We start from the raw sequence: 57,342 nt of genomic DNA on the forward strand, positions 1-57,342 counted from the left end.
CAGTTCATCAAGTGGATACTTATATGTATTCAGACATCAAGGTACTCTATCATGCTAAATGGAGCCCCATATGGATATTTCAAAAGCAAAAGAGGGATTAGACAAGGAGATCCCATGTCCCCGTATCTGTTTGTACTGGTAATGGAGTTATTCTAAAAAATGATGAAGAAAAAGGTACAAGAAGGAGAATATAAACTACATTATAAATGCTCTAATCCTATTATTACTCATCTTTCATTTGCAGACGATCTCATAGCATTTATGCATGGAGATGTTGCAGTGAAGAAAGAAACTTAAGGGATGTGTTAGGAAAATTCAAAAGGAAAATTGGGCTCTGGTGAACCTGAGAAGAAGAGCAATATATTCTTTGCAGGGATAGACAGAGGCACATGTGACCAAATGCAAGGAATCATACAGTATGCTAAAGGAACATTACCAGTCAAATATTTAGGGCTGCCATTGATAACCACAAGGCTCACTCACAAGGATTGTGGCCCGTTGTTGGAAAAAGGTAAGTAAACGAATCCGAGTTGGAAGGGCCTTTGTCTTCTACGCAGGAAGGCTGCAACTTATAAAGGCAGTGCTAAATAATCTTAGTATCTATTGGTTTTCATCTTTTGTGCTGCCACAAAAGACAATTGATGACATCAATAGCCTGTTAAGGAATTTCTTATGGAATGGGCCTGATGGAAACACCTCACATGCACTGCTTGGATGGGAAGATGTTTGTCATCCATATGAAGAAGGAGGACTGGGAATTAGGAATATCAGTACAGTGAATCATGCAGCAAACCTAAAGCACATATGGCACATTCTGAGCAACAAAGAAACACTCTGGGTGGATTGGGTAAAGAAGAACATGATCAAGGATATAAATTTTTGGCAATTGAAAATTCCGAATGATTGCTCGTGGGTGTGGAGAAATCTGATGAAGGATTGAGTGAAAGCTGCGGTAATTGCACATCACCAAATCGGGAATGGGAATGGAACCAAGTTTTGGCTAGATCCTTGGCATCCAGCAGGTATACTCAAGAAATATTTTCCGCAAGCCTTATTATATGACTCTACTTGCAATGAGAATGCCACTGTTGCGAATATGATCGAGAATCAGCAGTGGAATATACCTCACCATATAAGAGTGCATTTACCTGACATCATAATGCAAATGGAAGAACTGGTTAGTCTGGGAAGAGGGGAAGACAGAGTAATATGGTCAGACTCAATACACGGAGACTATCAGATGAAAGAAACTTACAACAGCTTAAGAAGTGAGAGACAGAGTGTACAGTGGCATGTAATTGTATGGTATTCAAACCGAATACCAAGACATTCCTTCATCGCTTGGTTAACGCTTCGGGGAGGGCTGAAAACTTTGAATGTGCTGATGGAAAGGAAGGTGGTGAGAACAGACATCTGTGTTTTGTGTTGGAGGGAAAGAGAAACAATAGAGCACTTATTTTATCAATGTAATTATTCTATTTATATATGGCAGCAGTTACTCACAAGTGCAGGATACAAAACACAGAGGAAACAGACATGGCAAGAAGAAATAGAGTGGGTGATCGAGAAAGCAACAGGTAAGGGGTGTGACAAAGACGCACTCAAGCTGATATTCAATGGCTTCATATATTCAGTGTGGCAGGAGAGAAACCGAAGGATTTTTAACAACAAACAAACACAAGCAGCTCAGCTCATTCACACGATTTTGAATGATACAAAGATAAAGCTCAGAGCATGTAAATTCAAAATGAAGGAAGGACCGAATAGAAGAAGGCTAGAGGAGTTATGGAATGTAGAGATTGAAGTAGAACAGAACCAGATCAGGTGGTGCAGATGGGCAAAAGGCGAGGAAAATGAATGTGTATTGAACACGGATGGAACACTCAAAGGTACGCAAGGAGGGTGGGCAGCGACTTTAAGAGATTACAATGGGCATGTTCTAGCAGCTCGCGGTAAAGGCAGATCACAATGATGTTGCACTCATCGAAGTTACAAGGACTGATGCGGACTGAAGTTGGCAAGAAGATACAATATAAAGCGGGTCGAGGCACAAACCGACTCAAGCAATGTGGTGTCTTTTATGAAGGCCCAAGCCACGATATCCATGGCAAGCTAAGACTACGATGGAAGATATACTGACAATATGTTGGACAACTAGATGGGTTTAGTATTGTACATGTATATAGAGAGACAAATAGGTTGGCAGATGCTTTGGCTGCTAATATTCCTAGTCTTTGTTTCATTGAGATTGTACCTAGTTCATTTTCTGAAGATGTGAAAAAAATTATCTATGAGGATGCTATAGGCAAGGAATATGCAAGAATGTAATCAGCTCATTTTATCTATGAAAAGGGGTAAGGGACCTCTATAAAAACCCTGCTTATCTACCAAAAAAAAAATATATATGTACATGTATAACTATGATGATTTGCATGAGCATTACGAGGCAGGAATTTTTAGGATAGAGGACCAAGGGGATTATAACGTCACCCTTGGTAGCCTGTCTATGAACGTGGGCACTGTTATGTTTTGGATTATGCTAAACATTAGAGGGGAATGACGTTATTCTTCTGTGAATGACGAAACTTGTGATATTTTTCTTGCTTTAGCTGGGGGACGTACACTCTATGATATTCCCTATACCCTAATGTCTAGTTTAGCCCGAGCCCATAGCAAGAGGCATGAGTACCTTCTTATGCCTGTTTAAATTTGCCATATAATTCTACGTTTCTTCCCTATTTTTTGTGCCCGTTTCACGGATTGGGTTGGGGTCGACATTGTGAGACCCACCAATTGTATGGTTCGCTCATTTCGAGTATTGACTTGGCCGGGATGGCAGGTACAACCTCATTTGGTTGCTCCTTACACCCCATCAGACATAGTAACACTAGACAGGTTAGCACAAGTTGACGACACACGGCGGCGGGCTTGACAAGTTATCATGGCATGACAGGATGCGAAGGAACCTCCTCTCTTTGGAGAGGGAAATGAGGAAAATGTTTAAGCGGGAGTTAATGTTAGTTTTTATTTCAGTTAGTGTTTGCTTATGTCCCAAGCAATTTGTTTCTCATTAACCTCATTATGGGTGGAACTCTTATAGAGTTGCGTCAATTTTTCTTTTCTATATTAGTATGTTTAACCTTATTTTGCAGATGTTCTAGAATTTCACGCATTTCAATGGTATTTCTCTACCCTATTTATTTAAATACTTTGAGGACAAAGCATACTTCTTGTTTGGGGGCATATAAACAAATGTAATTAAGGCATCTGTTAGGATATAGATATGTATAATATGCATTTGTTTTCTAGTTAAAAAAAATTCAAAATTTTTAAAAATTTAAATAAAAAGTGTGCTATACACTTAAGAATATTGGTATTGTTTTATTTCTCTATCCTCTCAATAATCTAGAAGTCTCATGTAGTTTTTGTATTAGAATAGTTTTTAGAAACTTAGGCTAATATGTAGGTAATAATCCTTGCATCTATCTATAAATATGTTACATGAGTATCTATGATTGTTAGCAGTAAGTTTCTGTAATCTAGGCTAGAGTACTTATTTTACAAATCCTGTGAGAATATAGCCTAAAGCCTTATATGAGTGAACATTTGAGAAATGACACAAGGGAGAAGTAAAATCCGGATAGATAAATCACACGTCCACTTGCTTGATTACTATACCATATCCTAAAGCGAGAATTTAGGCCCTCTTTGGATCGATATAGCTAGAAATTCAAACCTATGAATTATTTTCCGCTAGTCTCCCCTCTGAGCCTTTCTTGAGCCTTTCATAAACCGCAAATCCTTTACCCTGTTACAAAGCAAAACAAAATACAAAAAATCAACCTACCCAATTCTTTGAATAAGTCTGAGAATAGAGATGAAGAATAGAAAAAGGAAGAACCTTTGAAATCAAGAATTTGTTAGTCGCTTCAGATAAGAAAATGAAGTTTCCATCCAAATAAAAATAAATAAATAAATAAAAGAAAATAAAGAGTTGGAACTCCAAAAAATAGAATCAAAGAAGTCAAAAGCCAAAGAAAAAGAAAAATATGGCTAAGGATGGAAACAAAGTGTAGAAGCAAAAGTAAAGAACAAAGGTTTCTCTAGTTGCATAATATGAAGCCTCTATTATCTCAGATTTGTCCTCTTTGAATATCCATTTCCTTCCTTCTTAAACCATCTCCTAATCCCCGCAACACCTAATAAAGACCTCTAGCTCAATTAGGAATAGGTTAGTGTGATAGTAAGTGGCAGATATGTTTGATCGACTCCGGCTTCCTTGTGTGTCATTGAGATTGTAAGGTAAAGTGTGCCCACTGCACACTGGAGTAGTGAAACTTGAGCGGAAAAATCAGAGTGGTTTTTGTCTTGACATTTATGTGAGGACCTACTTAAGGACGCTATTCCGAGTTTTCAGAAACGGACCTGCTAGTTCATCTCATAGTATTACTCATTGTATATATGTTTATTCGTAGATGATTGATTATTATGCATATATTAGCTTAGGTTTCGACTTGATTATTCTGTATTCATTGTTAGTGAGATGTATAGATAATTGAGACATAGATAAAGAAATAATAGTTTTATTTCTGAGTCGTTGTAGTATAGATGAAGTTTGTGAGTACCTTCACTGGAAAACTCTCACGAGGCTATAATTCGTCCACTAGGGAATTTCTAGTGGTTTAAGGCCTTGTTGCATATGGTCAATGCAATCGCACTCAGCGAAACGAGATTAGTTAGAACTCCATTTTTGGTCACTTATGATAATTTCTCATATTTGCTTGAGGACAAGCAAAATGCTGTTTGGGGGTGGTTTGATAAGAGCCCAAAACTGTAGTTTTAACCCCTTAACGATAATACTTTTAGACCAATTATGCGAGTAATAAATAAGAGTTAATATTAATTACGTGCTTTTATGTATTTCAGGCATTGAAGTCAATTATGTGCAGAAATGTGCCACTTTGGCGATATAAAGGAGCAAAGGGTTGGTTGCTAAGAAGTTTTGGGATTAAAGGCCAAGACGGACAGAAACAGCACACAAAAGTCAGCAGAACTTCCGAAGATCGTATCTTTGGACTCAGGCCTCGGAATTGGGCATACCTTATGTCAAAACGACCGACTCAGAAAGAGCTTTCTAATGGTCCAAACTTTGACCTAATCAGAGGAGTAGAAGAGGACGAAAAGCCTGTTGAAATCAAAGCTAGCTGAAAAGAGGCCTGTGGACTGAAGAAATTGCGCTTTGGGCTCGATTTTCCGGCCCAAAACATGGACCCTCAGCCCATGAAAGAAAATGTGGATCTGGTCTCCTCCATTTCAACACACAAGACTTAGCTCTTAAGTATCAATTAGCTTAGGTTAGAAGGTAACCATTGGAGTAGCCATTAAACCTTAGTTCTAGATCTAGTTTTGAGAATTTTAATTAGTTTATTAATTAGTTTTCATACCTTGTTTTAATTTAGATTATTGAATGATTGTTATTATTCATTAGATTAAATAAAATAGTTAGTCTTGATAATTTCGGTTTTGATTTATTGATTTACTTAGATCTAAATTCAGTTATTAGTTGTTATTCATTTCTTAGTTATTTAATTTAGTTTTGAATTATTGATTAGATTCTTTATATTAATAAAGTTAGAATTTTTATGTTATGTCTTATTCAATTTCATATGGAAATGATAGTTTGATGAATCAAGGCTAAACCTCCATTAGAGGGGTTTGATGAAAACTTGATTGTGTAGTATAGAATCGTTATAAGAGTCTATTCCACTCTAGAAGGTCGTTGATTCGCCATGAGAATGAGTGGACGTCCTCACATGCTAGTTATGAATTGGTAGAGATGCCATGTATAATTAGGGATTAGAACGACCAATTCTTACCGTAAGAACGTAAGAATTGGATTACAACAATCTATGCTAGTTTCTTAAGTTGGATTCAAAGTGGATTCAATTCCCCCCTAATTCTTATTCTAGATTCAAACTTAGTATTCCGTAGCATTTCGTAGTATAATTCGTAATTCTCTTATTGACTTTGGTAGAATTGATAGTCATAGGGAACTTGAATGCTAAAGAACTAGGAGTGAAACGAATCTTCTATTCCAACTCTACTTCAATAGTATCGAGAGTAGAAATCTTTGATAATCACGAGTTACGATAAAGTTTTAGTTTTACTTTCATTTGATATTCATTATTCATCGGAGTAGAATTATATTCAATTTTATCCTCTTATTAATAATCATAGCAGATGAAGTGATTCAAAGACCAATATGATTCTGAAGTAGAATGCTATGTGGTACGGTATCTACTGCCTTTATCTTTTTATATGCAAGTATGTTGATTTTCAACATCTTTTAATTTTCATTCCAGGATTTCTGTACATGTTCTCCTCCACTTTAAGTAATCGGCTTACGAATGTGAAAATATGGATGCAACAACTTAGTAGAATAGACTCCTGAAGAGCAAATTATCTTGGACGAAGCCTTTATCAAGTAATTTCATGCCCTTTCTGTTTACCTTTCTTTATTATGTTGTTGATTGATTAATGAACTGCTACTTCTTCTTTTGTCTTCTTTAATTATTAACTCTGTTGTTGATTGATTAATGAACCGCTACTTCTTCTTTTGTCTTCTTTAATTATTAACTCTATTCATTTCAAATACTCGATGGTTTTACAATTATTAGGCAAATTATAATTTTTTCATCTAATTGTTCAGCTAAAATCGATATCTAGACGAACTGAATATTTTTTGTCCGTGGAGTCCCATGATTGATAACTATGAATCTATAACACGTTTCTACAAATTTCGAGATACACATTCAAAATTGTTATAGAATGGTTATCTATAACCAATTGGTAATTTATCTATAACATGCATTTCGTATAACTGTATAAGTGCTTATTAGAAGCTCTAATAATTACTAATCTGAAGACGATGGATTAAATCAATTAATGTGAAGTAAGAGGCTTAAAGCTTAGGAGCTGGAAAAACAAACCAAGTGTACTAAAAAAATAGAAAGAGCGCAATACAAAACACAATTTACAAATATCTGTAGCTAGGATTTTTGTAGAATTGGTTTCAAGAGTCTTACGATATACTATGTTATAATCCCTAATCCTGTTACAAGTGACCTTAGCATAATTTTCATTTGCTAGGCATATGTTTTGTTCAATATTAGAGGACCAAAGAAACTCAAAACCAACTTCATAATATCAGATGCACAACTTCATATGCTTAGTTTTGTTCACTGTCAGATGCACATATATAGTGTAACTCCAATTTTTTATTTGGCCCTCTACCGCTACTCTGTTAGCTCATGTGAAGTATTAGCTGGGACTTTTACTGATTTAGAGAAATTTTAGTACCTGCTTCACATAGTCCCCAAGGAAAGTAACTGTAAAAGTACAACAGATATGCTCCACATATTTTGTTATGTATTTATGTGACAGTATATTGGTTTAAGTGTTGCTTACATAGTAAAAACATGCCCGGGGACAGTCTTATCTGATTATAATTTTATAGATTCATATATGGTGTTGTGTGGTTGATTTGATATTCTCGAGCCCGTCCCCGTGGAAATTACGGAATTTCTTGAAGCTTTGCAAGAACTGAAGTCTGAAGCATGTGTGGAAAAAGATTGGGCACTACAAAATGAATGCAGGTGGTTTCCTGGCATTAATGAAGCCATGCGTAACAATTTTGTCTATCATAGCCATTGTTTTCTAGACGAATCTATGTCATTGAAAATGATTGTGCTTGAATGAGCTCACTGGATGTGGTCAAGTTTGGCGTGAAGGTAAGCATTCTTCTTATTTATTTTACCATTCATTTCACCACATATTATTGAACCATTGATTTTGAATTTAGGTGGGGTATGTACTTAACTTTTTGCTTAGTTCACAAATGAAAATAGAAGAAGTTCGATTTTTTCTCTTTAACTGTGTGCAACTTGAGAAAAAACTAACCTAGATTCCTAAGTAGATGACGCTATGCTAGAAAGAACCATAGGTGTCAGGTGCACTTGAGTTTTATTATTTGTCATACTTGCCAAATGAAGCAAACTTCACAGTTCATCTACTTTGTTCGTGAACATGATGATATGACATGTTGAATCTTCAACCATACATTCATTCTAATATTCTTGTTAGATAATCTGCGTATTTTTTCTTTAATATATTGGCGTTATTTCCTTAATACTGCTTCTCATGTGTTGTATATTCTGTTTTGCAAACTCCTTTACATCTATGTGGAATTTTTGGTGATTAGTGATTTTCCGTATGGTGTGGATTTTCTTTGAGATTTAAAACTACTAAAGTTGCTTTCTTCAACGTATGAAGTAGCTGCCCCTTTCCTCTTTCTGCAAATACATTTTGCTTACTTAGATCACATGCTTAATATTCTAACATAACAAACAATAATGTATTCTACAAAAATTCACTACATTTAATATGTTTAGTTGCTTATGGGTTTTATTGTTTATTTGCACTTTGACCCAAAGTTATCCCAAAATCTATTTTAGAAAAATCCAAAGTATATCTGTATTATAGGACCAACAACTTAGTAATGGAAAATACACTAAATGGGTGGAACTTAAGCTTTATTATGATAGTGCGCTAGCTAGAACAGAGGACTGACAATCCCGCATGACTTGATGTATAAGCAGGAGCAAGACCATATATATTAGGTGGATTTTAAGCACTTATGAAGTTTATGGAATGAGGATTCATAGGCAAAATCAATTCCTTAGGCACAGTTGATCTGCCTCACCAAAAGTGGTAAAGTTATCCATTTTGCTTTTATGTGGTAGTCCTTTTTTTTTTTTTTTTTTTTTTCACTTTTGATTATCGTTACAACTTACAAGTATTCTAATATATTGTATGACTTTTCAGTCTTTAATCACCGAAAGACCAACTCTATGGTAGATAGTAGCTTTTAGGATATAACCACCAAAACCAAATAGGGAAACTAGAACGATATTTTCCCCCCTTATTTTATAGTATTAGTCCAACTAGGCGACCGCCCAAAAAGTAAAAATCAGATGTACGTATTTGTACTTTTGTAACTTTAAATATAAAGAGTGTGTGCCTATAACAAGTATATGTCTCCGCTGAAACTGGAAAGCATCAATGGTGACACCTTTGACACTCTTGACTTTTGTTGTGCGCCCCTGATTGCTAACTAAACTGAGGGACTTCTCCAAGTCAGATGCAATAGATGCCAAATGCACATCAAGTTCTCTGGCAGGAGCAGGAGCAGGATCATGACTATCGTTTTTATGCACAAAGTAATCCCTAAACTCAATCTTATTGCAATTATTTACTGCTTCCGACATCATGTCCGATAGTTGGTTTACAAAACTATTTTTTTTTTGGTTTTGATGACTTTCCGGTTTTCTTCGATGCTTATTCATAGATAAAACATGTGCGGTTATGAATAGATTTCATATCAGAAGTGCCCTTTATATGAGAAGTATATTGAGGCTTTGAGTTGATCTTTACCAGTGGTAGGTTGGTTTTTCAACTTGCCATGTGTTTGAAATTTATATTCCAATCCAAATAGTAGGAAATTGATAAGGAGGTTTATGTTTTAGACATGTGCATTAAGGAGGAGGGTTTGAGGTCATCCACAACCACTATATGGTCTCCTATCGAATTGAAATGATTTGGTGTGGTTTGGCATTAAGATGCGACTTCATTTTTTCATTTAAAGAGTAGTCTCGAGTCGCGCTCTTCTGCCATGCGAAAGGAAGGTCGGACTCCTTACATTCATATAGATAGATTATAGATATAGGATATATGGGGAAATTACTTAAAAGTACATTGAAAGCTTTTAAAAATGTCAGCCGCCTTGGATGCGTTGATTATCAAGACGTGGTATGATGTTCAGTATATAAACCAAACAGACTTGGTATTGCTCTACCTTATTTTCTGCGTAGAAATGTGTTCGTCTAAGTTTTGATCCATCAATGGAGTTGGAATCATAAGAATATGGACGTGCCAAAGACCAAATATTATTACAAAATAGCTTTGACTCTCCTTGGATTTCTATTATCTAGATGTGACCACTACATGTATTTCAATGCAATTTGTGGTATATTCTTGGCATTGCATATACATCAAAACCATTTACCATTAGCAAGTCCTCCTGAGTTCGCCTCCATTCTTCTAATATACAGTCGTTTCTTTCTCTCAAATAACCTCAGCCCAACAAAAGAAAAATCACTAAAGAAACCTTTTGTACTATAAATCAGTCAATCTACATTTCTCTATTTCTTGCAGAGAAAATCAAAACGAGTATTAGAAGAGGTAGGGTTCAGTTGAAGAGGAATGAAAACAAGATTAACAGACAAGTTACGTTTCCGAAAAGAAGGTCTAGGTTACTGAAGAAGGCTCATGAGATCTCAATTCTTCTTTGATTGTTTTCTCAACTAAAGGAAAGCTTTTCGAGTATTGATCTACTGATTCTGGGTATAAGTCCATTCTTTTTTACTCAATTAATATCATTTTATGGAAATATATTGATGAATGCTACAAGGAGTGCTAATTGGAATGTTTTGGATCATGGATTGAACGTATGTCTATGAGGAGTTTTTTTTTTTTTTTTTTTTCCTATTTTAACTAAGACAAATGAAGTTGACATGAAATTTCACCTCCTTAAAAGTGTGGCAGTATGAAAGACACAACTAGACGCTTTCTATGAGTACCAAATTGCAAACAAGAGAAGGAACTATAACTAAATTGGCCTTCAATTGTCTCGGCCGTTATGGCTGTTAGAATTGAGATATAGGAAAATTGAGGATAAAATGAATATGAACTTATTGACTGGGACCATAAATGAATGTAAATAAGGCCTTAACAATTTTGAAAATATCTCTTTAGTTGTGATACTTTTATATATATTGGAGAGAAAAAAATAGGTGGGGTGCATTTGATATGGGTCACTTCCTTAGTAATGGGAGTTTTGTAGCGTGCTTATATATTGATCTTATTAGGTAGTATACAATAAGAATCATGATCATAATCCGGCATATATATCTTAAGTGACACTAGGATGGTCAAGACATGGTTGGAAGTTAATTACTTTAGAGAGAGTTATTGTCATGAGAGATGGATCTATGCAAATTTAAGTTTAGGTGCATCTGAACACTTTAGATTGGAATCGATCTTAGATTTGAGGACATCATTCTTTAGAGAAGTGGAGACAGAGGTGTTCATTTGATAAGGACATTTATTCAAGGTATATAAATACAAGAGATATATCCATTATGCAACAATGTCATATTGTCACATAACTAGGAAACATTCTTACAATCTCAACAGTACAATAATGGTTGGTTTTGGTGGTTGGGGAATTCCAGAACAAGGTTGGAGAAAGGGCCCTTGGACTGCTGAAGAAGATAAATTGCTCATTGGCTATGTTAGTGTGTATGGGGAGGAAGCTGGAGTATAGTGGCTAAGTAAGCAGGTAATCACTCTTAAACCAACATCTGAAAAAAAAACAAACGAAAATGGCCGCTTACCAAAGTTAGAATATGATTAATAAGCACTATATTTGAGTTTGTACTCACTGTACTAATCTTTTGAGTACTTGGTCTTCAGGCTTGAACAAGAATAGCAAGAGTTGTAGGCTGAGATGGGTTAACTACCTGAGGCCTGGCCTTAAAAGGGGTCAACGAACTCCTGAAGAAGAAAACATTATCATAGAGATGCATGCCATGTGGGGAAACAAGTAAGACTATAGCTATTGTATTATTTGAAGAACTTGATCATGTATATGTAGTATTTCTTAATTTGAATGACACGAACATAATGCTAAGATACTTTTTGTATTACAGATGGTCTATGATTGGAAGATGCTTGCCTGGGAGGACTGGTAATGAGATAAAGAACTACTGGAGGACACATTTTAAAAATAAAGCCAGACCTTCCCGAAGTGAAGAAAAACCAGGAGTTCGGACACTGAGGCGACAAAGACAACAACAGAAGAACAACAACTTCTGCACCAGCAGCCACAATTAGTTAATATGAATAATGTCCAATGTCAAGTAGAGCAAAGTGAGTACCAAGTATCTCTGGCGCAAGGTGGGCAGGAAATCATGTACCCTAACATGGAGGAACAATGCTTCTCTATGGTATCACAAAATAGTGTCTCAACCTCACGTAAAATATGTCTCAGTTTTTCTATGAACAAAAGAACAATATTCCTTTGTTATTTTTTGCTCGGTAAAGTGACTTTGCATGAAGAGATAAAACTCCATAATGGACTTTTTGTTGTTAGGGCATGGTCTCCATGGTGATGTGGTCATAGTAGCTAACGGCTAACAGTTGACCTTGATTCATCTCCTTATGGACCAAATGAGGAGCATGAGAAATGAAAGCGGTTTTGACATCAACAGTTGCTGTTTGCCTATTAGATTAGTGGACTTGGGTTTTTCAAGAGATGCCCAAAATAAAAATTGATCAATTTCTATATACTTATTCCACCTTAAAGGAATCAGTACAAATGAAAAAGACCAAATTGTCGATATAACTGGAAAAAAAATCACGTAGTCTGGCCGTATGCAAAATATGGTTAAATTGTAGGAAAATCACTATCAAATAATGAGCTTTACAATGAAAAAAGTCTTGACGGACCCAAATAATTTTAAAGCCCAATACACATGAATAAGAGACTTAAGCATGTGAAAATTAATGGGCTTTTTCATCTATCAGTGTAGCAGGTCCGTCTTAAGTAAACCATATTTTATTTCCTTTTATATTGAAGTTTTTCCGAGAAGGTATATGGATCAAATGGTCCCAATAAAATGTTATAGTTCTATATTCGTTTCTGTTTCGGCAGTAAACTGCTTCAACACAACGAGAGCAATGGTAAAGAACGCACTAAGAAACAGAGGAATTTGATGTTGGGGGGAGATGAAACTGAACCAAATAATGGCTGCCTACGTACCCAAGATCTATTCTCTAGGGATCAAGTTTCAACGTAGTTCCTTATGAAAAATAATGTGGTATTTATATAGGTAGAGTAGAGAGTCCTTGTAGCTCAAGTAATCTTGTTGCTTGAGTAATTGTGATAGAATATAACTGTCAACTGATAATTATCTCTTTGATAAGAAATGAGTCTGGACATAAATCAATGTACATTAGTGGTAAGCCATGTGGCTAAGGTTCAGCCTTAGACACATGAGTTAATGGGCTTGTACATTGATCCATGATATTGCGAATTGAGCTTTAGCCCTATTGATTAAATGAATAAAATAGAGACCCCTACTAATGGACGTTTTCCACGTAGGTGGGGGTCGAAACACCGAACTAAGCGAGCGTAAAAACGTTCAAACTTAGACTAGCGAAGTTAAACGTAGTAACCGTCACGATTTTTAATAAAGCGATAGTAATGAGTAAGCGGTAAAAGTGTTCAAACTTAGACCGACAAAGCTAAATGTGGTAACCGTCGGATTTTGTCGTGAGCGATAGTAATGGCTAAGCGGCGTAAAAGCGTTCAAACTTAGACTGACAAAGCTAAATGTGGTAACTTCGTCAGATTTTTTCGTAATGATAGTAATAAACTAAGCGAGCGTAAAAACGTTCAAACTTAAACTAACGAAGTTAAACGTGGTAACTTCGTCAGATTTTTTTCGTAATGATAGTAACGAACTAAGCGAGCGTAAAAACGTTCAAACTTAGACTGACGAAAGATGATTGTAAAAGTGATGTGTCTTGACCCTTCGCTTCTAACGGCGGCGGAGAGATAAGCTAATGAATCTGCATGACGTAAGTCATTTCGGGGTCTTTGAGTGATAGAGATGCTATCAAATTGTCGAGCAAGACTACATATCAAACTAAGATAAGCTACCATACGCTCATCTCTTGCTTCAAAAGACCCACCAAACTGATTGGCAACAAGGCGAGAATCCGTGTATAACTGGAGCTTTCGCTGCCCATCAAAATTTGTTCTCAAGGCACAAATGGCAGCCCTCATACTCGGCCGTTATTTGAAGCGGCGAAGCCAAGTCGCTGCAATTTCCCAATCTTTTCTCCGCCCGAGTTTAACAAAAACACATCCAATTCGGACCAGATTTACTATGCGAGCCATCTGAGTAAACAATCCATATGTCAATGGGATTAGAAATTGCGTTTTCATGTCGGTCTTCGTAAGCCCCAATTAGCGCGCGAATCGTCTTCCATAGATTTTTCCATCAATGTAGCTGCCAACTATATGCCACTAGGTTGACCCGTTGAAGGACTTGTTAATATAGAAGGACTAACCAAGTATTTCTTCAGTTGTTGCAATGCCATCTCACAATCAATGTTCCAAGTTGCCGCCCTCTTTAAAGTCTGGAAGAAGGGATGACAACGATCGGAATATTTAGAAATAAATCTATGAAGAACGGCAAGCCGACCAGTAAGTCGTTGAATTTTCTTCTTATTTTTGGGTGATGACATATCAATAACGGCGCGTATTTGATCAGGATTAGCCTCAATACCTCTACGAGTCATGAGGTATCCCAGAAATTTTCCAGAAGAGAGGCCCAAAAGAATATTTGGCGGGATTGAGTATCATGTTATACTTGTTAAGCCTATTAAAAACAAGTTAAAGATCGGAAAGATGATCACCCGTATTGTTCGATTTAACGACTATATCATCGATATAAGCCTCCATTATTTTTCCCAACAGATCGGAAAAAATTGTATTGAAGAGTAAAATCCATTTCACCCAGAAGATTTAAACAGACAGACGCCCCCGGTCGAGCCTATGTGGAAGATGACACCTGCCATTACCTCTTACAAGAGTTAGAGATTTTAGGCGGTACACACTTTTGGGTCCGACTGGAGATTGTCTTTTTTTCATGTAACCAACCTATCTAGGTCGGTAGTTTGTGCGGGATTGTGGTCTTCCCTCTAGTTATACGTGACACCTTCCATCCCGCCACCGGTCGGACACATGCGGGATGGCGATTTTTCTCAAATCTGCGAGGTCGGCCTTCCCTGTCAGGTCGGTCCAATCTAGGATGAAGGTTTTCATTATACTTTCTTCTGTGACGCCTTTTTTCCCTGTATGGATGGACCTGTCTAGGATGGCGATTTTCCGCAAATCTGCGAGGTCGGCCTTCCCTATCAAGTCGGTCCAGTCTGGGATGAAGTTTTTCCTTATACTTTCTTCCGTGACGCCTTTTTTCCCTGTCTGGACGGACCTGTCTAGGATGGCGATTTTCCGCAAATCTGCGAGGTCGGCCTTCCCTGTCAGGTCGGTCCAATTTGGGATGAAGTTTTTCCTTATACTTTCTTCCGTGACGCTTTCTTTCGGAGGCATTTGTATCGCCGTTTGCGGTAGCGGCGGCGGCGGTGCTGCTGCCTTCTGGAACCTAGTAACAAAAGTACGTAACTTTTTGTCACGTTATTGCTTGATGTTTAGAAGTGAGTCGACATTCTTTGGCATCTTGCAATTGTGGCGGAAACGATTAACAAACTGATTTTCTAGTTCATTGAATTGGTGAATTGATCTTGAAGGCAACTCATTAAACCAGCGTAATGCTTCTCCTTTTAGAGTTGATGGAAAGAGCTTACATATAAGCGGATCATCTCCACCCTATAACACCAACTTATTTTTGAACGATAGAACATGCAACCCAGGATCTCCTTCCGACTCATCATAAAGTTCAAAATCTGGTTGTTTGAAGTCGGGATGGTGGTAAGCTTCTTGAATGTCGGCGAAAACTTATCAAGCACCATCATCATGGATCCAAGTTTTTCATTTTACATCCCTTAACTCTCTATCGTTAAGTTCTTTTGCAATCAACTCTTTCATTTGTTGTTACGTTAGAGTTAAAGTATTGGATCGAACAATTTGGACGCCCGGTCGTGCCCATGTGGAGAAGGATACCTTCCATTATCTCTTATTGGAGTTAGAGATCTTTGGCTGATGCATACGATCAATCCGACCCGGTGATTGCCTTTGTCTATCTCGTAACCACCGTTTTAGGTGGTAGTCACCCTGGCGGGTGGTGGTATAATTATACCACTTCTCCATGTTTTGTTGCTCTTGTCTGGGATGCCCGCCTTCCCAGTCATGTCGGACATATCTCGGATGGCGGTCTTCCCTGAAATTGCTTCTCAGAGGTAAATCTTCCATTTGAGATCGGGCATGTCTAGGGTAGTAGTTATCCCTACCAATCCGATTCTCCCCATAAGTACGGGTAATAGGGTCATTACTCTTAGAGTGTGCACTAGCATGACTCGTCGTAACTCACGTTCAACCGTATTAGGAGTGGCGGTAGCGGAGGCGGTGGTGGTGGCGGTGGCGCTGCTACGGTTGGATGTTGAGAATTGATCTTACCACTAGGAGCAACTTGATTGTTCAACGGTTCTTGCATTGGCCGATTTGAATTTCGAGGGTTGCAATTCCTATTAGCAGGAGGAATATGTTGACTATTTGGTCTGCTTCTTGCGCTTACCATCTTGATTGTTTCACGTGATAATGAATTCTAAGGTCCCCACAGACGGCGCCAATTATGTTTCGGCAGTAAACTGCTTCAACACAACGAGAGCAATGGTAAAGAACGCACTAAGAAACAGAGGAATTTGATGTTGGGGGAGATGAAACTGAACCAAATAATGGCTGCCTACGTACCCAAGATCTATTCTCTAGGGATCAAGTTTCAACGTAGTTCCTTATGAAAAATAATGTGGTATTTATATAGGTAGAGTAGAGAGTCCTTGTAGCTCAAGTAATCTTGTTGCTTGAGTAATTGTGATAGAATATAACTGTCAACTGATAATTATCTCTTTGATAAGAAATGAGTCTGGACATAAATCAATGTACATTAGTGGCAAGCCATGTGGCTAAGGTTCAGCCTTAGACACATGAGTTAATGAGCTTGTACATTGATCCATGATATTGTGAATTGGGCTTTAGCCCTATTGATTAAATGAATAAAATAGAGACCCCTACTAATGGACGTTTGCCACGTAGGTGGGGGTCGAAACAGTTTCTTAACAGTTAAAATATGTGTTTACAATGTAATAACAGTGCACTACCATGTATATATTTGAGTAGGTGATTCCATGTGAGGGTGTATCTATTTGTTCTCTTTTTCATCCGTGCAAGGAACAGTGCAACTTCTTGGTTCAGTTTTTTTTTTTTTTTTGGAGAGTTTTGGTTTTTGGCTTTGTAGCTTATGTATGATTTATTTGATAGTAGTGATGTTTTATTGATTTGGGTATTGTTTGATTTTAGGATTGTAAAGCATAAGATTTTTTTTCTTCTTTTTTTTTTCTTCTGAAGTTAGTAGATAATTGCATTGTTTTGTATTGTGTTGTTACTTTGTTAGCTTTGAAACTTGGTTGTTGTTTTTAAAGGCTTAAAGTGATACCATATATTATGCAATGTACTTAATCATAAGATCATCCACTATTAATGTAGGCAGGCTATAAGTAGTGAATCATTAGCTATCAATATACATATATTATTTATTCAAGTGGACTTTAGGTTTTTGAGTCATTAGCTATCTATGTAGCTAGTCCGGCCATAGGCCGGGCCAAATGGCCAGTAAGTAGTAGAGATAGAGATTATTACTATATTATATTCCCTTTAATCACTCTTCATCCATAATCACCAGTTCACCACTCGTCTTTACTAGTCCAAGTCCAAGTCTAAGGCTAGTAATAATAACAACAGTTGTGAAGATTATTGGAATCCTCAAAGAGTGAACGACTACAGAAGTTTGTTGTGCGTGCCATGGGAAGTACCCCCCAAAAGGGGCGATAAGAAACATTGGAACAAGGACACTGTCTTAATTGGAATTAACAATTTAATGATATCTACAGCTATTATCACCTGTCTAAATTTCCGATCATTGGCTTGTCCATCTAAAATATCCTGGTTGGGACCATGCACATGGGGGGATGCAAAGCTTTGATTATTGTATTCAATTGTTGGCCAAGGTGGTGGTTGGAAGTGAAGCAGATGCCAAAAACAAAAATGGTCTTTTTGTAGTAAGTCACACTATATTAGTGCGCTTTTGAGTTAAGTCACATGAAGTTCAAATATTTGATTTTAGTCATACTTCCGTCAATAAGTCTGTCTCAATATGTTAGTCAACGTATTTGACTAGGTCAAACCGTAAGTTGACTATATATATATATGGGGTAGGTTCCATTTACAACACTTTTATACAACGTTTTATACAATACCCCTTGAAAATTTGAATTAAGCCTTGATTCTTTGTAGATATGATTTTCACACTATGGAGATCATATCCACAAAAATTTAACTCATTTGAAAACTCCTAACCAAGAGAAAACTTGCTCTCAACTTGTGAATTTTTATCAACGGTCCAGAACTACCGATTTTGTAACCCTTTTTTGGCAAACGTAGAAATGTTCAAAAACCATAGTGAGAACATTTTATCCACAAAAATTAGCCTTTAAAACATCTTGAAGGGTCCGGTAGGGGGTATTGTATAAAACGTTGTATAAAAAGTGTTGTAAATGGAACCTACCCCTATATATATATATATATATATATATATATATATATATATATATATATATATATATATATATATATACTAGAAAGTAGGCCCGTGCATACGCACCGGCTCTTTTGAAAACATGTTCAACAATCATAACTATATACATATAGAAATTTTCTAACAAATCGTGATTCCCGTTTTAGTCGTTAACCTATTGTAATTTTATAACAAATCATTTTAATTAAGTTTTAAAAACCCGTTTTAATTTTCTAACAAATTGTTTTAATTAAGTTTTATAAACCCATTTTTTAACCCTGTTTTAATAGTTGACTTAATTTAGAAATATGATTTCCGTTTTAATAGGAGAATGATTTTCGTTTTAATTAGATATGCTATATTTTTCCTTTTCAATAAGGAAGAAATTCTCGTTTTAATTAGAAGTGTTAGAATTTCTTTTTTCTAATAGAGGAGGAATTTATGTTTTAATAGGAAATTGATTCCCGTTTTAATTAGAAGTGTCTAATAAATAAGAAAGAAATTCCTGTTTCAATAAGAGGAAATAGGAGGTGATGATGTGGAATTTTAATAGAGCTCAAAAAATATTTTTTGTGGGAGTTTTAATATTAAGATATATATATATATATATATATATATATATATATATATACTAGCTTGATGCATGTGCTGGCGCACATATTTTTATGCCCAAACTAAATGATTAAAGACAACAAGGGTACTATTATAAATATAGGAAAATAACATAGGCAAAACCGACTTAAAAAGTGTGACCAAGAGTCACAAATCACAGAATAAACAAATATTATAGTACTGTTGTGGGACTGTAGCTCAGGGCCAAAATTTTTAAATTAGTAAAAGATATATAAAATTTCAGCTCATTTGATGATGTTTAACAATTTCAAAAGATGATTGCAAAATTGAAAAATCGGGGCTGTTCAAAAAAAAAAATGAAGTTGTCAACAATTTTTAATTAGGTTAGAAATTTTCAAATGAGCCAAATTTTTGTATATATATATATATATGGGGAGGGATCAATATACCATGGTTTATACCATGGCCCACAACTTCACCCACAAGATGAACTATAACCTAATTTTTTGTGGATATGTCCAACAAACCTTGAAGATCACCTCCACAAAATTTCAACTCATTTGATGATGTTTAACAATGTCAAAAGATGATTGCAAAATTGAAAAATCGGGGCCGTTCAAAAAAATAAAAATAAAGTTGTCAACAATTTTTAATTAGGTTAGAAATTTTCAAATGAGCCAAATTTTTGTGAAAAATCTATCCATAGTTAGGAGATCATATCCACAAAATATTAGCTTTTAACTCATCTTGTAAAGGGGCGTGGTATAAACCATGGTAAACGGATCCCTCCCCTATATATATAACCCTATTTTTATAAATGAACCAATCCATTATCACTCACCACCATACTCGAGGACAATCTCAGTGGTAGAAAACAAATATTATCAATCTGGTCTAACAACTCGAATCTCGATGAATATTGAAAGTCGATTAAATTAGGGTACTCAACAAACAAAACAGTCGAAGATTAGTGGTTCCTGAAACAAACAAAACATTCTTCAAAATTACTCACATCCATTTGGGAATTAATGGCATTCGAAAGAAGTTAAGAGGCAAGGACAAAGAGAGCTCGCAATTTGTTAACTTCTCCTCAAAAGGTATGTGCTTATCCTAATTTAACATTATTACCCTAATTTAACAATGTTTACTGTAATTTCATCCATTTTTAATGACAAAAATTTGGGGGGTTTGTTGTCTAATTAACAAAGGGTACCCATTAACAAATTGGGTAAAATTCTTTAGTCAATTGATGTTTATTGCTTACTAATTAGCGTGGTGTTCGTGGTTCAATTGCTATGCAGGCATGAGTCAGCCTGGTTACAAGGTCATTAGGGCACATTATGGTGGTAAATGGGTTATTAATCGTATTAATGGATTAAGATTATTTCAGTACGTTGGAGGTAATGTGGTTGATTCAAAAAAATTCTAGAAAAATTACATGACAAAGGGGAAACTGTTAGGTTGGATACAAGAGGTTATTCCCTCTCCTCCTGATGAAAAAGTTGTGATTTATTCCTTGGTGAGTGGATCAAAGTTACTCTTAGAGACTGATGCTAGGGTGATGAACTTTTGGACTAAGTCAAATCCAGTGGACATGTGCATATTTATGTGGATTTTCTACAAGACCTCACTGGGGTCATGCCTTCCCCAGTCATGAAGCTGTGAATGCCAATGGCCATGAAGCTGTTGAAGGTATGATTGTGTTTGTATTTGACTCTGTTATAAATTTATGGGTATGTCTGTTTCATTGATATATGTTTCTTATGCATAGATACTAGGGTCAGAGTAGATATTGATCATGTGGAGCCTGAAGAAGGCTATCACAGTAATCTTTCAGATAGTGAATATGGTGAGGAAGAGTTAAATGAAGAACAAGGCATAGAAACTGAAGAAGAGGATGATGCTGATGTTGAGGTTGATGATGAGTTAGAAGATGCAGATGAGGTTGATGAACAAGAGGAAGAGATTCAGAAGTATGTTGTAGGTTCAAATATTGAGGAGTTTGTTAGGAATAATTCTACATGTCATCCAGAAGAGAAGGTTGAGGAAACTAATGTGGGTAAGGGGTTAAAACTTGTGCTTGGTCATGAATGGGCTATAAAAGAGGAAGCCAAACAATATATGAGGACTTATTGTATTCAAAATAGGTTTGTGATATCATGGGATTACAATGACAATAGGAGGTTAAGATTAACTTGCATTGTGACACAGACCATTCACAAAGCAAGAAAGAGAATAGAGGGAGGAAAAGGAAAGGGAAGAAACAAGGGCAAAAGAAACAAAAGAAAGGGAAGAAAGGGAAGAAATGCAAATGGTTTTGCAATCTGACTAGGTTAAATGATCAACACACTTTCAAGCTCAAGACTGCAAACTTTGAGCACACATGTAACCCAGAAAGCAATCATAGAAACCTTATGGCTAATGCTAATTGGATTTCTGGCTAGATTGATGAACAAATGAGGTTGCATAACAAGTCATACAGACCTAGGGATATCATTCAGATCATATGAAAGGATTTCACAGTTAAGATCAAGTACTGGCAGGCTTGGCATGCCAGAGCTATAACTTTGGATAAGATTCATGGCAATTATGAATACTCTTACAATAGATTGCCTGAGATGTGTAAGCAGTTGCTAATAGCTAACATTGGTAGTAGTTTCAAGTGTGCAAGGGATGATGCTACAAAGAAGTTCACTGGGTTATGTGTGGCTTTTAAGGCTAGTTTGAGAAGGTTTGTAAGAGGCTGTAGGCCAATCATTGGATTGGATGGGTGTTTCTTAAAGGGTAAATATGGTGGGATTTGTTTGTCAATTGTAAGTTTATATGGTAATAATGGCATGTTCCCTTTGGGTATCTACATTTGCAAGGTGGAGAACAAAGAGAACTGGACAAATTTCTTGGAGATTATGAAGAATGACCTTGAGGATCACTCATTCAATCTAACTATCATGTCTGATAGACAGAAGGGTTTGGACATAGCAGTGAGCACTATATTTCCTAGGGTTGATCAGAGGTTCTACTTTAGACATATATTTCAGAACATGCAAAAGTATCACAGAGGGCTTCTAATGGAAAGTTTGGCATGGGGAGGAGCATCTAGTGCATACATAGAACATGAGTTCAAGACCTTCATGGAAGACCTTGAAACTGCAACACTGAATGAAGAAATTAGAAAGAAAGGGATACCAAATAATGGTGAAGATGACCAGCCAAAGAGACCAAAGGTGAAGACAGCCAAAAAGTACCTTATGAAAGAGGAAACTAAATTGTGGGCAAGACTTGCATGCTTTTGATATAAGGTCAAAAGTTGAACATGTTACCAATAACTTCTCAGAGTCATTCAATTCTTGGATTCTAGAAATCAGGAACAAACTAATACACTAGATGGCTTTGCAATTCACTATTATGACGAGTAGTTTATTGTATCAGAAAAGGGTCTAAGGAGATAGTATGGGTGCAGACCTTGAACTTGTGCCTAGGGTTAAGGAGATCATTGCAAAGCATTTGGATGCTGTCAGGGGATATAATGTCTCAGGGTCAATTGAGTTTACATTTGTTGTGTCAACTGAAAGTAAATGGTGGAATATGGACTTAGATGCTCATAGCTGTGATTGCAAGGAGCGGGATCTTTCTGGGATACCATGTATTCATGATGTATGTGCTATATCTCATATGACTATCAAAAGGGGCATAAATTGGACTCAGTAAGTATTTTAAGTCTTGACTCTCATATTTATACCCTTTATTTCTTTCATTTTTGTAAGATATTTGTCATTTCAAGTCTATTTGTAGGTATTGCAGCCCTTTTTTAATTGTTAGAATGTATAGAAGAACATATGTAGACTACATCTTACCACCACTTCATGAGACTGCATGGGACAAGGTCAGTAGTTGTATTTGTGATTTTTTTTTGTGCCTTTTTTATACTTACATGGTTTGTGACATTTGTATACTCACATAGTGTGGCGCATGTAGGAACCATCTGATATGCTACCACCCATGCTTTCAAGGAGACCAAGTAGGCCTAAGGTGAATAGGAAGAGAGGTGAAGATGAGGGGCCCTCACAGTCCACAAAAAGCCAAAGAAAATGTAGTAAATGTGGGATGATTGGTCATAGTAAAGTCAGTTGTCAAGGGGGGCCAGTTGCACAGAAAGGTGGAGCAAAGAAAAACAAGGGTGGACCAGCTGCAGAGAAAGGTGGAGGATCCAAAGAAAAAGGTGTCAAGGACAAAGTGGATGCATCTCAAGAGACTTTAATAGTTCCATCTCAAGACACAATGTGTCCAGAGTTATTTGTCAGACTTCCAAAAGCTCCCTGTAAAACACAAAGAAAGAGACAACTTGAAGACCCATCAGCACAAGCTTTGCAACAGACAAAAAAGCATAAGAATGGTGTCAGTGCGTCTCAGCCAACAACAAAGGGTCCTACTGGTGCAAGTTCTTCTTAGCCAACAACAAAGGGATCGTGCTACAAGTGTTTCTCAGCCAACATCAAAGGGTTCAACAAGAAAGGGTCGTGCTGTAAGTGCTTGTTTTCACTGGGGTGTTTTTTTTTTTTTTTTTGGAACAGATGTATGTATGAGTACCCTATATGTATTTTGGGTTGTACTGAATGTTTTGGGTGGTTGTTATCAGGTTTTGGAAACATAGATTTGTTATTAGGTTTTGGACCCTCACGTTCTTTTTAGGAACATATGTAATCATGTTTAAGTTGAATTCAGAAACGTCATTGTGCATTATCAAACTGAAAAACCCAAAATACATTCTTCATTTCATTTCAAATAGCAGTACACCCATTACAACTTAGGGTGCAAACCCTAAAGACTTAACAAGGGCACATACATCTTCCACACTCCATTCTATAGTCAATTTAGAGGTACCCTCCACTGTTACCTTCACCTTCCCTCCTTCGGTGACCACCTTGTCAGTATTCACAAGTGTTTCATGCCTTGCTTCATTAAGTTCTTCATCTGGGAGATCAATCCATTTGAACGCAATGCATTTAGGCTGACTTTTGCACTTTAGAAACCTTTTACCAGTGTTTTTGCCTTGCTTACAAAAAAATGGAGTCATTGTGGTTGACTTGCACAATACACATAAGTAGTTCAACCAACGACAGTCTCTCTTCATGTGGTATGTATCAGCACAAAGAAAACAACCCTGTACCCAAAATGCAAAACAAAAAAAGTAAATATCAGTACCTTTATCATTCTTCAAGAAACCCAAATTTCGTTAAGATGGTCAAATTCTTTACCTGTTTAGATGATTTGCCTTCTTCCCCTCCTCCCATTTCGTTGAGATATTGAGAGAGAGCCAGAGAGGTGAAGATTGCGGATTTCTTTGGAGGTTGACCCAACGACTTATACTTCTCTCAACACGTTTTTGTTTTCTACCACTGAGATTGTCCTCGAGTATGGTGGTGAGTGATGGATTGGTTCATTTCTAAAAAAATAAATAAATAGGGTTATATATATATACGGTGAACGTATGGTTTGACCTAGTCAAATATGTTGACTAACAGATTTAGACAGACTTGTTGACGGAGTGTGACTAAAATCAAATATTTGAACTTCGTGTGACTAAACTCAAAAGTGCACTAATATAGTGTGACTTACTACAAAAAGACCCAAATGAAAATTTACGCTGTTTGGTGTAAGACACATTTGGATTTGGTGATGAAATCATTGTCACCAAGTACGGTACGGGTTTAAAACGGTGTATTTGAAAAAAAAAACTTAGTTCGTGTTTTAAACGGAACGTCTCGGGGAAAAAAAACAGAAAAAAAAAACGTAAAAAAATGTGGGGCATAAAAAATGGGTTTAAAACGGTAAAACGGGTTTAAAACGTATAATACGTAAAAGAAACGGTAAAAACCGATGATAAATAATATAATAGATAAGGAGTTTCATTTTTTATAAAAGTGGAAAAAAGAATAGACACATAAAATAAAAATAAAAATAATACAAATGAAAGAAAATTCGAATATATGAAAGTATCAAATTATCATTACTCATCCAAATATTATAAGTTTTAGATTCAGTACCAAAACATGACTCTAAATAAGATACTACTAATTACCAACCATAATGGCATAATCAAGTTCTACAAATAAGTTAATAACTTTAAAATTTCCAATTAATTATTAATAGTCCAAAGCAAAATAGAACTGTCTCAATAAGTCAATCTAACTCCCACTCTTCAAAAAGGTAAACTCCAAAACCCCTTTTTATTCTCATGTTTTCTTTTAGAAAAAAAAAAATTTTAACGGGAGATTTTCAAAATCTCGGGTTTTAAACGTTTTTTAAGTTTAAAACGGGGGTTTTTTTTTTTAAAAACCCGGGTTTTAAACTGGAACCAGACGCCTTGCCAATATCTCGGGTTTTAAACGCGTTTTTTAAAAAAAAAACGCCAAATTTGGTGACAATGGCTGAAATTGATGAGGAGACCTCACATAATCTTAAAGCATTGCAGGATGTTTTAACAGTGCTCCCAGATTATTCATTTGATGTTAAGAACAAGTATAATCAAGCGGCCCTTATGATTGCACCTATGTTACATGGACGCGACATGGCGACTCGGTTATATCTCAAAAAAATAGGACGTCCATGCAATTTTGATGCAAAAATTAAATAATATATTTAATTATATATATTTATTTTTTTAATAATTAAATATTATATATTAATTCATATATATCATAAATTCATGATTCAAAATAAACATACACAAAAGAATATGGGCCATATATAGAAGAGGCAGCCGCAATTGAAAAAGAAGATGTCTGATCTAAGGAGTCAGTCATCAAAGACCATTAATACTGAGTAGTTGAGAATGCTCCCAATAAAACACGTCAGCCCCTTTTTTTCTCTTAGTAGGACACATCAGCTTTTCTAATAATTCAGGATGGAAAAAATGAAATACACGCCTTTTGTACGCATAAAAAAGGATAAAAACAAAAAACTCGAGAAAGTCTATTATCTTTATTTCTCTTTTCTCCCTCTGCCCTCTTCCAAAGTAGTAGCTCAAGAACCCATTGATTTCAAATTATAAGAACTCATGGTCCAATCCCAGTAGTTGATGATATTGAGAGGTCACATCACACCCCTTAATTTCATTTCTGTATTTTCATTACTAAGGAGGTTTACATCTAATTATTGTTAAACTGACTACAAAAAAATGGTTGGGAAACAGTTACCGTGTTTCTATCTGTGGATTGCTGGAAAATGCCAAAGAATTATCTATGGTGGATATCAGGTGGGTGATGTATTTTTGAATTTTAGGTACATTAGAGCACCATTTAGTAGTAGTTTTTTCTTTACATATATACTTAAATACACACAAACCCACATGCACACACACATATATTTAACATAGACACACAACTATAAATATGAGAAGGTCCTGACGTCATTTTCAATCACAGGCCCTTTAAATAAAATAAAAGTGGAGCGGCCTTTCATCTTACCCAACTATGGGAAAGCAAGTAGCTACTGAAGTTCCCTCGATTGATAGATTGCTTCAATCTAATTGATTTGAGGTACGATATATTCGTTTATTTAATTTTTTAAATAGTAGCTTTATCAATCTTTGAGGTAACTCATAATTGCTTGATCACTACTCTGTTCGACAAGGTTGATGCTAGCGCCTTCTCTTCATTCCAAAGTTATAAATTTGTTTATATCTAATGTATAACTAAACTGGCCTTCAATTGTCTCAGCCACCTTTTTGAGTTTCTTAATATAATAATGGTATTTAATAGAGTTTCATTTACTCTTGCAAAGGTTCCTCTTAGAGGACCATGTTTTTTTAAGTTAGTTGAACTTTGATTATCTTAAATACTTAATTATCAATGTATCTTTGGATATTATTTAAATATCCAGATACAAAAATGGTCTTAGATGAAAGAGTTTAAGCTTGAATATATAGCTTTAGGTCTACTATGGTTTTTAACTATTGTTACTCTACAACTTATTGTTTGAGTACAACATTTGCATTATATAGGCATAAACATACAAGGACTATAAGGATTTGAAGTCGTGACTAGAATTAAGTTTAGTGGTTCATATCTTGCAACACTAATTTTGGAGGACCTTCTATGTATGATACACCCTGTCAAGAACTTTATGTCAGTGGGTACCATCATCTGTCTGAGGAAATTTTACCTACACAGGTGGTACTGTAAATTGCCACCTCAATATATTTGTAATAAATACAAAACTTCAAGGAGAGGACTCAAATTTCTCAACTATTAACAGTTGAGTTGTTGGAGCTCTTCTAGAACTAAAGATTTTAAGCATCTCAGTACAATATGAAATTTGTTGTTTATTATTGAAGCACTGAAGGTCAAAAGAGTATTGGAGTGCTTGGGTTTGGCTAAAACATTTTCTTTTATTTGCTTGAGGTAAATATAAGTGCACCATTGTTATGATAAATAATATGTTTTCTACATCTATTTTGATTGAGCTATGCGTGTTAGAATGTTAGATTTAACTATCAATTATTTGGCATTATAAGCTTCATTGATTGAGTCATCTGTATCACAAGGGGTTTATTAGATAAGAAAATATGTTCAACATGTCGATGGTTATATCCAGTAGCCTTTGTGAATTTTTTCAACCACCTACTATACGAACAAATTTATGGAAAGAGCGATTTATTAGGAAACTAGAAAATCCCAAAATTCAAGCCGATTAATTAGGATCCAACTATAACCCAAAAAGAATTCCGATTGGCATATAATAACTTACCCAAAACAAAAAGCCTCCTTAAAAAATCCGTAATTGATCTTCTCTTCAACACGTTCTTCCTGATCGAAAAGATTTTGTCACTATCTATTGCTGATCGAAAAGATGAGATTTCTTTTATGAACTTTAAGGTTATTAGTAGCATGCCTTTGACCTTGATGATATGCACAATGGGCATTCGTATTATACCACCTAGGCAAAGGATCAGGAACAGGCCTGTGCTCCAACAAAGTTAGCAACCCCTTTCAAGGAGTTGAGGTAGAATTACACTCATTGGTTGATTTAGGGGAGTGAAATTCCTCTCGGGTCTAACCTGATTTTTATTTGGGACTTGAGCTGGTGGGTTACCAGGTTGACCATCGACTTTGCGGAATAGCAGGGCAGGCATAGTTTGAAAGAAAAGAAGAGGGAGAGATGGAAGGGCGACTTATAAGCTTCAGGTGAAGTTGCACAAGGTCAATCCCGTGATTGGCCTGTGATAGTTCATAGCTCTTATTATGCCCTCACTCATTCAGACTTACCGCCCTGAAGGCGCATACACAGGTTAAGGTTCTAAGCGATATTCTTCTCCAGGTAATTTCAAAGTTTTTTTTGTTTTTTTAGGTAAAATAATTACCGATTATTAAGACCTAATAAGAAGAGTTTTGAAGAGAATGCTTATTTTGCTCTTGATTACCATAGGGTGGGTATATATAAAAACACATCAATCCCTACTGTTTGTACAAGACATTTTTGTCAAATACCACAAATCCAAGCCAGTAATTTGATGTTATATGTTCAAGTCCTCTATATACGGGAGTAGCAATTGCTTTCTTTAATGAGAACAACTCATCCAAGCTTCTAAACCCTTCTACACGGTTTTAGAAGGAAACCTAATGGAGGGTGTTTCACCTCTTTTACCAGGAATGGGAAGGGATGTGACGTCCACAGATTGGCTCATTCTACTTTTTGCTTTCATTTCGATATTTTGCCGTGTCCGACAATTCGTATCCGTGTCCAATACGGCGTGTCAATGTAACCTAGCAAATTAAACTTTGAGTCGACATCATCAACCTCCACTTTCTCAACAACCACCTTCTCTGCAACCAACTGATGACACTTGCATTCGAATGCGGTTGGGTGTCAGTAGCAAAATTGGGAATCGACTGTGCATATGTGTCATGAATTAGTGAATTACTTGACATAGATTTGTATGCAAGTAAAATATTCCACTGCAAAAACTGAAAAAGTTGTTTATCTCTTCTTCCTCAATCTCCAATAAATCCACTCTTCATCACCATACCACTTCCTATTCACCGCCATTATCACCACACTTGGTACACATTAGCCTCAAGCCATGACCACCACCATGGCGTCTAGCAAGAGTTTCACACAAGCGAAACCTACGAAGTCTTCAATCTATTTTACCCGGCCTCATCGCCTCTTTTCTGTTATTCTCTTCAACTCTGACGCTATATATATGAGGTATTCTTTTTGTTTTTATCCAATTTTCCATCCTTTTTTTTTATTTATTTATGTTCTATCGGCCTATCGCATTTATTATTATTTTTTTTTGGATGATGATTTTCTGATTGTTACAATATGGAATAACAATGCCTTCGAAAAGTGATTAGAAACGCTTCCTAAGGTCTTATGATCTGAATGAGTTATTGATCTCAAGTAAGCTATTGGACACCAAACTAATTACAAAGCGGATTGAAAGCAAGTTATCCATCTCAGTAGTAACTTTACTTCTAAGTTTCTCGCTCTCACTTAGTTTGGAGGCTGCAGCAAGTTATCTCTCTTTGCTGAACGCTTCCTTTCATCCCCAAGTAATAACAACCAAAAAAAAAAAAAAAAAAAAAACAGGTCAGTTTTAATTTAACTAAATGCATAAACATTTTGTCGCATAAAATAACCCTTTCTTCCCATCCAAAACTGAGAGGTAAATTGCTGAACTTTTTCATGAATGGCAATTTGTTCGAAGAAAATATTATTGGGCGTTTTGTGCCGTAAATGCCCAATAGTTCCGACATTGTTTATTTTATGGTTGTGATTCTTTGAATACTATAGTGGCACTTACGCATTTGCATGTGTGTTTCCTTTTGATACCTTGCAGGGCATTTGTTCTCAGAATATGAGCGGATTAAGTATCCCAGATGCTTGAACATCTTGACAATTAATGCAGCTACAAAGAAAAAAGAGATGAACTAACAGATAAGGAAAAACAAGCACTTCGATCGGCATCAGTAGTGCCAATGACATTCTCCTGCTTCTTAATGTGAGCACTTAATCCCATATTCTTTTTTTGTTTTTCAAATATATTTTTTAATTATGTTTTGGTAAAGTAACTTGACTGATAACCAAAAGTCCTTGATAGATGTGAGCATCTCATCTATGATCTAAATTGACTCCTTTAATTAGTCATGTGGTAAATTAAGTGTATCGTTCGCAACCTTCATTCCTGCCTGTTCTTTGAGCAACGTTTTAATATTACAGATTTAAGCCTTTGCCTTAAGAACCTAAGAAAATCAGTTGGGTTCTTGTAGCTTCCTCACTTTATTATCTTTATTGAGACACCTATTTGTTTATAGTTATGCTAATAGAGTGACATTGATTCCCTTGTGTGCTTACTATTGGCATTATGGATTGAAACGTGTGAATAATGCCTGGAAATTTGTTTATTGTTGATTGTCTATATTCTTTTGCTATCTATTCTTTTGTTATTTGACTGATTATTATATTCATGTTACTTTTAGAGTTTTTCGACTCTTATAGCATCTGTAGACTTTACTAGAGATCTCTCTTTTAAAATCAGTATAGGAAATTGTGAATTGTTGTGTTAGACATGATCATTTTCGATATTCAGTATTGAAATTAAACTTCTAATTGTTATTAGGACTGTTGAATGTTGAATAGATTCAATTTATCAGATTGATTTGAGTGTTTTACACTTGATTGAGCGATGGATTTGAACTATCAAAAATATTTGTAACTAAATTATATGACAATGTTTCACATTCCACGTCAGCTGGGGTATTAAGTCAGTAGGGTTATTACGAAAAGTTAGGGCGAAAAAAATGGAAACAATAATAAATCAGTAGAAAAAAATGGAAACAAAACCTACGAAGAATTCACATATAAAACCCACCACACTCTTTCCAAAACCCAAACAACACTTAATCTTCCTCTCCCCTCCCCTCCCATCCTATGAAATACTGAGTAGTTGAGAATGCTCCCAATAAAACACGTCAGCCCCTTTTTTTCTCTTAGTAGGACACATCAGCTTTTCTAATAATTCAGGATGGAAAAAATGAAATACACGCCTTTTGTACGCATAAAAAAGGATAAAAACAAAAAACTCGAGAAAGTCTATTATCTTTATTTCTCTTTTCTCCCTCTGCCCTCCTCCAAAGTAGTAGCTCAAGAACCCATTGATTTCAAATTATAAGAACTCATGGTCCAATCCCAGTAGTTGATGATATTGAGAGGTCACATCACACCCCTTAATTTCATTTCTGTATTTTCATTACTAAGGAGGTTTACTTCTGATTATTGTTAAACTGACTACAAAAAAATGGTTGGAAAACAGTTACCGTGTTTCTATCTGTGGTTTGCTGGAAAATGCCAAAGAATTATCTATGGTGGATATCAGGTGGGTGATGTATTTTTGAATTTTAGGTACATTAGAGCACCATTTAGTAGTAGTTTTTTCTTTACATATATACTTAAATACACACAAACCCACATGCACACACACATATATTTAACATAGACACACAACTATAAATATGAGAAGGTCCTGACGTCATTTTCAATCACAGGCCCTTTAAATAAAATAAAAGTGGAGCGGCCTTTCATCTTACCCAACTATGGGAAAGCAAGTAGCTACTGAAGTTCCTTCGATTGATAGATTGCTTCAATCTAATTGATTTGAGGTACGATATATTCGTTTATTTAATTTTTTAAATAGTAGCTTTATCAATCTTTGAGGTAACTCATAATTGCTTGATCACTACTCTGTTCGACAAGGTTGATGCTAGCGCCTTCTCTTCATTCCAAAGTTATAAATTTGTTTATATCTAATGTATAACTAAACTGGCCTTCAATTGTCTCAGCCACCTTTTTGAGTTTCTTAATATAATAATGGTATTTAATAGAGTTTCATTTACTCTTGCAAAGGTTCCTCTTAGAGGACCATGTTTTTTTAAGTTAGTTGAACTTTGATTATCTTAAATACTTAATTATCAATGTATCTTTGGATATTATTTAAATATCCAGATACAAAAATGGTCTTAGATGAAAGAGTTTAAGCTTGAATATATAGCTTTAGGTCTACTATGGTTTTTAACTATTGTTACTCTACAACTTATTGTTTGAGTACAACATTTGCATTATATAGGCATAAACATACAAGGACTATAAGGATTTGAAGTCGTGACTAGAATTAAGTTTAGTGGTTCATATCTTGCAACACTAATTTTGGAGCCAGTTCGTCCTTACAAACTCGGTCAATCCCATATTTACACATCATCTCCCTCACTTTCTTAAATCTGTAAAGTAAAACCAAATATAACATTTACACTGCCTTACTTGTCGAGAAATATATTTGAACAAAAGAAAGACATATAACTAATTAGCTCTTAGCATATCAAACTAAGGAAGTGACGTAGTTAAACCGAAAATAAATCATTGGTTAAATAATAGTGCAGTCACAACGAGAAGGAGATACTTAAGAGCATTGGTTCTGAGACAATTTTGAGCTTGCAAGTATACAACGCTTTGAGAAAATGGATCTTTGTTGTGTAAATTGAAATTCCTAGTGACGTTTTAACAGAGTAATCTCGATGAATTCGATTGTTCTCAATTAATTTTAACCAAGCACAAACAAACAATTATCTATGGCAATCAAACTGAAAAATAAAACGAGACAAGACACAGATACTTTTGTTAACGTGGTAAACTCAATCACTGAGAAACATCCACGTCACTACCTTAGATAGGTAGTGAGATAAAAATCCACAATATACATCAACTGGTTACAAAATAGGAATACTCACAACGGGGATTAAGTCCCATGATAACCTGAATACCGTAATCCTCAATATTGTAACATTTCGCCTCCTATCACAAGAATAAGATTCACTCCTTTCGCAGGAACCACCAACAATAAACAAAGGAATAGGAAGAACTCAATTTAGTGATCTCATGTAATCACAACAATAGGATCACTAGATTGACAAGATGAAGAAGTCCTTTTTGAAAATCCCGTTTGATATCTCTCGCATCTGTTCGAATCTCTCATAATCAAAGTCGGTTTTGATTCGATATCCAATTTGTTGTTGCTACCAATCTTTCCGCCTTCCATAGCTATCACCGTACTTTTTTTTTTGGTAGGTATAGCTATCACCGTACTGCTCGACGACTAATGGTCACAGAACACTGTTTAAGTACAAAATAGGCCAAACATAATCTGTGAGCTTTCAATAAATATACTTGTAAATCTATTTTGTGAATTCAATTTTTTGGAATCAATAATTAATGTTCAAGTGTGTTGGAATTTACAATTGTATGTAATTCGTCTTCTATTTTGCCCACCCTGAAATAAATTCCAGGCTCTCCAATGCTCTGTTAAATAGAATTGGAACTGTATCGTTATGGATGGTTCCCCAGTTTGGTTTAGCATTTTTTCTATTCCGAAACAAACAAAACGCTTTTTGATTTCAACATGAGATTTGATAATTTGAGTGTTAAATCAACCTATTCCTATTCCGTTAATAGCATCACTATGATAATTAAAAGATCCTACACGCAAAATCAGTCCAAGACCGATGCATGTTAATCAAATAATTTGATCCCATGGAAGCAGAACAACCTTTGCGCCTGTATCAAAAAGTCAATGCTTAAATTTGGACATCGACTGCATTTTTCAAATTAAACAGAAGAATTGTGGTAGGAACAAGTCTATTGTGCATTATTAAAAAGAATAATAATAATAATAATAGTCCAAGTCCTGCCTGTGTGCAAAGATCAAGGTCCAAGTCTTGCTGGGGTTGACCCCAATCGTCAACAATTTTTTTGCTTGTGTGAAAGGAATGATACTCAACATTGATTTACAGAGTCTTCTTCTCCTGATATAAACAACTTCAACTCATTCCAATTGCCATGATAAAAGCAGGGATCGCTTTAGGCAACAAAGAAACTATGGCAAACCATGGATGCATCAATAGGACTTTAGATACTGCCAACTATTCTTCCCCTGTGCCTCTCGTTGGTTTATACATAGCTGCTGCTTCTTTCTTATGCATGCTACTGATGCTCTCTGATATTATTGCTGGATTTCGTTCAAAGACCCGATGGCTTCCATGTAAGTTATTTGCAGTCAATTCTTTTTCTTTGAGTCTGCTTACAATAGCAGCTAAAATCCCCGTTGATCTAACAACTGGGATGCCTAGTCCTGAGGACCAGTTGTCTAAACTTACTGGGACTGGCTTGATATGCATCTGTATGGGCTTTCTCATGCCTTCATTCGGAGCTTCTACTGACTCTGGAATCTTTTCAAATTTGCTGTCCTTGAGCATCTTTGTAATTACCATCGTCATCAACATCTGTACACAGATATACACTGGTGTGATTGTTCTGTTCATCACAGAGCATATCATAATGTTGTGTTTCATGTTGCTATTGCTCTTCATGTTCTGGTCCATATTTCTGTATACCAAAAATTACAATCGATTTACCATGAACCAAAACAAACATCTTTTTGTATGTGGGAACAGTAGCATGTTTGAACGACTGAAGCTGTGTTACTTGTACGGTTACTCCCGTAATCCACAGTATGAAATAAGCACGCACTCAACATATGCGGCCGTTAGCACAATATGCCCAATGTGTTCAGTCGTCTTAATACAAGCAACAATGAGATCTCTCATTATGAAGCAACTGGATTTTTGTGTAGGGATTTCTGTTTATGACTGGTCAATGACAATCATAGTTGTCACCCAGATTCTCGTTGTCACAGTAGGAACTTTCGCAATTGTCTTTAGATGGATAGCCTTGTTTAGCAGCATGGAATTCGAAAAGATAGTTGTATCTTTCCTAGACGATGATGACACGATACTAAAGAATCAAATCTCGAAAAAGGGGTTGATGCTGCATAGTTTACAGAATTTCTTTACACCGCTAACCACGAAAATATTCTTGTTAGCTCAGTTGTTGGTGGTGACCCCATCTGTGCTGCTCCGCTACTTTCTTGGTCTATACAAACAAGATAGTTTGGAATATTTTGAGGATCTAAGTCATGAAGGTGAAATAACAGCTAGAGGATATATGGTGCGAGAAGGTGTCGAGGACATGATCAAATTGAGGGAGGTTTGCAACAAGGAGTCACTAAATCATCTGATACAAATCCTTACACAAACGCCTCATCGACATTTGCGTACCATGGAAATAAGAGATGAAGCTTATCCTCATCAAAAAGGAATTGAAGTATGTTCACTTTCCTTGACATTCCTTGTAAAAGTTGCCCAAGTTTCCATACCCAATAACCTTCTTGGATCTCTAGTACAAGCATTCAGTGAAGCCAAGGAAATCATTCATTTCATTGAGGAAACAATACTAATAAAAAGTTTAGAGAGTCACAACAAATCGTCATATGCAAAAGCTCTGTGGACCGGTGGTGACTTTAGCAGTTTGCTTCCTGATGACAACAGTATCAGAATACGCACTCCTGATCAGCTTCAATCTGATCTTGATCGTGCAATTGTGATCATTACAGAACTGAGGGACATATCGCCTTCTAGCAGTATATGGTCTCAACTTGGTGTCATTATAGACTTCATCAATCGCAAAAGCTACACATCAATCGAAGAACTATATACTTCTATGGAGCAGTTATTTGCAGACATGATGCACGCATTACTCGCTCAACTCCCCATTGCTATATTTAAGAATATGATTGAGAGTCCAATAGAGGAGTTTGAAGCGAGAATACGACTTTCCATGAAATTCCTCTTTCAGACGGGATGTTTAGAGGACCACATACAATGGTTGTTTCCCGCAGGACCTAATTTCTCGTGGCTTATAACCGAAGAAGATGCTAATTTGAGAGTGCTTACAGGTCCACTCGCAAGATTTCGAGAGGTATTCCCTAGAGGACTTGATTCACAAGTGGGAGTTTAGGGGGGAGGGATAAGAAAAAGAAGCACCTTATACACACCTAAAATTGAGATGCAAGAGGAGACAATGTTGCGGTCGCTCTCAGTGGTGATCAACGACAAGCTAATGAAGATCCTCAACATGGCGAGCGTACAACTTTGGTGCTGATGCTTGTGCACACAAAAGTGCATCTCTACCCAAAGGACACTCAGAAGACCAGACTTCCTAGCTAGGACTGAACATCAACATGGTATGCCTTATTAGCATATACAACTATTCTTTTATTCCATTTTGTAACACTTTTCAGTTTTGGCTATGCAATACAATTACCTTTTGCTAAAACACAAATGATTATACTGATGTAACAATTCGAGTTTAACAGAGTTGTACTCATTCTATCATTGGCATTATTAAGCAATAAAAATAACAAAAATCAACAAGTATGATTATTAGAAGGGGAAACCTGGTAAGCTGAGTGAACTTTAGATTCTAAAAGAGATACATATTTATCCAGCATTGACACTTGAGCTTCAAATTTCGTCAACTGTTCAATTATTGAATCAATCTGCTGAACATATTCATCGAAATTACCGTTTTTAGCCTTCAACTGTTCAACGAACACTCTTAATCCAGCTGCCACATCTCCAAATCCATTATATTCCTCTGCTACTTTTATATTCATTTTCTCCAATAGCTCAAGCAGGTTGCCCGTACCCTGAACAAAAATAAATTGGACGTAAACTTCAACTTAAATCGTAACGCAAAAATTTTGATTGAAATAATTACAAGGAATTGGACCTGGAGTTCGCCTTTGATCATTGCAGATACGTTGGTGAATAGCTCGTTCAGTGACTCCGCGAGCTCGTCCCGCTGGTTCTCAGCCATTGATTTTTTTTTTTTTTTGCTCCCAATTGTCTGGCGCGAAGGCAAATAGGAATTGCAGGAAATTTTTTATAGAACAAAATGCCAATGATATATTTTGAAATTTCAACCCCTGAAATCTCGATAGATACTGCTGATATATAAATTGTTGACCCTCGATATATATGATCTTTCAAAGTATCTTGACTCCTTGCATATTGGTTTTTGACGTAGTTTCTTCCACGTTCTAAGAAGGTCGAATTGAAATTGTCGTGCTGCAACCAATGGTAGTGCTGATGGGGATAGGGATAGTTACCCGTGTGAGTTGAGTTTGAAATTGTGCAGAATGGTTGGAGTGCTATTATTGACGGATTCAAGTCAATTTGTAAGATAATGGCTGAATATTTTTCTTTGAGCTGCTTCCGGTCAAATTTATTTGGCCAAATGCAGCCTAAAACTGAAATGCATCAAAAGCGGCGTCAGCATTCATTCATAGAATAATCAACTGAAACAAAACATGAAACTGCTGTGATTCAGTCTGTCAAACTACAAGTATACCAAACTGCAATATTCAGCATTTCAGTTAATTTCAAAGGTTATAAAGCATTACATATACAGACAAAAACAATATTTCACAAACAGAGAAACCCACATCCAAAATACAATGACAAAAGGCACAAACTGGAAAGAGGACGAAAATAGTAATAAGCAATTTGTTTACCATTTTCTACTCACTATAGTTTGATCCAAATCCACACAATAATAGTTATACAACAATCATATATCAGTATAACAATGCCTTACTGAAATTGGGGATAAAGATTATACAGGTTCTGCTACACTTTCGCGGACGAAATCAACTAATGTTGAATTTAGCAATCCTCTTATTCATCTCAGCAAACTGTCTTAGAAAACCCTGATTTTCGCTGGACTACAACAAATTTCTACAGCTTTTTATCTCTATGCACTTCAGTTCTGAATCATTCCACAGAGAGAATTACAATCCCAAGAAGACCTATGCATGCGGAGAATCATTTTTCTTGAAAAGCGCGGTAGCATCACTGTATAATGCCACCGCATTTGAGAACACAGCAAGTACAATCATGAAAATAGATAAGATCTTGTCCTTCTTGGTTGCGATGCCATGTGGATCCCTGAAAAAACCAGTATACAAGCTTTCAACAACAAAACAAGGAACATTATAACAGCAAAATACTCCCTGCCAAACATGGAAACTAATAAAACAATTTCACTCGTTAAAAATTAAGTACTGCCAACAACAGAAGCCAAGTTCAAAATTACAACAAAGAAAAGGGGGGAAAAAATAAGGGCCAGCCAGATAAACTACAAAACTTAGCTTGCAACATGCAGTTTATGTTCATATGAGAAAACTAGTCAGACTGCCCTAAATCAGAAAATGTTCCAGTAAGAAATGCCTCCAGAGGCTTGTTTCTATGATAGTATGCTTTGCTAGCTACCCATCGGAAACCACAAGTGTGACTGACGTGCAACACAAAAACAGTGTTTGCGGTTCATTTTTAGTTAAAATGATAAAGAATGAACCGAGGTGGCCACTCCACTGTACTTGGACAAGTTAACAGGTCTCCCACGATTCTACTACATATCCTTAGATAGACCACTACCAAATAAATCTCTGCCAACGCAAGCACCTAATACATTATATCTATCCATCTAATTGTTTCATCTTGAAAGAAAAGCTCACCTGAGAGTGACTGCAGCAGGGAAGATAAACCCAATGCATACAGCAGCAGTTGCTCCAGTGAATTGGAAAGCATCCCAGATACTGGGAATGAAATTGGCACCAAGGAAGACAATCACAAGGAGACCAATGCTGATCAATGCAAACCTGCGGTTGCTCGAAGCCAAAGGCCTTCCCATCGGAAAGAGGAGACCGTCAAGATTCATTCGTAGTGCAAAGAAGATTATGGGGAAGACTAGCATAAGGTGGGCTGCATAGCTAACACGAACAGCATCATTGAGCAGTGAACTGTATGGAATGCCAAGGTTGGCGTCAAAATTTGCGAGCACATCATCAAGGGTCGAATCACCAAATAGAAGGAACCCAAAAAAGCTTGTTGTTATGTACACAGTGGAGCATAGTCCAAGTGAACTGCGGACAATTGACTGAATCTTTGAAGAATCTTCAAGCTCATTGTATATTGTATGTACTGCAAAAAGTCATATGAAGACTTGAGGGTAAAAAAAAACAGGAAAAAAAGTTGCGTCCCACTTTAATCTATTCCATGCTAAATACGAAAAAATAGATGTCGAAGCTGCGTTATCATTTCATCATTAAATGGTTAAAACCTCTGCCACTTTGTGCAAGTGGGAAGTGGTGATGGTTGGTGACTTGGTGATGCTTCCCATCAGCTCAGGCAAGCAGGACCTTTTATAAAAGTTATAACAATCATAACAATTTAGGATCATAGACTTTTGGAAAGCAAAAAGAGCAGGAGGTGACAGTTAATAGTGGATTTATACTAAATTATGAATTTGGAGGCAGTAACAAATGTCGAAAATGCTATAAGAAAAACAATGAAGATGGCAGTCAAGAACACGTTTTGGACTCCTCAGGAAACGTTTTTACATACATTCAGCAGTTGCAATTGAAATACCACAAAATGTGACAGTTTACTTATATAGAATAAATACATATGACCTTCCAGAAAGCATACCATTGTAGTGGCAGATGTAGGCCGTCACTAGGACAGGAACCACTGTAAAAAGCTTGAAGACTGCCGTCATATCAGTAACAACAGGAAGCAATCTGGGCATTGCTATGCTTCCATCTACTATTTTGACAATCGTAATTCCAGCAGTGATAACAACAAAGACAACTGCCAAACCAACTGATAGGGCAGATGTGAATCTCAATGAGTCTGCAAAAAGATATAAAAGTAATGAGCTCTTCAATCACAACGATAGAAATGTGCACAGAACGCTCAACATCTGAACCAAAGGTCTGGTAGAAGAATACAGTAGCTGAACTTGTATAAGATAGAACTCGTACTAAGTTTCCGGCAAAGACATATATATAAGAACAGACAATACTACAATACTTCATTTTCATTTTTAGTGGTAAAGGGTGGATTTGATAAATATCCAATTAGGCAGCTATAGACAGTGCGTAGGAAGAGCCTCCTACAGCACAAAAGAATTATGCCAAAGATAAACATAAATAAATAAAAAATACCATATATCTCGACCAATGTCAACTTTTTTTTACAAACAGTTGGTAAAAATCAAAGAAAGTAAATTCATATGTCGATACGCAATCTAGGGATCAGCTTCTGATGAAATGGTAAAAACATGGAATTTCTGATTAAGTCAATAGCAAATAACAGAACATGTCAGCATAGACACCCAGGCTAATAACCAGAAGAACATTTCCAAATTGCACCAAAACTGAACATAGCATAGTGCATTAGTGCGTTTATATGCCAGAGATCATAACTGATATCTAATTACCATTGCAACTAAAACAAACTAGGAATGGAATACTATTAGACTATTACAAATAATGAGTTCCATTAACTTCAAAGAGTAACTCCTTCAACTATGTAGATTGTAGATGCTTAAAATTACAACTTCAGCAGAACTTACCTACACGCTTAAAGCAAGCCAGTGGAGCAAACACAACAAGAGTTGTGACAAGAAGTACAAAGAAACGCCCGTTCCACCAATGCACACCAAACCATCCTTCTAAAATACCAGCATGGTGAAGTCCACTTGAAGATGTTCCAGAAAGCACATCACCTAACCACACAAGTATAGTAAGCATTATAACATTTAAGCTGTAATTCAGAACAACAAAAGAGTGGTTGTGTCAATCATATACCTATAATAATCATGTATACTACAAGAACTCCAACGTTGTTAACAACCACACAGATCTGCAACAACATTCTCCCAAACTTCCCAAATGAATCTCCCATAAGTCCACCATAAGAAGCAGACTTCCCAGCTTTACTAAACCTAAGCAACATCTCAATCGATTTCTCCGTCAAAAACGCCATAAATATAATCATAAAAATCCCAGGAACAAGTCCTAAAACCTTCATAGTAGCAGGTAAAGCCATAATTCCAGCACCAACAACAGTCGTCGACAAATTAAACACTGCCCCAGTATAAGAAGCTCCATTAAACTCATCAAACCCAATATCTTCACCTTGCTTATTAGGTAATAAAGGTGCCTTCTCATCCACAATCTGCTTCTTCTTCCTTGATCTCTTCTCCTTCACCGGCACAACGCTATCAATTGTCATCTCTTTAACGCTTTAAGGGTGTTCAAAATCAAGAAACGAATAGAAATTCAAGCTTTTCTATGACTTTAACAGTTTTAAAACAAAAACCCCACTTCTTATAAGCTATAAATCACTCTAAGAAACAATCTTGCAACAAATTCTACAATCAAATAACTAAAAAATGAACAAAATATAGCTAAAAATGCATTAAAAAATGAAGAAGAAGAAGAAGAAGAAGAAAAGTTTTATACTTTTTGTTACCAAATTATAATTCTTTTCTTCTTCTTCTTCAATTGATAAAAAAATATAGAGACTAAAAGGGTTACACGCAAAGAACAAGTAAGCTTGAAAGCTAATCTAGAAATTGACCTTTTCAAGCACTGTATCAATATTTTCAATAATTCTATAAAAGTTTGATACTGTGAATCTACAATTGAATTATATGAATCAAGGGATTTTAGGGAATCAATTTCAGCCAATAATGTTTTTTTTATTTTTTTTATTTTGTCTTACTATTATTGGATTGAGAATCGCGATATTTTTTTTGGTGGTTCCAAAATTTGGACGGGGCACGTTTTTATAGTGCACGAGATGATGTTTTTTTTTTTTTTTTTTTTAGTGGAAATTTTATTAATAATGATAACGAGTTTTATTGAATAATTAGGACAGCGTCGAACAAGTCGGTATGAAGTCCTTTTCGAATATGGCAAATCTATGCTCCCAAAAACAAACTCATTAGAACCAATTTGTCATTACATTCGGTCCATAACTTTCTGCAATCTCTTAAGGAGCTCAACGATTTGTTGTCAAGAAACCAAAAAGTGTCAAACCGAAAGGAATGAAAAAATCTTTGGTTAGCTCTACAAGCATCCTCGTGTTTCTCAATTTTTCCTGCCCATTTGCTCTATTAGGCGCTTCACCCCCTCAAAGACTCCATTCCCAAACCCTACCAATGGAGGCTCTAGTTACATCAACACATGCATGCCTCCCACCGGACCAATTTGTCGATCAATATATCCGCGGTCGAAGTGTCGATCTCCCTCATTCGGATCGGTGAGAAAATTCACGGGAGCCTCCTCTTCTTCTTCACATACCCGAACTCAAAATGCATCACATAAAATATTTACGACATGATCATGTCGATTATTTGAAACACAGGAAATATCTACACTGTCGCCGCATGGTCCCCAAAAGCATCTAGTCGCTCTTTTTTGCAAAAGCAGGGCCGAGGCCACCATCGAGTACAAAGGAATCATAAGGCGATCTGGGAGAATAGAAGCGATACTCTACCGTGACGACATCGGTCCAAGTCCCTCCATCGGAATAGCAAGTAGGAAATCTTTTGCGTGTCGATTTGTAAGCATCCGATGACCGCTTTTCGACGAAAGCGGATAACATAAACTCCCTCTCAAGACCAAAGAACAATCTTACCATAGAACGCTTCCGCCAAAACTTTTGTGGTTTTGAGGGGACGGTAGCACTCACGACCATAGAAGGCGAGGTCAAAATCGGGTAGACGGATACTCAATGCACCGCTAGCAACATCAAGAATCTCATCCAAAGGTGCTTGGGCGAACTCCTCGAATGTGGTTCTCAAGCTCGAAGTCGGCGGCCGGGAGGAGGCCACAAAAGCAAATGTAGAGACATCGGTGGCAATAATAAATACCTAAACCGCCTAGGCGTAATGGGAGTGTCGATAAACGCCATCAGTAAATCACGGGCGGGACCATCGAAACCACAATACCACGGAGAACAACGCGGAGATGCCGATCAAAAAGTCGATTTGCCTCTCGAAAAAGGATGGTGGACAAGTACGAATCGCAAAGACCAACTTAGAGAGCCCAACACAAGCTCGTGGAAGAGCTTAACTCACACCGTGGGTCTTCTAATATAGCCAAACGGTCCATGAGTCATAGCCTTGTCAATACGCCATGAAAGCAAGACTCATGACAAAAGATGCATCGATCTTAAGCGCACCTCCAAGCAACGACCCCTGGCGAGGATGAGACAAATCTGAAGGAAAGAGACCGAGGGGTAGAGCGGCGTGGATCTAGAGTTGGCCAAAATATCTCGGTTTGGCCACATTAAGAACCAAACCCATAAGAAGGTCCTTCTTCCGAATCATACCCAAAGCCGCCGCCACCGCCACGATTACGTATCCCCACCGAGTCCCATCATCTAGGTACCATGCCTCAGAAGCAATAACCGACAACCGGGATTTGGATCCGTAGAATAAGAGGATCGACACCGGTGCAAATAGAAGGGGACCGGAGGGTCGCCTTCTTTGGACTTGATGCGGACCATATGTAGCCATCCCCACACGATAACCTCGCAGGCCGACAATACAAGTACTTTCGACCCAGGGGCAATATTTGGGCATCGGATCACGAACCTCTTTCAACATGATAGTCCGATCAACCATGTTAAAAGCATTCGAAAATCTACCAAAGATCATAGAAAGAGAGCTATTGTCATTTGTTAGCATACACCCATACGGTTGGCCGGTGCAAAATTGCCTCTGCTCCACCGAAACACCCACCCCATACCGGAAATCCTCGTAAAGCACGCTAAACCACATCTCCGGAAACTCCTCTCATTGCAATCTTAGAGACCGACGACGCCAAACCATGCCCACGGGTATAGGGCCGAATCTTGTTATCCGGCTTAAGAAGTGGGGTAAAGCGGAGCACTCGCTATGAATTCGCTTAACGTCGTGGACATCGTCCCCTCAGTAACCAAAGATTCACCACGAGGGGTCAATGCATCTAGCAACCGTCGGGACGATATAGTCGGGCCTGCTGCGACCACTCATAGCATCCAACAAATGCTGAGCTCGGAGACCATCACGACCACAAGAAGTGCCTTTCGGAAACGACCTAATGCATGACAAAAGGTTATCTCTCTCTACAAATAAAGGAGGCTCAGCAAAAGGAACAGTTGGCCTCACAGGTGGTTGTCGCATTGGGTGTTTCTCTTTTAATGCTTGGATAGTCTCCGCCGAGTTAGGGGCGACCCCTGATGATGACAACACTTTTACCGCTGATGTAAAATGTCCATCGACAATATTCGTAAGCATCGGCGCACATTCTCCGAGTAGAAATAGATCATTTGGGGTGGCTGGATTGAAGAAGGAGGCTCTCTACGCAGACTCTAAGAGGCGAAAACGATCCACCGGTGCTCGTTCCATATTGTCACCGCGATGTAGTAGTATTTTTTCTGCTTTTTGAAGTTTTTCCTAGTATCGGATCGACGTTCTCGACGATTACGTGGTTGAAAAACCCGTAGAGAGTGCAAAGACGGGAGAAGGAGAAGACGAACCCATGACAAAACCGCACTAGGATCGGTAATATATCGCAGAGCGGACTCAATGCACCAGAAAATGCCAAATGACATGCACGTGGTATACTTTTTTTTGAAGTGGAAATTTTATTAATAATGATAACGAGTTTTACAAATAATTAGGACAAGCGTGCAACAAGCTGCGCCGCAAGTCCTTTCTGAATGGAAAAACCTATCCTCCTAAAAGCAAACTCGTTAGAACCAACTGTCATTACGTTGCAGTCCATAACTTTCTGCAATATCTTGAGGAGCTCAATAGACTGTTGTGCCAAGAAACCAAAGGTGTCAAAACTGAAAGGAATGAAACAATGCTGGTTAGCTCTACAAGCCTCCTTGTGTTTCTCAATTTTCCCTACCGCTGCTCTATTAGCTGCTTCTCCCACCTCAAAGACTCCATTCTCAAGCCCTACTAATGGAGGCTCCGGTTACATCAACACATGCATGCCTCCCCTCGGACCGTGTAGGTAGATCAATACATCCCAGGGAAGTGTCGATCTCCCCTCATTCGGATCAGTGAGAAAATTCACAGGAGCCTCCTTCTTCACCTGTACCCCAGCCCTCCAAAATGCATCACATAAGGTTTTTTTTTTTTTTTTGGAGAATTTCAATTGGTTGTTGAAATGTGATATCACAAGTCAGCTTATTATATGGTTTTCTTACTACACAAAACCTTTTTTTTTGGTAGTCTCCACAACTTTGATGCACATTTGGTCATTTGTTAACGATCTCAAATTCTCAATCAACGTATTCTTATTTGCCACCTGTTATTTTGTTCGGACTTTCAGACCCTCGATCTGTGTTTAATGCAAGAGATGAAAGGAATTGAATATGATTGAAGTTGTGGTGATGCTAGGTATAAAGAGTATGGTGGTTGAATCAGACTCTAAAAGGGCAGTTAATGCTATCTTAGGTGTTTAAGAGAGTCTTTGGTATTGTCTAAATGTTATTGCTACTATTAAGTATTTATTAACTATGTATGAGCAAGTAGAAGCAAGACATGAGTATAGAGAATGTAACCATAATGTAGACTATATTGCAAAGTCTAGTGTTGCAGATGGACAAGGAGTTATATTTGGTATTCCCATACTAAGTCTAGGACTTTGTGTGATAGTGGAGAATAATAGAATTGGGTATATGTATGAGAGATTTCATTCTAATGCAGATTAAGGTCAGTTATAACCCTTAAGTGCTTCAAATAAATAAATAAATAAATAAATAAAAATATGAGTTTCCACATCTTAATTAGATGTATCATTCGATCTCTTCTAAACCTCGTCATTAGCTGAAGCGAATTTTCTGTTAAAAGATAGACAAAAGGAATGGGAGAATTGCTTACGATTTTCATCAAATAAATAAGTCCCGATAAATAAATGAGGTGGATTCAAATTTTAAATTAAGCAGATCAAACCAATTCCGATCCTCTACAATATTTGAGTTAGGCATCAATGCTAAATGGTAAGTACTAAACAATTTACAATTATTATATATGGAATGTAGTACCATAATAAATCTAAAATAACTTCATACCAAGGCCCAAAATATCGATATCGATGAATATATCGGTGTACCCAAAAACCGATATATATCGGATATATCGGATATTTCGGATATATCCATTTTTTTGGTAATCAGTCCAAACTATTTAAAATATAAAAAATATCGGATATATCGGAAATATAATATCGGAAATATCGGATATATATCGGAAATATATTGGAAATATCGGATTTATATTTTAAAATGGTCAAAAAGTCAACCGATATATATCGATTATATCGGAAATATCGATTATATCGGCGATATAAAGTTTCATATTGGAAATTCCGATATATATCGGAAAAAAAAGGGTTCTATATTCGGTGGATATATGTCGGAAATATCGATATCGGTGTACCAAAATACCGATATATATCGGCGATATATCGGATATATCGGCGATATTTTGGTCCATGCTTCATACAACAATAGCATTATTACAGGGGCGCTGTCATGACACTTCATACAACAATAGTAATACACGAGTGTCACGACATGTGGATGGATGTTACCATTCAGACAACGAAATCTGTCAATAATAAAATGCTTTTCTCGTTTGTTAAACCTTTTAATATACGGTTAAGGATTAATTGACCAACACTAAACCTATAAAGTATTCCTTAGCAAGTTTATCCTGCAGTCCTGCACCACATGAGTTAGAACTTAATTAGAAGTTTCTCCTTTCAGTCAAAATTTGATTGGTTTGCTAAATATAATATGATACACCATAAGATACTTTTTTTATTATTCATTTTTTATTATTATTATTTAATATATAAATAGGAAGAGAATATTCAAAGTTTTTGACGGGGAGAATCTAAATCCTACTTCTTTTGTTAACTCTAACACTACACTTGAGAATATAAACACTAACCATAACACACGTACTTCTACATAAACTAGTAATAATAATAATATATCTAATTTGCATCATCATACTAGTAACCCCTCTTACATACCTAATTCTGTAAATGTTAGGTTTGATGCTGCTTTTGATAAGAGATATCTATCAGGAGTTGTTGTTGCTATGACTTGGAATAAAAAAGGAGTTTTACTTGCTACTGCAGTGAGGAGATTCACAGCAAAGTCGGCAGAAGAGAGTGAATTTCTTACAACCAAGGTAGTAGTGCAGCTGGCAAAACACTTAGGAGGAGAAAAAATTCTTTTTGTAGGTGACAACATCAATGTTATCATCAATTTGAGCTCCCAGCTGAAGTCTAATATTGTTTGGTCTTTACAAAACATTATTAAAGCAATTATCAGAACTACCAGTAAATTTAATTTTTCGTGTTTTAGATGGTTAAGAAGATGTTTTAATGGTGAGGCTCATGATCTAGCCAGTTAAATGGGCATATAGCTCGTCTGACGTGAGTATTCTACCAAAATGTTGTCCAGTTAAAGGACACACTTACCCTTATTGTGCCACTCTTATCTCACACCCCTCCTGGTAGGGGTGGGAATTTGGCCCTAACGACCCTAACCTGGCCCTGACCGACCCGACCCTAAGCCCTATAAAGCCCTCACAGAGTTTAGGGCATGGCCGACCTGACCCTAAGGCCTTCTAGGGCAGGGCTAGGGCTAAGGTTCTGAAACATAGGCCCGACCCTAATTCAGCCCTAACCAAGCCTTAGTTATAGTTTCACATTTTCACTATAAATACACGTATCATAATTGTCCAACTCTTTGTTAAATATTTTAAATTAAAATAACATTGTCCTTTATAATTTATCACTTACACCCAATGATACTTCCAATAACTTGTTTTATATAACAAAAATTTGTCAACCTATCTAGCAGCCATGAAGAACAATGAGCACTAGCCTAATAAAAAAATAAGACTTTATTCCTTTGATCATCAAATCAAAGTCTAGAACTTATTATTCTCAATTTATTTTCCCACTTACTTCTTATAAATTATATTTTTATTCACATCCAAGCCAAGTCTAGAACTAAAGGTTTCCGTCCACACCATTAAAGCGAAATACAGAGCAGACATTTGTAACACAGAAAACAAAAAAAACAACCTTTGTCTGAAAAATGGCATTTGTAAAAAGAAGAAAATATATAGGCCCGGCCCTAAAACCCGACCCTAAAGCCTTTAAAGAGGGCTTAGGATAGGGTCAGGGCTTGAGATTTAGACTTGTGACCCGGCCTGACCCGACCCTATGCTGAATTTAGGGTCGGGCTGACCCGACCTTAATATCTGAAGGGCTTTTAAATGTTTAGGGCCGGGTAAGCCCGACCCGGCCCATTGCCTACCCCTACCTCCTGGTCCCTTAGATCTCTTATCAAGATCATCAAATCTAATTCACTCAAAAATCGCGAAATTTCAAAATTTCAAAGTATTTCAAAAACAAAAAAACGAAAAAAAAGGGAAAAACGCGAAATTTGAGAAGAAAACTTATCTTGGTCTTCTTCTTCTTCTCCAAAACCCAAACCCTTCAAACAAATTCATAAATTATTCAAACAAATCGGTTTGCAAAATTTAAAAGCCATCTATTAGAAGTCTTTGGTGTTTTCTGATCGTCTCCTTTGGATAAACTAATAATCAGATGGCGATAGATCCAAGTAATGAAGGAGGGGCAACTGAAGAGAAGAGAGATGTTTCTTCTGTTAAAGTACCAGCTAAAGGCCCGAAGAAGAAAGATGACGACTTGGTAAAACCTTCAAATTTAAAACCCTATTTTTTTATTTTATTTTATTTTTACTGCCTTTAATAATTTATGGTGTATTTTATTTTATTATTATTTTTTTTTGGAATATGTAGTATGATGAGGATTTGGCATTGAAGCAACAATTGGAACTTTATGTTGAGAGAGTTCAGGATTCTAATCCTCGTATCTAGAAAATTGCTCTTGAAAGCATGAGGTACATCAAATTCCCACTATGAAAACTGTAGCTAAAATACCTACACCTCGATATGATACTGTAGATACTTATGAGATTATTTATGTACATTTAATCAACCGAATTCTTATTTACGTGGCCGTGGAGCTTGTTCGGAGATTGGGGAGTTTGTTGAGTATGATCTTGATAATGAGGATGAAGATTGGTATGAAGAGGAGTATATTGAAAACGAAGCGAAAAAGAATAAGAATTTACTCACGCCGGAGGAGTTTGAAGGGGTTTTGTTTTTAGAGGTTATGAATCATAAGACGAGGGAGAGAGCGGGTGTTATAACACCTACTCTTAGTTAATATATATATATATATATATATATATATATATATATATATATATATATATATATATATATATATATATATATATTTTTCTTATTAACTTCTGGGACATACAATACATTCAATACATACATGTTTAAGATCATTGTTCAAAACACCTCCCAAAAAGTAAGGGTAGTTCTCCCATATTCTAGCATCGATCTTATTATTGTTGACTAATAATATCCCAAAATCTACTAGAATTCATAAAGTATAAGAAAATAGATCGATCCCTATTTTCTAAGTTCTTTTATTATTTAGATTAATAAAATATTCTTTATAAAAAAAAAGTTTAAGAAAATAGAAAAAACAATGTGTGCCGATAATGTTAATATAATTGACTTTATCTGGAATTTCACAAATTAAATAAATAATTAATGAAACGATGCTAGAATATGGGAGAACTACCCTTACTTTTTGGGAGGTGTTTTGAACAATGATCTTAAACATGTATGTATTGAATGTATTGTATGTCTGTAAAGTTAATAAGAGAAATATATATATATATATATATATATATATATATATATATATATATATATATATATATATATATATATATATATATATATTTCTCTTATTAACTTTACAGACATACAATACATTCAATACATACATGTTTAAGATCATTGTTCAAAACACCTCCCAAAAAGTAAGGGTAGTTCTCCCATATTCTAGCATCGATCTTATTATTGTTGACTAATAATATCCCAAAATCTACTAGAATTCATAAAGTATAAGAAAATAGATCGATCCCTATTTTCTAAGTTCTTTTATTATTTAGATTAATAAAATATTCTTTATAAAAAAAAAGTTTAAGAAAATAGAAAAAACAATGTGTGCCGATAATGTTAATATAATTGACTTTATCTGGAATTTCACAAATTAAATAAATAATTAATGAAACTTCACAAATTAAGAGTCAGATCGAGTGAGAAGGCTCAAAACACATGACTACAATTGTCATCAAACAAAGCCAAAATACTAAAAATAGTCCATGAGAAATCATTATAAAAAAAAAAAAAAAAAAAAAAAAAAAAAAACTCATAATGTTCAACTAAGATGTAACATCACAAAATCAGGAAAACCTCAACATCTTATAAATGTTGAGTAATGTCGTCCCAAAGTTATATATAAATGTTGAGTAATGTCCCAAAATCGACTAGAATTCATAGTCTGTGTGTAAGAAAATAGAAAAATAATGTGGTGCTGATAATGTTAACATAATCAGTTTTATCTTAAACTTCACAAATTAAAGGAATAATTAATAAAACTTCACAAATTAAGAGTCCGAGTGAGAAGACTTTGAACACATGACCACGACTGTCATCAAATATAGCTAAAAGAGTAGCCAAAATAATGAAAATAATAAACTTTTGGGATTTGCCTCCCATTTTCAATTTTCAATCTAAGTGATTTCATTTTCTGTTTTTGTCTAGGATTTAAATTGAATATTGAGAATCATACATTTGATGCAACCTGCTTTATGTCCGTCAAATCAATTACAAAATTGACGTTACCAATAGTGTGTATAAGATACATGTATAAGAAAACACGCAAACCCTAAACAACAGCACACAAACCCTAGGCAAAAACATAAAATTATAAATGTATAAGACCGAGAAGCATGCATGTCTAGGGTTTGCGTGTTTTTAAATCGTTAGCGAGCTCAGACAATATGATTTTAGAAGCACTAAAGGACTTGCAGAATATATGCCAAAGGAAAGAATCCAACAACGTACAGATGCATAACATTGGAATGATAAGTTTATTATTAGCTATTTAGCTCAATGCCTAGAGTACAAAGACAAAAATGTAAGGTGTGCATCTCTGGAAATACTGCAGTTCTTAAGTGAAGGGAAGCGATGATGGAAAGGTTTTCCTATCTTTTTCCCTGACTTGCAACATTTATTTTAAGCTTCCACACTCTCACTTTGCTTCCTAAGTATGACGTTTAAACACATTACAGATGTTTTATTCATTGTTTGCAAATTATGTAGTATGTATAATTGTGGAAGAATTTTAGCATGTAGTTCTCACTTTCCTCTACTCTACAATATCTCAATAATATGGCAAGAAAATTCTAATTTTAATTAAATGGGTGTGCAGGAGATGATTGCAAAAACAAAAGTCATTACAACAACAATCAAGATGTTGTCTTGTAACTACCTCCCACAGAGGCATGCATCCTTGACATTCGTGCTAGTGCTTTCAGTATTTGAATTACTCTGTGAGAAAATTTGTTCCATTATGAGTGGCGATTTTGATGCCTCATTACTATGAAACTAGCATTGAGCACGTGTTACACACGTGGGCCAGAGAGACAAAACCAATATTAAAACTGAAAAAGACAAAAAAAAAAAACAAAAAACAAAAAAAGCAAAGCAGAGAGAGACAAAAGTGCGGACACCATGACAGCTTATTCGGCTGGCTCGGCAAAGCCTCTTTATTACGTAGTAAAGATTTAACAAGTTGTACAACGCATTCTCCTTGGAAATAGCAACTAACTTTTTAAAGAACTTGGAAAGGTCTCCGAAGCAAGGCCGAAAATATCAGAAATATCGACAATATATATCGAAATTTGGGTACACAATATGAAAATATTATGATATATCGGTTGGATATATTGATATAATTTTGAGCTGATGTATATTGGATTTTTCGAGATATTGATACATATCGACCGACATATCCGATATTGACTTTGTTGACTTTGACCCATTTTTAATTAATATTTCTGATATGTATCGGTATATATTGGCATACACAAAATAATATTCCCAATCTGTTATTACCTTGATGGTTTTAATTGGTGGTTTGTTCAGAACTTTGAGTTGGTTTTCTAATTCCAAGTCTTCTTCTCCTGGTATACTTCTACGTCCATGCACTCCATAGTTATACCGACCAAAGCAAACCAAAAACAAAATTGTGATAAGGACTTTCGAAACCATAGCCATTATTTCTTTGCTCCTTGATTTTATGCTTAGGTTAGAAAATAATTTGTGGTTATCCCTTTTAAAATAATACATTGGGGTGTCAAAGTAAATCCTATTAATTGTCATTTAATATATTGCATCAACTATAGAAAGTCTGTGTAAAATTGTCAAATTAAACAAAATTGTAATAAGGACCTTCGAAACCATAACCATTATTTCTTTGCGCCTTGATTTAATGCTTAGGTTAGAAGATTTTTTTTTTTTTAATTTTTTAGTGGAATTTTATTCATAATGATAACGATTTTTTATTTATTTATTTATTTTAGCTACAACATGTTAGAAGATAATTTGTGGTTACCCCTTTTAAAGTAAAACATTGGGGTGTCAAAGTAAATCCTATTAATTGTCATTTAATATATTGTAGCAACTATAGAAAGTCTAAAATTGTCAAATTAAACAAAACTATAATAAGGACCTTCGAAACTATGGCCATTATTTCTTTGCGCCTTGATTTTATGCTTAGGTTAGAAGATAATTTGTGGTTAGCCCTTTTAAAGTAATACATTGGTGTGTCAAAGAAAATCCTATTAATTGTCATTTAATATGTTGCATCAACTATAGAAAGTCTGTGTAAATTAAATTGTCAAATTTAGTGACCAACTTACCAGCAAAAAAATATTGATTTCAGAAGATTTGGAGTGCCTACACGGCTACACGCAATTCTTGCATTTGCCAGCCGATGACGTGGATGAACTTGCACATGCACAATACTAGTAAAGTAGTAAAACAATATTTCTTTGATTTTGTGCCATAAATTCAAACAACTTCAGGAAACTTCAATGTAATTTTACTTGTTCGTAACTAACTAGGAAGTACATGTAAAATTTTGGAGAGTCTCTGTAAGTCAAAGTTGACTGTTGACTGGCACAACACGAATGCGACGATGACACCAGATAAAGCATTTTAGACAGAACCCAACTGTCAGTGCCACGAGAGAGAAACTGCCCAGTGTAATTGATACTATTTTCCACGTGGCGAAATGGGAGGGGTTTTAATGTTTAGCGGAGATAGACTCATGGGAAAGATCACAGTTGACTAACATTGGCATCAAATAAACCCAGAACATACAAAATAGTACCTGAGAAGAGGGAGAAATAAAAAACCTCATAAACTCTAGTTGGAAAAAATACAAATTAAAAACAATTTGGTGCTAACGTTAATATAATCGGCGCATTGACATGTGAAAATATCCTCACCTTTGTTGCTCCATTTAAACTAGCATAGACGTAAGACCTCATATTCAAATCTAGGAGTCCTGGCCTGGATGCTGGAGAGTGCAAAATGAAAGTGGGAGGCAAATATGTTATTGATTATGGTTAATACTTGACAGTGGGTTATCAAAGAAAAGTGGTATTGACTCATAGTGATATTCCAAGTCTCAGTACTGGCCTCAATTTTGACCATAGAGTGGTCATAACTCATAAGAAACATAGCTTGAACTGTAACCATATACAATAGATTCTAGTTTCTTTAAATTGGTTCTAGCTTCAAAAACTTCACGCGTTTCTTACAACAAAAACAAAACATTAGATAAAAGACAGGCGACTCCGTATTGAAAGAAATACAAAAAATAAAAATAACTTGGAAAGCAATCATCGTCGATGGTGAAACTATACTTGTAAACAAGGAAAAAAATTAAATGAATTTCTGGGGAATGAATTATGGCCAAATTCACATAATAGGCAACACATTTTTTTTATAGCACTTTGGGCATTGTGGTCTCCAAGTTTCACAATATAGGGCTTATGTCTAACTTTTGTATCAAATAGTTAACATTAGCTTATATGGACACTCAATTAAACATATTGACCACTATACTTATTAAAATAAATAAATATAAATATGAAAAAATACATTTAAATACAACTACATATGTGGCATCTTTTTTTTTATAAGATATTTCTCTTCTAAACTTTACAGACATACAATACGTTCAATACATACATGTTTAAGATCATTGTTCAAAACACCTCCTAAAAAGTAAGGGGATAGTTTAAGATCATTGTTCAAAACACCTCCCAAAAAGTAAGGGGATAGTTCTCCCATATTCTAACATCGATCTTATTATTGTTGACTAATAATGTCCCAAAATCTACTAGAATTCATAAAGTATAAGAAAATAGATCGATCCCTATTTTCTATGTTCTTTTATTATTTAGATTAATAAAATATTCTTTATAAAAAAAAAGTTTAAGAAAATAGAAAAAATAATGTGGTGTCTATAATGTTAATATAATTGACTTTATCTGGAATTTCACAAATTAAATAAATAATTAATAAAACTCACAAATTAAGAGTCAGATCGAGTGAGATCATCATTCAAACAAAGCCAAAATACTAAAAATAGTTCATGAGAAATCATCATAAAAACATAATAAAAAAAATAAAAAATAAAAAAACTCATAATTTTCAACTAAGATGTAACATCACAAAATCAGGAAAACCTCGACATCTTATAAATGTTGAGTAATGTCGCCCCAAAATTATATATAAATGTTGAGTAATGTCCCAAAATTGACTAGAATTCATAGTCTGTGAGTAAGAAAATAGAAAAACAATGTGGTGCAGATAATGTTAATATAATCAGTTTTATCTGAAACTTTACAAATTAAAGGAATAATTAATAAAACTTCACAAATTAAGAGTCCGAGTGAGAAGACTCGGAACACATGACCGACTCGGAACACATGACCACGACTGTCATCAAATATAACTAAAAGAGTAGCCAAAATAATGAAAATAATAAACTTTTGGGATTTGCCTCCCATTTTCAATTTTCAATCTAAGCGATTTCATTTTCTGTTTTTGTCTAGGATTTAAATTGAATATTGAGAATCATATACATTTGATGCAACTTGTTTTATGTCTGTCAAATCAATTACAAAATTGACGTTACCAATAGTGTGTATAAGATACATGTATAAGAAAACACACAAACCCTAAACAAAAGTCATTATTTCTTTGTGCCTTGATTTTATGCTTAGGTTAGAAGATAATTTGTGGTTAGCCCTTTTAAAGTAATACATTGGGGTGTCAAAGTAAATCACTAAATCCTATTAATTGTCATTTAATATATTGCATCAACTATAGAAAGTCCGTGTAAAATTGTCAAATTAAACAAAACTGTAATAAAGACCTTCGAAACCATAGCCATTATTTCTTTGCGCCTTGATTTTTTGCTTAGGTTAGAAGATAATTTGTGGTTAGCCCTTTTAAAGTAATACATTGGTGTGTCAAAGTAAATACTATTAATTGTCATTTAATATATTGCATAAACTATAGAAAGTCTGTGTAAAATTGTCAAATTTAGTGACCAACTTACTAACAAAACAATTTTGATTTTAGAAGATTTGGAGTGCCTACACGGCTACACGCCATTCTTGCATTTGCTAGCCGATGACGTGGATGAACTTGCACGTGCACAATACTAGTAAAGTAGTAAAACAATCTTTCTTTGATGAAAGCAATATTTCTTTGATTTTGTACCGTAAATTCAAGCAACTTCAGGGAACTTCAATGTAATTTTACTTGTTCGTAACTAACTAGGAAGTACATGTAAAATTTTGGAGAGTCTCTGTAAGTCAAAGTTGACTGTTGATTGGCACAACACGAATGCAACGGCAGCGACGATGACACCAGAGAAAGCATTTTAGACAGAACCCAACTGTCAGTGCCACGAGAGAGAAACTGCCAAGTGTAATTGATACTATTTTCCACGTGGCGAAATGGGAGGGGTTTTGATGCTTAGCCAAGATCGTCGCGTTGATAGACTCATGGGAAAGCTCACAGTTGACTAACATTGGCATCAAATAAACCCAGAACATACAAAATAGTACCTGAGAAGAGGGAGAAATCAGAAAAAACCTCATAAACTCTAGTTGAAAAAAATACAAAAACAATTTGGTGCTAACGTTAATATAATCGGCGTATTGACATGTGAAAATATCCTCACCTTTGTAGCTCCATTTAAACTAGCATAGACGTAAGGCCTCATATTCAAATCTGGGAGTCCTAGCCTGGATGCTAGAGAGTGCAAAATGAAAGTGGGAGGCAAATATGTTATTGATTATGGTTAATACTTGACAGTAGGGGTGCGAACGGGTCGGTTTTGGGTCGAGTTTTACTATTTACGGTTTTATCGGTTTCGGTTCTCAACGGTTTTAGTATGAGAATTATATAACCCAATCCAAAACCATAAAAACCCACGGGTTTTTATCGGTTTCGGTTCTAATTCGGGTCTTTATTATTTATTATGATTATTAAACAATTTCAATCATTTAAACACTAAAACTTTTTTTTATTTTTTATTTTTTTATTTTCCTACATGATAATATTTATTATATAATTAGTGATGTATCAACAATCATATTTACATTCATTTATGAATACGTATTAATCATACACGTTAAAACATTTACTATTCATGTGATGATTTATACCTTTGATATAGAAATTAAAATAATCAAATATCTAACCTTATAATTTTGATATATTTTACGTGCATACACATATATTTATACACGTGTATTAATTCGCATTTTAAATCGAACATGCGAGTACATGCGTCTTACAATTACATCTCATCACTAATTTTTAATATAAACACTATATATTGGTTTATAATAAGTGTGTGTACCACAATATATCAAGCATGTATATCCTATTTAAATATACACGTGCATAAGTTGATAAATATAAAATATATTAGTTAATTCATAATATACACGTTGACATTATTATTAACATCTATGATACACTTGTTTAACGTATAGTTATAAAATATACATTTAACAACACACACTCACTATTATGCTATATATATTTAATAGACTTTTACACGTAAAAAATATATTTTATATTATAATGTATGAGTTTGATTATCTTAAATATAATATAATACTAAATTTTAAATATCGAAATCATAATAATCGGTTCTGGTTTCGGTTCGGGTACCCACGGGTTTTTTAATATTCAATTCAACGGTTTCAATTCTTTATCGGTTCGGTTTTTAATGACCCATTTTAAATGGGTCTAACTTTTTAAGACCCAGAACCGGAACATTCGGTTTCGGTTCGGTTCTGAATAATCGGGTACCCATTGGCACCCCTATTTGACAGTGGTTATCAGAGAAAAGGGGTATTGACTCATAGTGATATTCCAAGTCTCACTCGCC

General features: G+C 35.7%; 4 protein-coding genes and 1 long non-coding RNA gene across 8 annotated transcripts; 3 read left to right on the forward strand and 2 right to left on the reverse strand.

Moving 5' to 3' along the window:
* The first annotated feature begins 11,225 nt into the window (after nucleotides 1-11,225).
* LOC147521755 (transcription factor MYB48-like) lies at nucleotides 11,226-12,277 on the forward strand. Its single transcript, XM_086559147.1, is given in 4 exon segments — nucleotides 11,226-11,423; nucleotides 11,426-11,458; nucleotides 11,593-11,722; nucleotides 11,829-12,277. Coding segments are annotated over 4 exon segments (504 nt in total). The 5' UTR covers nucleotides 11,226-11,266; the 3' UTR covers nucleotides 12,013-12,277.
* A 13,786-nt stretch (nucleotides 12,278-26,063) lies between these two features.
* LOC147521756 (uncharacterized) lies at nucleotides 26,064-30,075 on the forward strand. Of its 4 annotated transcripts, XR_015209758.1 has the most exons (5): nucleotides 26,064-26,161; nucleotides 26,263-26,325; nucleotides 26,495-26,608; nucleotides 27,947-29,279; nucleotides 29,914-30,075. It is a non-coding gene; the product is annotated as an uncharacterized LOC147521756 (long non-coding RNA). The 4 variants fall into 4 exon arrangements; XR_015209754.1 differs by having other exon boundaries at nucleotides 26,099-26,325; XR_015209762.1 differs by lacking the exons at nucleotides 26,064-26,161; nucleotides 26,263-26,325; nucleotides 26,495-26,608 and having other exon boundaries at nucleotides 26,619-28,388; nucleotides 28,719-29,279.
* A 3,749-nt stretch (nucleotides 30,076-33,824) lies between these two features.
* On the forward strand, nucleotides 33,825-36,330 carry LOC147521757 (uncharacterized). The gene has a single exon (XM_086585736.1). It carries the CDS (start codon nucleotides 33,960-33,962, stop codon nucleotides 35,973-35,975), a length of 2,016 nt encoding a protein of 671 aa, XP_086441862.1. The 5' UTR covers nucleotides 33,825-33,959; the 3' UTR covers nucleotides 35,976-36,330.
* On the reverse strand, nucleotides 36,326-36,954 carry BLOS2 (biogenesis of lysosome organelles complex 1 subunit-like protein). The gene is made up of 2 exons (XM_086585848.1): nucleotides 36,750-36,954; nucleotides 36,326-36,666 (listed from the first exon to the last, which is right to left on the reverse strand). The coding sequence occupies exons 1-2, from the start codon at nucleotides 36,834-36,836 to the stop codon at nucleotides 36,385-36,387; spliced, it is 369 nt and encodes a 122-aa protein (XP_086441974.1). The 5' UTR covers nucleotides 36,837-36,954; the 3' UTR covers nucleotides 36,326-36,384.
* Nucleotides 36,955-37,511: 557 nt separating this feature from the next.
* Nucleotides 37,512-41,626, reverse strand: LOC147521759 (amino acid transporter AVT6A-like). Its single transcript, XM_086585790.1, has 5 exons — nucleotides 40,672-41,626; nucleotides 40,437-40,589; nucleotides 39,509-39,712; nucleotides 38,536-39,001; nucleotides 37,512-37,966 (listed from the first exon to the last, which is right to left on the reverse strand). The coding sequence occupies exons 1-5, from the start codon at nucleotides 41,096-41,098 to the stop codon at nucleotides 37,828-37,830; spliced, it is 1,389 nt and encodes a 462-aa protein (XP_086441916.1). The 5' UTR covers nucleotides 41,099-41,626; the 3' UTR covers nucleotides 37,512-37,827.
* Between the last annotated feature and the right edge of the window lie 15,716 nt (nucleotides 41,627-57,342).

This window comes from Coptis chinensis, chromosome 1, assembly GCF_015680905.1.
Source record: "Coptis chinensis isolate HL-2020 chromosome 1, ASM1568090v1, whole genome shotgun sequence".
Lineage (NCBI taxonomy): Eukaryota > Viridiplantae > Streptophyta > Magnoliopsida > Ranunculales > Ranunculaceae > Coptis > Coptis chinensis.

Excerpts from the sequence above, each read along its gene's own strand:
- LOC147521757 (XM_086585736.1), top strand. The coding sequence starts at position 33,960 with ATGATAAAAGCAGGGATCGCTTTAGGCAACAAAGAAACTATGGCAAAC.
- BLOS2 (XM_086585848.1), bottom strand. The coding sequence starts at position 36,836 with ATGGCTGAGAACCAGCGGGACGAGCTCGCGGAGTCACTGAACGAGCTA. Across the intron at positions 36,667-36,749 it reads TGATCAAAGGCGAACTCCAG|GGTACGGGCAACCTGCTTGA; the intron begins GTCCAATTCCTT and ends ATTTTTGTTCAG.
- LOC147521759 (XM_086585790.1), bottom strand. The coding sequence starts at position 41,098 with ATGACAATTGATAGCGTTGTGCCGGTGAAGGAGAAGAGATCAAGGAAG. Across the intron at positions 40,590-40,671 it reads AGTATACATGATTATTATAG|GTGATGTGCTTTCTGGAACA; the intron begins GTATATGATTGA and ends TTGTGTGGTTAG. Across the intron at positions 37,967-38,535 it reads CCTGCTGCAGTCACTCTCAG|GGATCCACATGGCATCGCAA; the intron begins GTGAGCTTTTCT and ends TGGTTTTTTCAG.